The sequence below is a fragment of the Pinus tabuliformis genome, chromosome 4_1 (genome assembly GCF_031772625.1).
Source record: "Pinus tabuliformis cultivar Carrire ecotype Pingquan chromosome 4_1, CPIR1, whole genome shotgun sequence".
In the NCBI taxonomy this organism is placed as follows: domain Eukaryota; kingdom Viridiplantae; phylum Streptophyta; class Pinopsida; order Pinales; family Pinaceae; genus Pinus; species Pinus tabuliformis.
The window spans coordinates 674,534,345-674,606,433 of NC_142303.1; the positions used below are offsets into that span (position 1 = coordinate 674,534,345).

A 72,089-nucleotide genomic window follows, 5' to 3' on the forward strand; every position below is an offset into this window, starting at 1 on the left:
GATGGGCATCCATGATTCTTGGACCTTATCTAAATCTTCTTCTTGTGGTTGTTGTTCTTAAATCGTAGCTAGTGAGTCATTTTCCAATACCTCAACATTGTAAGTGGATTGAAGTGCTTTATTGTTGGGGATTTGAAATGGTTGTGCAGGTAGTGGAGTGGGAATGGATCTTTGGGGTGTTTGTGTTTGTGGTAATGGGAAAGGTTGAACTGAAATTAGCTTACGGTAAAATTGATGTTGTGGTGGAAGTGAATGGTATGGATAACATTGATATTGGTATTGAGGATAGTGAGGCAAAGATTGAGTATATGGTGGATATCCTTTGTAATTCTCTTCCCAACCCTGTTTCTTAGATTGGTTTTGAGATTAGGATTGAGATGTCCAAGGTTGCCAAGGAAAAGGTGTTTGCCAATTACTTTGAGATTGTTGTGCATAACCTTGAAATTATGTACAAGGATATTGCATCATATTTGGTTGATGAGGCTGCCATGGTCCTGTTGGAGCTTGATTCACACCATTATCCTTTTGGTAAACTACCTTTAACCCTGGTAATGATGGGAAATCTTTAGTAGTATGTGATCCTACACAAATTTTTACAAATTTTAATTATCAAGTGGACATTCATGCAAATAAAAATTTTCAACTTTTTTCTTGTTTTGCATTCTTAGCATCTCAATTTGTTCATTTAAATTACCGAGAATGTTTAGTGAATTGTTAAGTTCGGTTTGACTTACAATCCTTTTGTCAAGTTACTTTCCCTTGACATAACTAGATCTTGAGGAGATCTTCCATACTTTGCTTTTCCTCTTGATATGTTCTTGCATAGTTCAGAAATCTCTTGAAATGACAATTGATAAACATCTCCTTTTCCCACTAGGTTAAGAAGATCAATCCATTCATCCTTTATAGCACTTAGTAGGAGAGTTTTTAATATGTCTGATCCTAAATTATGCATTTTAGATCTTTTGATATTATAATTAAATCTCTCCATTAGGTCTTCTAGATTTTCATCTGCTTTTTTATTCATCTTACAGACTTCATTTCTAAGGTCGTGGTGTTTGTAATGATTTTTATGTTTTTCCAAAAATACTCTTTTCATATCATCCCATGTCCTTATAGAATTTGTTCCTAATTTCATGAACCATCTAAGAGATTTATCCTTCAATGTTGTTAGAAAAAAATTCAATTTTTGAATGTGTAATGAGTAGCCATAATATCTACAAATGATTTCAAATTCAAGAAGAAAAGTTTCTGGGTCTTCTAATCTCATACCTTTGAAGTCAGTAAGTACGGATGGAGGGATGTTCTTCATTTGAACATTGACATCAGTTTCTTGAATGGGAAATCCAAATGCATCTCAATCCATTTCTTCATCCTCCTTTGTCATCTCTTCTACATGCAAAAATAAGTATTAGCAAGTATATGTCATTTTTCTAAGTTTTAACCATTTAATTCACTTATAATACTAGAAATCATTAACTCTTGGAAAATACAAATGGAACCCATATAATTATGAAAATGGAAGCTAATGAACGGTTATATGGTCATGGAGTTGTGACATGTGAGTCAAATGGTGGCGATAAAGGTGAAAGTAGATGATATTTTAATACATTTTGGAGACTCTACAAAAGGAGCGAGCTAATAAATTAACTAAGGTATTTATTCTAGAATATGTGTACTTAGTTCTTAGTAGCAAAGAAAATGAAGCTAAGAGAAAACAACAAACTAGTAGTGTTAACAAATGAATTCTTTATAGAAGAATATATGATAAAGACACCTACTGCAAAGTGCACATACAAAATATATAATTGCTTTACCCCTTAGAGGCCTACTTTTAATGAGTTCAATAGTTTTAGTGATGCTGTCATCAGACATATCCCTAAAATAAAGTATATTTGTTAAGAGGAGACACATAAACGAATTCAAGGATGAGTTGGAAGGTGTGGTTGAGGAATTGTTGTGGTATAGTTTTGTGAAGTATTAGTGTAGAATAATATCTAATAGAATATTAATCTAGAAAAGAGACCAATTCATAGAAGCCTAAGTATGTACAATCATAGAACCATAGATTCCTAAGAACATGGATTCAAAGAAATAGTATCATTAACCCTCATTTTCGAATATCTCTAATCTTCCATGTGTTTTTGTAAAGGTGAAAACCATTTTTGTAACAACCCCTAGTTGATTTTCTTTGTAAATAAAATAAAACCAAGGTCATGGGACACACATTCCAAGATGAATGTTGGGAAAAACCTAGTGATGGGGTATCATTGGTGGTAAATTAATGGTTATGGAAATTGGAAAAGGAATTGGAAAAGGAAAAGTGGAATTTATTAGCATTTTAGTTGCGAAATAAAGGAAAATATGAGAAAAGGAAGGTGAAAGGTCACAGATTTGCATGTGAGAAAAAATGAAGAAAGTAGAGGCCTCAATGTTAAAAATGCTTTTGAGGATCAGTCCATGACCTTTTGTTAGTTTTATCTTTGAGACCTCTTCTATTCTCTTACTCTATCATACTCTTGCACACTTAGCGTTTTCTTGGAGCACTTGGGAATACATTGGATCTGGAGAAATAAGGTAAAGGAAAGTACCAAAACACATGAGAATAGGTGGATCAGTGGATACAACTGGATTATTTTGGAGGTAACATGTTTCATGTGTGATTTCCTTCTTGATTTATATATGCATGGTATATGCATGTGATTATCAAGTTATGTTATATCATTAGCATGTAGAATTTCTTGTATTCATAGTGGTCTTCACCTTGCCTTACCTTTTCTTGGATAGTAATGTTATTATGAGTGTTTCCACTTGATATTTTTCTATTTGGTGCTCATAACTCCTTATGGCTATGGGATGGAACAAACATTTTCAAAGCCCTGGAACAACTTGGCTTGAGTTACTAGTCCTGAAGCCTAGTTTGGGACAAATGCTCTAGAGCCTAAATGGTGGGTTATGTTACTAGTCCCTAAAGATGGGTTAGAAAAAACACTGTAGATCCCTGTAAGGTTTTGGGTTGAGTTACTAGTTCTTGGAGCCCTAGATAGCTTGAGTATATACCGATCTAGTTGGTGTTAGTGATTTCCGAATGTGAGGTGGAATCACTAGTTGAGGGTTGAGATGGTTTGGCCTCTGGAAGCCTTGGAGAGTTTTGTCTTGGTTGATTCCAGGTGATCCCACATTTATTCTTGGAGTATGGCATGAGGGTGATTGGTTGAAAAAGATATTTGGTTCAACCTAATCTATGGTAAGGTGACACGTGGAAGTCCCTGGATTGGTTTGTAATTTCATGTCTTAATAAGAGTTATTTCTTTACTTTGATTCATGTATATTTGTAGCAATTATGTTCGAAATATTATGGTTGAGATGTCATGGTTTATATGTTGGTTATATGATGTTCATGTGATGTGTATCTTCCACGGCTCATGTCATGAATTATTTTACTATTAATCAATTAATGAATGTATAGAATAAAAATTGTTGTTGAAACTATGTGGAGAGGGCATAGGGCCTCCTTATTGATTCTTAGATGAAGCTTATAATTCTATGATCAAATATACATTCATAAGCTATAGCTTACATGTTTTCCATGTGTTTGACAAAATGCCTAGTTTATTGTGGCTTGCTTCATAAGTATAGGGAGTAACCTCCAGTCTCAGGTGTAACATGAGACCACACCTCTTACCTGTGATTGGTCCATCTAGTTAGCATCCTTATTAACTATGCCTGGTCCTAGACATATTATCTCTTCTCTTGATCAACTTCTTGTAATCATTCTGGAATGAGATCTATGGGTTATAGCATCTGAGAATAGCATTCGAGAAAGGAATCTCAGAGAAGAATCTAGAAAAAGTGTCCTATAATAGCATCAAATAAGGGTTTTCTCCCTTCCTACATTATGCACCATTCAGTTCTAACATTGCTTGGATGTAGTGGTTCTACAAATGTCTAGACTTGTGCCAGAGTTTTATCATGTCCATGAGAGTTTGACAAGACACCCACTAGTGCTATCCCTCCTCAAATTACTTCAGAGTTACTCTCTATAGGTTCAAAAGTATCTCTTGAGGAACAATTGAGTAGAAAAAACTGATAAAGACAACCATAACATATATAGTGCCCAACAAGGTTATGAGGAGATCTACATTCCATAGACAAATAGGATATTTCCTTGTTTATCTCACATGACTAGCATAGTCATTCATTTAGGCACATAGTACTTTTATGAAAGGCTAAAATCATTGCACTCATTCGCAATCAAATTTCCAAGCATAAGCCACACAGTTAGAATAAGAGAACACTAACACAAGTCGAAGGCCACACAATGAGGATCCAATGATTATACCACATACAAAGATGCTACTGAGTTCACACATAACTCATAAAGCTAGTTGTACTTATGTATTTGTTCCATCAATATCATTAGTCAAACGCTACAACATAAGAGCATATATTCATCAGAATTTCCAATTCTAATCACAGTGAACCATGAATCATTCACATTATTGCATGGAAAAGGATCATAAGAATATTCATAACAATATTGAAGTAATTCCATCAACAAGAATCATGGAACAATAACATGCAATATTTACAAGGAATTTTCTCTAAATTCACATCTTTCAACTCAGATATTTTTCCTTTACAATTCAGAAAAGAAAGGTAACTGAAAATGGCACATCAATTCTTTACCCAACCATAGACCTATTGTAGCCAATATTACTTACATCTATCACCCATGATCTAGATCCATGATCTAAGGGGAACTTTCCATTCAACAATCTTATAGAAATCCTTCTTCGAGACACAGAGGTTGGGAAATTATGACAATGGGTTGTTTATCAACTAGTCAAGCACAACAAATTCCATTAGAAGGGTTGTTTATCAACTGCCTCAATCACTCTAAGAGTGGTTCATCATCCCACAATAAGCACCCTCTTTCATGTGGTTTATCATCTCTAGCTAGCACCCTGATTGGTTTATTATCTATGTCAAGCACTCCATGAGTGGTTTATCATCCCACAACAAGAACTCATTCCCATTTCCTCTTTATATTCTAGTCACAATTATTTTTTTATAGAAATCCCATTCCCTCAAATCATATATTACTATAAATTTTCTCATGAACTCCACCAAGAAGAGATCCAACCCCATATTGTTGTGCATTCTCCTTTTTATTATTTCCCCGAGGGTCTCTTCATAATCCTCTTAGATTCTTCCTCTACTTTTCTATTTCATTATTTTCACAGGTTAAAATTAATTTAAGGCACTGACTAATCCCACATGGGTTCGTCTTTCATCTTCCCTCTTAGATCATGTATCTGTGGTCCAATACTTCAAGCCATTACATTATTACGTTACAAAATTCACGGGAACAAGTGCCAGGGGTGTCACAACTACCCCTCCCCTCCTTTGTCTCCCCCATAATTTTCATTGTTGGGGGTTTGTGGTTCCATGCTTTGCAATTTTTATGATGATTTTTTCTTAACTTGAGTTTCCAAACCCATTGCCATTTTATACTAAGGTTCTACTTGAATGTTGGTTATCTCCTCCCTAAATTAAATTGTTTAATTAAACTTTGGGGTGGTTCGAAGCAACGGTGTAATCACCTATCAGTATAATTCTATAATTCTATAGGTAAAGACTGAACGTGACTTCTGTTAGGTTTTGCAACAAGTTATTCACTTTGAAAGTCCATTCTTAGAGTTCTAAGAGTTTGATATATGGAAAAGTTTATACCATTTTGTACATCTCTAGGGGCCTTGATAAGGGATTTTACCCTTGGTTTTAACATTTCAGGGTTTTCCCTACTTCTATTTATAATCTCTTCAACTCTTGCTACCAAATTCATTCAAGAGAGTATTTAGCTTCTCCCTTTGGAGTATGGTTCCACTTTCTTCACCATGAGAGGGTTTTCTTAGGTAATTCATTAGAAATTATATTCTGCCCTTAATCTTCTTTGTAATTTCACTATGTATTTTTCAAATGTTTTTCTCTTTTATGATTTTATAATTACTTACAACTTTCCCCTTTCTTCATACATATACCTACGCAAAGTTACTAAGTCACTCAAAACATTTTTAATGGATGTCAATCTTGGAAGTTAGGGTTGGTATTATCCTACAGGTAAATGTTAGGGTTATCTTTTATGTAATTCCATTTAAGCTATTTAACATTGATTAGATGAGCGTTTTCTCTCATTATTATTCTACTTTATTGGTATAATTTCCATTAATTAAGCCTTCAAAACCTTCCTCGATAAATTCAATGTTTCAACTTCATTCTTATCAATTCTGAGGCGAGTTTACCCTGAAACATAGGTACACCATTATCATTCCCTTTTCTTGTTAAATTTTATATTTAAGGTTTATTTTTTCATAGGGTTAACTACTCAAACCCTTCCTTTATAAAGGTAATTTCTTTTCTATAGGGGTTGGGAGTCTCAACACTTGACCAAATTTTCACCATGTGACATTTGAGAACAAACCCCTCAATTTATCTTCATGGTTTGTAAGTAAACTAATTTTTCACTTGCTAACAAAGATTTCCTTTCTTATTTGATTTCCAGGTTAGTTTTTTTCTACCATTTTGGGGTTAGCGTGGAAAAAGTCTTGTGACTGTACATAACTTGGTTCATCTCAGGTACCAGAATATCTATTGAATTTCTCACTTTTTTTTCCTCTCTATTTGATGGTGGTTATGACCTATTGATATTATTTGGTATACTACTGTCGTAGCCACAAATTACTTAGTTTTTGTATTGGAACATATATATACAAAGGAACATATATGTGTCTATGTGTTTGTGTGTGTGTGTGCCCTGATATAGAATCTATTATTACTCAATTCTATAATATGTGATAAATGTTTACTACAAAGTTTTGTATAATAATTTAGTATACATGCATTCTTTGATATGTCCTCTTGTACACGATGTGATTGAGCTACTTGTATTAGGTATTATTATTATTATTATGTTTTTCCTACGATAACTTAGTTTTAGCCATGTAAAACACATAAATCTTGAACTTATCATATTTTCTTGGATATTCTATTTATTGGGTTCTATGGATGAAATATTCTTGATTACCAATAGTTAATGTATATGGATTATTTCCTAATTTATTTCTTGAATTTTAAACATCCTCTCAATAGACAATTTCATGTTAGGTTATTTCTCTGTTTATTAGTCTTTTTCTCATATACATTATATATACAGGTATCAGGTCCTCTAGTATGCACAATTTTTGTTTCAGTTTCTACAAGTTTGCCTGAAAATAAGTCTCTGTTATTTTTAAACTCATCCATTCATTATCCCAACCTGTTTTGAATTTAAAGCCTTAGACCTTCCATATTATCCCTCATCTAGGTTAATCTTGGGCTAATTTAAAGAAATCCTTGATGTCGAGGTAGTTAGCAGTAAGATTCCTAGACTATAGTTTCTGCATTGAAACGTTCAATTGGTTTCCTTTACATATTTATTAAGAACTAATTTTGTTAATAGTTGGCACAAAGTTACCCTTTTGTCTTTCCCTACCAAATCTTACTCATTTTCTTGTGTAATAGTATTTCCAGAAATAGTTCTCCATCATTCTCAAAATCTTTAAGCAGAACAAGGTTCATGTCATGGATTAGTTATTTGAAAGGAAGACATTCATTAAGTTATATGCTCCACTACTTAGCCATACATTCATAATATACTTGAAAAATAATCTCTAAAAGAACTAAACAAAATAACGAGTTCACTTAATTTAGTATTGGGAAATACAATAGGAGAAAGAGACATCCTCCCAACCAAATGAAATTTTGTATCAACAATTCCCATTGAGCTTCAGGTTTCCCTTTTAATAGGAATCTTGATCACTATTGATATTCATTCTTCTTACACTCTAGCAAGTCTCATTAGTTCAATGTATAAATTTTTATTTGCTACCTTATGGTACATTTTTTTGTTATTCACTAGAATTATTTTTCTCAGATTTCCTTTCTCTCCTATAATCCCCTTTCCTTCCCCATTGCATGAGATTTATCTCTCATCATTCTACCTAAGGTGGTTTTAAATATTTGAAATAATGGAGGTTTAATATTGTGACAATTGTCACATCAAAAATTGTCCCTTCCTAGACTCCCACTAATTTTTAATTGATTACATGGCAACTGGGTAGCTTGAATACTCATATGCTATCTCATCTTATATTTTCAAATAAACAGTAAATGAAATAAACTAGTTTTCATTCATAACAATATGTTAATACTTACATATGTCATCCAACTTAGTCTTAGCCCCATGACTATTATTCTAATTTAAACATTTGCAAGAAAGATAAAGTCATAAAGTCTGATAAGGAAATAATTACATTAGGGGTACTACAATTCACTTGGAAGTTATGGATCATCAAAAATAATCTAGATGTACCCTACACACTTCTTCAAGGAATTATTTTTTCTTGTTGTCTTCATCCTAGCAATCTCACTATCATAAGAGACTCTCTTATCATCATTATACACCTGCAACTACAATCCTAGGCCATGGATATTAGATTGGAAGAAATTGTCAATAAAATTCTATTTCTGGATGGTAATATGGATTTCCAAATTGAATGGTCCCACATCTAAAGAAGCAAAATTCATTTGTCTGATTCCCATGCTAATTTGGTGATCCAACTAGGAAAATGGGGGTTTTTTTATTTTCAATAAGTAACATGTCACAAAAATTATCACTTAGTTTCAGAATTCCTCCAAGTGTCATCTAAGTTGGAATCATTAAGGGCACGAAGGTGGATTTAAATTGCATGGACGAAGTAGATCGCTCCATACATTCTCAGTTTTCACTAGTTCAGTTATGTGCTAACTTAAGAAATATTAGTTGTCGTTTCATTAGATGTAAAAAAGGGGAATAAATCACATTGAGTTAATGGATCAAGTTTTCGTGATAATTCAAGTTGATGGCTCCCTCACTCAATATCGAAGCCTACATGAAAATGAGGAGTTGGTCACAAGTGAATTTATCTTGATGTTGATAGTGAATTCATGATTGGTTTTCTCTCTATCTAAAAGACTCTTGTTTGAAGAGTTCATGGATTTTAATAAGTCATAGGGTACCCATAGTACTTTCCATTAACAAACAAATGATTAGAGTGTAAGTCAAGAAAATATAGATAGAATTGTAAATCACCTTTTCATAGTCTAGTCATCAACAAGAGCTGACAACAAGGTTTCTTTATCTTCTTATGTGTGTCTATAGTGAAGGGTCCACATTGTGGAAGTGGTGGTTTTAAAATTTTTGAATATTGATCATGGGAGCTATATGTGAATCATATTCTATCCCATGGGCCTTATGCATGGTGCTCACCTCTCCTCTACCTCAAAACAAAAACCACCTAGGGGAAACTTAAATTCCCCTCATCCCTCATTAGCAACCTGTCTCCAACAATTAGGTAACATATTTCTAGAAAATTCATGATTTTTATACATTTTGTCATAGGTCCTAGTTTATGCTCAATATAGTCTTTGTTGGTTTCGAGTTTCTATATATAATTTTGGGTAAGTGTGAGGTCTTTAAAAGCATGTATGTCTTGCATATCCAGTCAAAAAATAAAAGTGGCTTAAATTCTCTCCATATCTTTGTATTTTAGAAATTTCATATTCTATACTACTTATGTCGTTTAACCATAACTATTTTATTGAGCTGAGAGGTTCATTCTACAAGCCAATATGAGGGTAATATGTAATTCCATTTGTGCTCAACTTGATGTTGACACAAGTCCCTCTTAAAATAAAAATAAAATATTCTATAGTAGAAAAACAATGTCTACTCTAATAAAAAATAAAAATGAATATGCTATGCATATGCATGTTTAGTTAGTAACATGATTAAACTTTACCCTTTTCAAAAATATTTCAACACTGGATTTATGTAAACTATTTGAAGATCTATATCAACTAATTTATGTCAATATCAACTTCACATATATCTATATATAGAAAGAAAAATGTTAAAATAAAATATTTTAATGTTGTATATAATAAAATATTGAATGTCTAAAAAAAGTAATTGAAAATAAAAAATATCAAATACTTTCTAATAAGAATAATAAAAGGCATATGTGCAATTGATTTAGTTCTTAATATAAAAATAATATGTGACATTTAAAACTATTTATAATTAAAAAAAAAAAATTCAATGTAGCTTTTTAATACAGACTAATATTGGTGCATATACATAAAAATATGTTAATAACAAAAAAATCATTTTAATATAAGTATATAAAATGTCTCTATGAATTTGTTATGGAAAATATTTTAATGTCAACTATATGTATATTATATATTATTTTAAAATTGAAAAAATAAGTTTTAATAGTCAAAAGTTTGGTCATTTTTAACTATATGTTTTTCTATGGAAATCCAACAAATATTTTTTAAACAAGTTTATCCACTCAATATAGCATCCAAAAATACAATTTAATCAATGAAAAATGACAAGATTCATTGGAATGTATCATGAGATGAGAATTTTTCACATTTTACACTCTAAAAAAATTGGCATCTGAAAATATTTAATCACTCTTAATTCATATTATATCTATATACTAATAATTAAATAACATTTTCAAATTTAATATATATGTATAAAATAAAAATTAAATATATAACCTTCATAATTACCCATATCTCTTTAAAATTTTGATATATTTTGATATTACAGTTGAGTGATCCACCCTAAATGTGGCCAAAAATAAAAGTCAAAGAAAGTACCCTAAATGTGGCCAAAAATAGAAGTTAGAGAAAGAAACAACCAATGCAAGCACTTTAAGGTATATCCACTATGATGTAAAGACAAGGTGATGCGCGCAAGGTTGATTGTTGAAATTTCTCAAATTTGGACCATCAAACGAGAGTGCGAGAATTTTTTTTAACTATTACAAGAAATTAACTATTCCCTAAAAAAAATGCATGGTTAAATGTGAAATAGAATAATCCAATTCTAACAAATCTATAGATCATAACATCCATCTTTGGATAAGACCAATAGTAGAATTCCATATCAATTCATAAAATCCATTTTTGAATAAAATCATAAATATAGTTATATTATCATGTTGGAACGTATCCATTGTCGCCAGAGCGAAGTAGAAAAGCAGTCTTGTAATAAAGTAACGAAATAAAAGGTCTACAAATAAGTACGGAACATTGAATAGTGATGTAAAAATGTGATTATAGTAGCTATTCAAGCTGGCGAAGGCCACTCCCAAAACCGTCATCCAAAATTGGATAAGATGTGTAAGGCTGGGTTTCTTAATAGAAAATGGGGAATTCTTGGGTTATTCTCACTCCCTAATCACATTTTCATATTTTTTAATTGATTATAACATTGATAAATAAATCAGATATAAATCATTGAATTCAACATATTTAAATTACTATTACAATTCATATATAGGAAATAATATCTAGATTGACACCAAGAGAGTCATGTTGATAACATGTAAATCATACGACATGGAAACATTACTACATTACTTTTAACACCCTGACATGGAACCATTATTTCCAACACCCTCCCTTAATGGTTACATGTAGAAAACACCCATGCAACAATAATAAATCTTTGATATGGTCATCATTAGCATTTATATCCACTCTGAAATCTCAGGTTTCCACTCTTTTCTTCTTTACACTTTCCAGCTTCCACTTGATGCATTCAAGACATAACTAATCATACGACATGGAAACATTACTACATTACTTTTAACACCCTGACATGGAACCATTATTTCCAACACCCTCATTTAATGGTTACATGTAGAAAACACCCATGCAACAATAATAAATCTTTGATATGGTCATCATTAGCATTTATATCCACTCTGAAATCTCAGGTTTCCACTCTTTTCTTCTTTACACTTTCCAGCTTCCACTTGATGCATTCAAGACATAACTGCTTCAAACCATAGTTGATGTACTTTGCAGAATTGAAGCTTCTCAACAGCGAGGAGCACAAACTATGATTATTGATAATGCCAACTATGACTATTGATAATGCCATCTCATAGTACTGCCACCATGTGTTGAATCCACAACAATGATCTAAGATAACATTCTGTACAGAATTCAAGAGACAATTCTACAACTTCACCTTTTAACCTGGATATAAAATAGCCTGTACTAATGCTCCCTGAACACCCCGAGCCAGGCCGAGCCAGGCTATCTTGACCTTATTGAAAACAACTTGTAACTACTACTGAATAAACACGACAATCACATCAATTTATTGAATAATTAATTATTGTTTGTGGTTCTCCATTATTTAATTTTTATTCACCAAAATAAACACCAATACTATATCTCACACGTCTTTTATTTTTAACACAACAGGGACATGAAATTAGTGTAAACAAAATCACCTTTCCCTGGCAGTGATCCACAGAGACAGTTGTTGTGAGCAAATGCAGCACTCAGAAAATATCCGGTGGTTTCTCTTCAGCAATCTTGCGACACAAATTATTATATCTGAAATTTACATGCTGCAATTTTTTTCAAGCCCCAATATCTCTGTTGTGAGCCCGCGAGCGTAAGAAACACAGAAAACGTGAATCCAACGGGACGCATCTCACATCCAGGATCCAAGACCCTGCTCTTGGCCGCCGTGGTATTTTGAGCAATGCTACCCAGCCCGTATCTGAAAGTTCCTGGGCGTTGACGGGTGTATGTAGGCAATCCGCCGTGCAGAGCAGCGAGGCCACAGGTGGAATTCTTCCCATCTACAAATCAGATCTGCATCATAAGAGCATAATTAATAACATCGAGATGACATTGACTATTCATCCAGATTGTCCAAACCAGTTCCTGGCCATTCTTGATCATAAATAGGCGTTGGAACTTTTTAATGCGTCAAAAATCTGAGAATCGTTCCACTTCAAAGAAGAAATCGGGAAAATCAGCAGAGCCGAAAAAAACTACATGAAACCATGAAATCAAGTCCATGGCATCATGCTTTTTGAACAAATGTTGACCTACTTTAAATAAATTAAATAATGCAACAAGAAAATTAAACAATCACAATAAGAAGTGCTTATTCATTTCCACCAACCGCTGAACTCCTACGCTACAGAACTTGATGCCAGTTTGTGGTACATTGAGTCTGTACGGGTCTAGATAACAATGAGGAGCTAATCGAGACACTCACACTCACGATTCAAGATTCAACAACATAAAACTCGATAGTCCATCAATGAATGTAAGATTTTTGAGATCCATAGATCTAGATCTGCAAAACAATAAATAAGCTTGCAAGAGAAGGAAGGAAGCGAGCAAGAATTGGGAAAAGAATGAAAATTGAATTGATTCTACAATATGAGTTTTCGAATAAATACATAAAAACAACTAAGTTAAGCTTAGTTGTACATGCAATAACTAAAGCTAAGTGTGTTTTATCTTATGTTAATGTGTACATGTGCCACATGCAAGCAATAAGTTAACTCGAGCTAATCTAGGTGCATGTACACCAACACAGCTAGTCTAAGTGCATGTACACCAACACCTCCCCTTAAGCATAACTTAGGTGAGTGTGATGCAAAATGAATGAGTCCCAGCAACACGGCCATTTTAGGTACCCATATACAATGCATAAAAAGGAGGAAAGGTTTGTGGAGCATGACTACCCATAACGGGATTAGCCGTAGTGAAAGGCTATACGAACACTGGCTGCCCATTGGGCAGCTGAGCCTGCAGCGGGGAAGCAAACGGAGGATTAATGAAAGAAGAGGATCCCGGACAGAGAACGGTGCCGCAATTTTGATTCACCCACGGTTTATCGGTGGAGGACCACACAGTGTGCCCGTTCTTGTCCACCAATTGGAGGCCTCCATTCTCCAGAAGAACCAACGACTGGTAATTATTCGACGCCCCGGTCTTCCACACCTCATTGTTATTGCCATCCATGATTTGGAGGCCATCGTTGGAGAGAAGCAGAATGCAAGGTTTGGTGGTCGTTATGGGTTCGCAGGGGGACTCCCACACGCTCTGCTGAGCCGCAGTATTGATGACGTCGACGTAACAGAAGTCGGTGCCCACTATGAAAGAATGGTGGGGATCCATTTCCAAAGCTTGTGAGTTCTGAGACATCTAATGTTTTTCATTGAGCGATGCATTGCCTGATATAAAAACATGATTTGAATCGAATTGTCCCACAAGAGGTGTAGTTTGTAAAGCAGAGCTTAATCTCACAGTTAACGCTATCAGATCATTGTTGTTAGTAACAAGATTCTTCATCAAATATTGGTCGAGATAGTCACCAGCTACCCCTTGTGCCGAACTATTAAAACATGTTGTATTTGAGAGAGGAAAAGGAACTTTCTTACTTCCCTTATTATGATTAACATCAACTGAATCTGACACACCTCCGGGAACACTTGAAGTTGTGCTCTGTTGAAATGAATAAGTCGTGGAAGGTATCGAGGAAGCCTGAGGCATGAAATCAGTAGCGACGGACAAGCACTGAGAATTGCTTGTTTCAAGAAGCTGATTCTCAGGCAATTGAGCAGATATCTGATCTTCTGTGATTTCTTCTTCCTTATCTTGAATATCAACTGCGCCATCGACAACTTTTCTTGGTATTTCAGCTTTGGGTTGTTGATTTGGAATTTTTGGGGTCGATCGATGTGGAAGTAGGTTGAGTTCGTCAATGGAGGTATTTTCTTTCTTGATCAGCCAATCCATGGCTTTGCTTGGATGGTCGAAGCCGAGCCTGTCTTGGACGTCGTAAAACTGAATGGCGGTTAGCGCCGAGAGCCGAACTCATCGGTCTCGGGGACCTTTTGCAGTGTAAACTTTGCTGTGGCGATCTTTTCTTCCGGTGGAGCGAACAATGTGACCGCCTTCCACTTCCACTATTTCGCCCATGGGTTGTTGTTGCTTGGGAATACTGGTTCCCGGTGGCCTCCCACGAGGCGGTCTCTGATCAGAAGAATCCCTCTTGTTGTCACGCATTCTCCGTGCCAAATCCACATCTTCATTTTCATGCGTAAGTAGCAAAATAGAATCTGATTGAGGAACAAAAATAGAAAATGTATACAGACAAGATTGATCATTTACCTTGCGAGATGCAATCTTCAAATTGGTTTGCATGTCATAAATGCTCACGGAATCTGGGGTAAATTCCACTTTCCTTCCGCTGCCTGTGTGTGTCATCTGATACACTGAGAGAAGATTCACAGAAAGCCTTGGAACATGCAAGACATTTTCAAAACTTCAATCTTCGAATTGCACTCTTCCTTGTCCAGTTGCTGCAACTGCAGAATTATCCCCCATGAGAATGGGAGGACCTGAGTATGCATGTAGAGAAGAAAAGGATTCCTTTGAAGAAGCCATATGATGTGAAGCTCCTGAATCGATGATCCATTCTTGTGGTGCAGAATGAAGAGCAATCAAAGCATGCCCTTTACCTCTTGGATCTGGTACTTTTTCTCGAGACTTCTTCTTAGCATTCTCAGGAATGTGGTCTCCAAGATTGTGTCGCCGGAGTGTCTGCGCCATAAGATCTATAGTCTTCTTCATGCCTGCAGATTCAGGATGAAAACCACGGTGGCAATAATTTCACATTGATTGCCCTTTCGTTCCTTTCCTTTCCTTTGAGCCAGATGATCCATCAGGGGGTTTGGGATTTTCCTTTCCTTTTGCATGCACAGTAAGTGCATACGCTTTGGAATTTTTAATTGTGCCCATTTCGATGAGCTTATCTTGCTCATGCATCAAAGACTGAATAAAAGAATCCAGTGAGGGCATCCTCCAAGCTGCACCAGTTGCAGATCTGACTGTGTGGAATGTAGAGACGAATACTGCATACTCTGGACCAAGTTTTGATAAAATGGAAAGAATCAACTGCTTTTCTTGCTTGGATTTGTCGATCTCGCATCCTTTCAGCTGCACCAACAAGGCTTTATACCTTGTGAAAAAATCTTGAATGTTCTCAAAGTTTCTCGGATCTAATGAGTTTAACTCATTTTCGAGAATGTGACCTTGCATTTCATCCTCTTTTCCAAACAATTCTTCCAAAATTTTCCATACTTCATTTGGAGTTGAACATGATTCAACATGAAATAGCAATTCCGGAGAAATAGATAAACATAGGAGGCCGAAGGCCTCGTCCATGCGATTGAAATATCTTGTTTTCTCCGTTGTCGATGTTGGTTCAACTTCTGTTTCCATGGTTATTCGAAATAAGCCTCTACTTCTGAGATGAAGTTGAATCTTTGGCTTCCATTCGAAATAATTATATGGAGTGAGAATTGCCGATTGTGGAAACTCCAATTTAGCCTCCATTCTTTGTTGTTGCTTCAATCTTCTGAACCTGCAAATAAAATTGCTTGTGCACTAATTACAAATCCCTGTGCTCTGATACCATGTAAGATTTTTGAGATCCACAGATCTAGATCTGCAAAACAATAAACAACCTTGCAAGAGAAGGAAGGAAGTGAGCAAGAATTGAGAAAAGAATGAAAATTGAATTGATTCTACAATATGAGTTTTAGAATAAATACATAAAAGCAACTAAGTTAAGCTTAGTTGTACATGCAATAACTAAAGCTAACTAAAGCTAAGTGTTCTTTATCTTATGTTAATGTGTACATGTGCCACATGCAAGCAATAAGTTAACTCGAGCTAATCTAGGTGCATGTACACCAACACAGCTAGTCTAAGTGCATGTACACCAACAATGAATCTCAGCCCTATGGCTCTGATAACATATAACTCATCAAATTTTGATATTTTTATTGATCATAATAATTATTAATATATTGGAAATAAATTATTTACTTCCATATATCACTATTACAACTCATAAATGAGAAAAAGCGTTCAAATTAACGCCTCAATACACTATAATATCCTGTAAAGTCCACGAGACAAATTAACACCTCACTACACTATAATATCCTGTAAATTGCACGAGATCAATTAACTCCTCTCTCCACTATAATATCCTCTAAATTCCATGAAACACATGATATGGAAGCATTGCTTCCAATTATGCATTCAAAATGAATTTTAGTGAGAAAATATTCCTGAAATCCATTATTTTCCAATTCTACCCATTTCAATTTGCGATGCAACTATGAAGTTACAACAAACGGTTACAATTACAAACTTCTCACCCATTGTAATGCTGGAATCATGATCCACGATTCTCATGCCACTCCGAGCTTTCTTCGAACCCCTTTAGGGAAAACCCATTATAAAACACATCCATTTACTGAACAGAACTCTGAATTTCAGGAGCACCGGTCAGATTTTATATAAATGAGAATATGAGTTGGCTCCATTGAAGTCATGAAAATTGTGTGAATTGGTTTGCCTTGGTCGTCGGAAATGGTATGGTGAGGCGCACCAAACACATGATGTCCTTATTTCCGTGGTAAAATCATGCGTTCTCGATGGAACAGTTGACACTGCGGTGAGCACAAAATTGCCCTGACAATCTTGAACTGACAATCATGATTTTGGCACATACCTATCTGATTTCTAAGCACCACTATAAACACATGTACATAAGCATCGCAAAATATATGTTGATGGTTAATTTGGGAATCTCTAAAAAATTTTAAATGTTTGTTCTTATTACGATTACAGCCTAATTTATCTGTTGGAGGAAAATGGGGACTAGCAATTTTTCCCAACGCCTGGCTAGTATACAACCCCGGGCCCTCGCCTGTCTTTTATCGTTAGAGCGATTAGACAATTAAAACACTCTCGGTTGCAGTGAAATATCCCCGTTACCATATAGTTAAATATTATATTTTTATTTTGTTTCACATTTACATTCGAATTTGAGTTTACGACCAAGTGGCGTTTCTGGAAATAGAGGGCGGACATCGATAAAAATGCTTTGCACTCGAAAGACCCCAAAAATTAAAACATGATATAGAACCCTCAAAATCCAATCTAATATAAATAAATTTTTAAATTATCTCTATCGCCTGCACATGTAAGTTAAGAACCAATGAGAGTGATTATTAATATAGTTGTCGTTTAAGGATTTATTACATAATTATTGTTGTGTTTTATTTAAAAATACATTTATATCCCTGTGATAAAGCATAATGTGCATTTGAAGAGATGACTTTCGGAGCGATGGAGGCGTTTCATGGACTTAGGGTTTCAGAAGGTAATCTCTGCGCCGCCGCGGCCCCAAAAGATCTGATCTGCTATGGATCTGCTAGATGCCTGGCCGCTGGATACTCTGAGCTCGATGCCTCCCTTGGGTCCTGGATCGGATCTGCTGATGAAAAGGTTTTTTATGAGTCGAACCACAGCAAACTGCGACCGGTGCGCTTCTCCTCCTTCAGGGTGCAGGTAGATTACCTCACGGCGGCACCAGAAATCTTTTGTCCGGAGTTTTATACTCCAAAACAATCGGTCCTTACCCTGTCTCGTCTTGATACGCCATCATACGAGAACGCTCTGCACAGGCATGGAAAATCTGTCTGCGACTATGGAGAAAAGAGGCGTATGCCAGCTCCCATGCCCATTTTGGTACGTCGTGGATTCGATCTGCCGATCTAGGGCGGATTTTTAATGGCAGAGCCATAGATCAAGAATGGGGTGGGAGTAGGGACCTGGTTCCGCGATGTTTTGAGGTTCCTATGCTCTCTGCAGCGCAGATCTGGGCACTTACCACCCCGACCTAGCATTTTAACAGAGGGCTCGAAGACCATGTCATGCAAATGAGCGATAGCCCCAATAGGAGTCCCGATCTGGGAAATGGCACACCAGATCGGGCCAAACATTGTAGAACCGGGGTGGATCTATCAGATCTGGCCAGATCCAGGCAGAAGCAAAATGGGTTTTCGCCAGATCCAGAAAACAATTCCGAAAAACGGGATTTGATCAAGGCAGACACAGCGGATCTGAAGCAAATCTTCATCAGATCAACAGAAGGTAGACACGTTTGTATGCAGATCTGGGAATGGATGAGTATTCTGGAGTTAAAAAAAGAGATCCAGGACAAACTCGGAATTCCAATTGCATTACAAATCCTTTTATTTTCAGGGTTTTGCATGCAGGATCAACACACACTCCAGCATTACAGGGTTGCAAAGGACTCAACTATCATACTCAATCACCGATTGCGAGGTGGATCTAAGGGATCTACCTCAAAACCTACAGGCACATACCGCGATGCAGCCAAAGGGAAAGAGCCTCCAAAGGGGAAAGAATCTACAGCTGTAAATGCACCTCCAGGGCAGTATATCGTGGATCAAGTGCCAGAGAGCCCTTCTATCTCTCTGGATTTACCAGAGGTAAAGTACATATTCTCAGATCTACAAAAAAATGTTGTTATCTGTAGATTTAACGGCTTTTGGCCTAGAACCGATGCATTGTACCAATGGATTCACTCGGTCTGGACAAAAAATTGCCAAATTCACCTATGCTCTAAGGGTTTCTTCATAGTAACTTTCCTCGTAGAAGAAGAAAAGGAAAAAATTCTCAATGAAGGGCCATGGTTCTGGGGCAGTGCGGGACTGTTTGTTACCCCATGGTTCCCAGAGTTTGATGCCAATACTATGGTGGTATCAAGGATGCCAGTATGGGTAAGGCTGCATAATCTTCCGGTACACTTCTGGCACTCCAAGGCCCTAATAGTTATAGGGAATACCCTTGGAAGAACGTTAAAGATTGATACAGAGAGACAAATAAAAGGAATCTTTACTTTTGCTAGAATATGTGTCGAGGTAGATCTTAGCCAAGGTTTACCTGAAAGCATCATTCTAAATTTCAACAATTCACAGTGGAAACAACCTTTGGACTATGAGAATACACCCTTCAGATGCAGGGGATGTCAACAAACATGTCATCTATACAATGCATGCAAAAGCCTCAACAAGAGCAAGCCACAACAAAGGAAGCCCAAAGGTTGGCAGAACATAGATGATGTTGCAAAGAAGAGAGCCTCGGAAAGGAAAGCCTCTTCGACACCAGAAGTTGAAGAATCAGAAACAGAAGAGGATGATACCATCATAGAGGAAGCAGAAACAGGGAATCAGAAGGAAAAAATATCAGACAACAAGGCTCCACAGTTCAATCCAAATCAAGCAGAGACCCACCAAAAACAGGCAGAGATGACAAGCATGGATCAAAGCATGGGAGGAAACAAACGGCAACATCACTCAGATACTTCAGACTCAAACAAAGAAACAGGCCCACAGAATGCAGAAACACAGTTAGTCATTACTTCGATCGAGCCCACTCAAGGAGAGTGGCGCAAGGTCGAAAAGAAGAAGGGGAGAAAAACTTGAAGTGTGAGTTTTACTCACTTCCGGAATTCAGTTTTTTTTCCTCTTTCTTTCACTCTCCTCTTCTCTTTTCTTTTTATCTGTGCACGTTAGTCTTCTAACGGTGTGTAACCACTCGAGCCCAGGTGGCAGTTTCCGGAATGCCTCATTGCATCTACTAGTGTAACTTTTCATTAATTCTTTAATCAAAGGTTACCGTTTTTTCCTTTGGAAAAGAAAAAAGAATAATGTGCATCAAAAAAATTACTGTAAGTCCTGCTGTGCAAAAGTTTTGTTGCCCATGTACCATAATATGCATCAAATTTATTACTGTAAGTCGTACTGTGTAAAAGTTTAGTTGCCCATGTACCATAATATGCATCAAATTTTTTATTGTAAGTCCTGCGGTGAATAAGTTTAGTTGCCTAGCAAAATAATTAATCATATATATATCGAATGTTTTTAATCTTAAATTCTTATTATAGTATTATTGTAATAGTCAAATATACTTATTTATACATATAATATTTATATATTAAATTAAGAGGAATAAAACTTGTTATGAAAAATGAAATTATGATTAATTTAATAAAATTTGTTATGGAAAATGAAATTATGATTTTGAGTTTACTTAATACTAATATAGATATATATTTAACTTCATGTTTATTGAATTTATTTTAATAATTTTTTGCATTTAATAAAAGATTTGTATTTTTAAAGATTTGATCAATTTGAATGTTTGTTAAATTGGAAGTTAATATGAACTTTTTCTAGATTTGACGTTAAAAATAAGTTGTAATTTTTTTAATTTTACTTCAAAAATTTTGAAAATAACAAAGTTTTTTGATTTTATTTAATATGTGCTAAATATTATTAATCATATTTCAGATATTCAAAGTAGATGGGTAGATGTTTATCCATAAGTTTCAAATTCAAAATCTCAAATTAAAAAGTTACAAGAACTTTTATATTTTATTTTTACCACACAATCATAGTAAAGAATAATTAGTGCCATATAGTGTAGTTAGACTAAAATTTTCAAATATGAATACATTTTAAATATTTTATTTGAAAATATTGAAAATAACAAGTTTAATCATTTTTAGGTTACTTTGATGAAAACATTGCATTAACCTTTTTGTTAGGGATTAGGAATTCCCTCTAATAATTAGTATGAGGTTTAGGCTCTTCTTCAAGGCCTAATGATAGCTCATGAATAAAGTACCCCTATCTTTTATAGAAGACCTTAACTCTGGTACCTGAAAGACATGCTTTTAAAGGGTAACTATGAGAAAATTAAATAAATTTAAATCTTATGAGATCAATTATAGTCTAGAACAACACAGTCAATTAGCTAATTATTTGTCTAACTCAAGTGCATGGTTAGCACAAGGATTAACTAGCAATTGCACCACGTCATGTTGCAAAGGAAACTTCGTAAGGAAGATCATAGATGAATAATTATGAAGGAATGATTTCGATAATAAAATTCGGATTCAACATTAAGCTGCATTTAATTTCTTTGTAAATAGTCTACAAAGACGTGGTTGCTTTGACTGGTTGTACATGTAAATTCATAACACTAGATATCCTAAATGGGACCAGATCTTTGCCTTTGGCAATGACACACTTCAATCAGCTCCCGCTATTGAGATTTATGTATGGGATGGAAGCAATTCAAGGGATGACTTCCTTGGAGGAGTCTTCTTTGATCTCTCAGAGGTTCCAACAAGAGTTCCTCCAGATAGCCCCTTGGCACCTTCATGGCTTAGGTTGCAACATGATGGTAGAGTCAAAGGTGATATTATGCTTACAGTTTGAATGGGAACACAGATACATGAAACATTCCTAGAAGCTTGGCAGTCTATACAAGAGGTATGATTAATACAAGATCAAAAGTATATTTGTCCCGAAAATTATGGTATCTGAGGGTCAATGTACTTGAAGCCCAAGACTTGCAGATTCCTGAAAAGATAAATTTTCCTGAGCTCAAAGTGAGGGTGCAGATGGGTATACGGGTTTTGAGGACGAGAACTTCTAATTCTATAACCTTGTCAAGCTGATTTTGGAATGAAGATTTGATCTTTGTAGAATTTGAACCGTTTGAGGAACAACTTGTGTTATTGGTTGAGGGTCGACGTAGTAGCAGTGGTAACAAGGATGTGGAGGACTTAGGCCAAACCAGAATTGCATAAATACAATTGAAAGGATACTAGATTACAGTATGGTAAGCTCAAGGTGGTTCAATTGAGAAAAAATAAATGGAGAACCAGATGTTAAGTATAATGGAAGAATTCATCTCCGCTTGCGTTTTGATGGGGGCTATCATGTAATGGATGAGGCTGCCCATTTAAGCAGTGATTTACGGCCAACGTCTAAACAGTTATGGAAACCATTTATAGGTGTGCTCAAATTGGGAATTTTGGGAGCCAAAAACATGTTACTTATGAAAACCAAAGGAGGAAGAGGTACAACAGATGCCTACTATGAAGCAAAGTATGGGTATAAATGGGTTAGAATGAGAACAATTATTGATAGATTTGACCTAAGCTGGAATGAGCAATACACATCGAAAGTTTACGACTCATGCACTATTCTGACCTTAGGGGTCTTTGATAGTTGGCACATCTACATGAACAACTCAGATAAGAAGTCTTCAGTGCTTAAAGATGTTCTCATTGGAAAAGTTTGGATTCACATTTGAACACTAGAAGGCAATCGATTTTATAGAAATTCCTATCAATTGTTGCTTCTCCATCGTTTTGGTGTGAAAAAAATGGGAGAAATTGAACTCATTATTCATTCCATGCTAAAATGGAAAAATGAATGAAGCTCTATTTTCCAAGTTTTTATCTCTTACATAACATTTAATATCTAGATAATGAGTGGAATGAGTTTGCATTTCTTTCGTAATCTTTAAGAGCCACTAGAAGATGCTCTGTATGCATAGCTTGAAACCGTCTTCTTAGATTTAGGTTCAAATGAAGTTGTGCATGGTCTTGTTTATTAGTCTAAAAGGGGCATGGTAACATACTTTTACATGTCAAAGTCACGTGGTTGTTCCAACCTTTGTTTAAGTCAAGAATCACCAGCTTGCTACATGTTCGCCAACTTGTTGCTATCATGGACACATACAAGAGGGATTCCTCTAGATCGCAAGATCCTTATACATAATGAGGTTGTGCAAGAAATGACTGGGCTCTTGGAGGTAAAATTCAGATTCAACATTAAGCTGCATTTAATTTCTTTGTAAACCATCTACGAAGACATGCAGTTGCTTTGATTGCTTGTACAGGTGAATTCATAACATTGTATGTCCTAAATGGGACCAGATCTTTGCCTTTGTCAAAGATACACTTCATTCAGCTCTTGCTAATCAGATTTATGTATAGGATGGAAGCAATTCAAGTGATGCCTTCCTTGCGGGATTCTACTTTGATCTCTCGGAGAATCAAAAATTAGTTCCTCCATACAACCCTTTAGCACCTTCATGGTTTAGGTTGGAAGGTGATGGTAGATTCAATGGTGATATTATTGTTTAGATTATCTTCCGGATCCATCGCATAAGGATTCTTTTCCATCGACGTTTCGAACCAGCAACGATGGTTCATCTTCAGGATGTGCGAAAATATTGAAAGACCGATCTTATTTTTTCTATATATATAGAGACGCTTAGCCGACATATATGATTAATTTAATAATAATTATTATTTATTTATTTAATATATTTAATTAATTTTTCCTCATTATATTTGTTTTCAATTCATTTTTTTATTTTTTTTATAATGTTAATATTAATTGTTATTTATTTTAATTAGTTTTAATTTTAGTTATTATAATTATTAATTTTAATTTTGATTATATAATTATTTTAGTTACTAATTTTTAATTGTTATAATTATATAGATTTCATAATTGTTTTATGCAAATTTTAATTATTTGTTTATTTTAATTGCTATTTTAATTAATTATAATTGTATTGATTGTATTTATTATGATTGTTTATTTATTTTAATTATTATTCTCATTAATTATTAATTTTTAATTTTTAATTGTTATAATAATATTGGTTATAGTTTCTTTATTAATTGTAATTTTTAGTTTTAATTAATATTAATAATTAAAACTAAAAATTACAATTAATAAAGAAACTATAACCAATATTATTATAACAATTAACAAATAAAAATTAATAATTAATAATTAATGAGAATAATAATTAAAATAAATAAACAATCATAATAAATACAATCAATACAATTATAATTAATTAAAATAAACAAATAATTAAAATTTGCATAAAACAATTATGAAATCTATATAATTATAACAATTAAAAATTAGTAACTAAAATAATTATATAATCAAAATTAAAATTAATAATTATAATAACTAAAATTAAAACTAATTAAAATAAATAACAATTAATATTAACATTATAAAAAAAAAATTAATTGAAAACAAATATAATGAGGAAAAATTAATTAAATATATTAAATAAATAAATAATTATTATTATTAAATTAATCATATCTGTTGGCTAAGCATCTCTATATATATAGAAAAAATAAGATGAGTCTTTCAATATTTTCGCACATCCTGAAGATGAACCATCGTTGCTGGTTCGAAACGTCGATGGAAAAGAATCCTTATGCGATGGATCCGGAAGAGAATCTAAACGGTGATATTATTATTATAGTTTGGATCGGAACACAGGCGGATGAAACATTCCAAGAGGCTTGGCAATCTGATAGAGGAGGTATGATGAATAGAAGATCAAAAGTATATTTTTCCCCAAAATTATGGTATCTGAGGGTCAAGGTAATTGAATCCCAAGACTTGCATATTCTTGAAAAGACAAATTTTCCTAAGCTCAAAGTGAGGGTGCAACTGGGTATACAGTTTTCAAGGACTAGAACTTCTAATTCTAGAACTTTATCAAGCCCATTTTGAATGAATATTTGATATTTGTAGCAGTTGAACCATTTGAGGAACAACTTGTGTTATTGGTGGAGGATTGATCTAGTAGCGGTGGTAACAAGGATGTGGAGGAATTAGGGAAAATCAAAATTTCACTAAATACAATTGAGAGGAGACTAGATTACAGTATGGTAAGCTCAAGGTGGTTCAATTGAGAAAAAGTAAATGGAGAGCGAGATGTTAAGTACCATGGAAGAATTCATTTACGTTTGTGATTTGATGGGGGATATCATGTAATGGATGAGGCCACCCATTTAAGCAGTGATTTACGGCTAACCGCTAAACAGTTATGGAAACCATATATATTTATGCTTGAATTGGGAATTTTGGGAGCCAAAAACATGTTAGCTATGAAAACCAAAGGAGGAAGAGGTACAACATTTGTGTACTATTTAGTAAAGTATGGGCGGAAATGGGATAGAACGAGAACATTTATTGATAGATTTGACCCAAGCTGGAATGAGCAATACACATGGGAAGTTTATGATCCATGCATTATTCTGACCTTAGGGGTCTATGATAGTTGGCACATCTACATGAAAAACTCAGATAAGAAGTCTTCAGCGCTCAAAGATGTTCACAGTTCAACACTAGAAAGAAATCGAGTTTATATAAATTATTGTCCATTGTTGGTTCTCTATCATTCTGATGTGAAAAAAATGGTAGAAATTGAACTCATTGTTCATTCCATTCTAAAATGGAAAAATGAATTAAGATATGTTTTCTGAGTTTTGTTCTCTTACATAATATTTAGTAACTAGATAATGAGTGGAATGAGTTTGCATTTCTTTCGTAATGCTTAATAGCCACTAGAAGATGCTCTGTATGAATATCTTAAAAGAATCTTATTAGATATAGGTTCAAATGCAGTTATGCATGGTCTCGTTTATGAGTCTAAAAGGGGTAGGGTAACAAAGTTTTACATGTCAAAGTCATGTGGTTCTTCCATCCTTTGTTTAAGTCGGGAATCACCAGCTTGCTAAATGTTCACCAACTTGTTGCTATCATGGAAACATACAGGAGGGATTCTGCTGGACCGCGAGATCATTATAAATAATGACGTTGTGCAGGCATTCACTGGGCTCCTGGAGGATATCTCTTCTTAATACTTGAAATCTGTATTAAAAATTATTATTCATTTGCACCACATCATGTTGCAAAGGAAACAAGTAAGGAAGATCATAGATGAATAATGATGATGGAATGATTTTGATAATAAAATTCAGATTCAATGTTAAGCTGCATTTAATTTCTTTGTAAACAATCTACAAAGACATGTGGTTGCTTTGAATGGTTGTACATGTGCATATACAATCTACTTGCATTTTCTTGGCTTTTATTTTTGACATGTATTATTTATGGTTGGACTGTGTTAAATGTGTTTATAGTGAGTCGCAAGAAATAATACACTGCACAAAACGAAATTCTCATTCCAAACACTCGACTCCTGATTGGTATGTATAAGAAGAATAGGAAGAGCAAGGTAGAAAATGGGAAATGTCTAGGCACATAATTAAAAACTAGTAACAAATTGTTTTTAAATCTCGTCTTCTCGTTCTTGCTCCTCCTTTGGATAATCTTCATCATCAATGGTGTCAACATCCTTGGTTGTGTTTCCTTTATTTCATCGATCGCGACCGGCTAGATTCAAATACTTAGGATCCTCTCACAAGTTGAAAAACAAGGAGCAAGTGAAAGAGGCCCAGAAAGAAGAATGATCAATTTGCAACCACGATCAAAAGAAGAGAAACTCATGGCGGGTGAGAGTAGGTGAAGTAAGGAAGCTTTTGCTTTATCCATTAAAAGGCCTCAGAAGATCATTTTTAGGATCCTTGGTGTCATCCTTAAAGCATGCTCAACAATCCTCTCTAGGATACGTTTCTAGATGTCACAGGCGTGTGTTAAATATAACTTGATTGAGGTCCTGTGATTCTCATTCCGATGAGTCAAATACTCTAGAATTTAGTTATAAATATATGAAAATTTTGCTTGAAAGCAATAATTTCTCCACGAATTATATTCCCTTCAAGAGAATTGAGAAGCGTCTTAGTGACATTTATTCATTTGGCATATTGATGGGTCACATGACAATAATTTTCGATCCTGGACCAGGATATAAATGCCTGATTATTCACATGGTGGTTTCCTGGTGCATTTAACCATAGATTGTGACTAGTATTAGGAACATAGTGCCCTATTATTGATACAACATGTTTCTGGTACACTCGATAGCAAGTGTGTGCCTACAATCAACAAATAAGTGGTTGAAAGTGACAATTTATATACTTGAAATATTAATACATAGTATTTTAGGTTATCTGGTTTGTTAGGATTGATTATCCCTTGTAAGATAATTTGGGTGTTTTTGAGCTTTCTAAGAGAATACTTGTGTATTTTAGTTCTGGTAGGACTTTTTTTATGGGAATTCTTTCCATTGTTTATTTCAAACTTCATTTAATAATTTTCTAGGAAAAACTTGCAAAGGTGCATAGGACTAAAGAAGAATTGAAATTGGTATAGAAGAGTAATTGTAGCAACTCTTGCTCTGTTAATGTATAACCCCTTGCTTTTATCATAGAGGTAAGTGTGTCCTATAAGAATGATGACAACAAAAGTAATTGTGGGGGTGCGAGATGCAAAGAACCTCATGCCAAAGGATGGAGAGGGATCAACAAGTCCATTTGTGAAGGTTGATTTTTGTGAAAGCACAAGCATATAAACACAAACTATAAGGATCTGAATCCTACTTGTAATGAGAAATTGGAATTTACTGTAAGTGATACATCAACAATGATTCATGAGGAACTCGAAATCGAGGTTTGCAATGATAAGAAAAGAACTATGGGTAGACGTCGTCATTTTTTGGGAAAAGAGAAGTTCCTAGAAGGCTCCACCAGAAAAAGCACCACAAGCTGAATCACCTCCACCTACAGAAGATAAGACTACTGAAACAGCCACGAAGCCCCAAGAAGTATAAAAAGTGGATCACCTAGCATCAGTAGCAATGCATCATTTGGAGAGACCAACCATGGCCTAGCCATCAATCATGACTACAAAATATTTCATGAAGGATTTGGGTAGTTCTTATCCAAACCACAATGAGAGGCATACTTATTATTTGGTTAAGAAAATGGCATGTCTTTTTGTAAGAATTGTGAAGGCAAGAGCACTTCCATCCAGAAATTCTACAGGTAATGCTCTATTTTGAGATTTATTTTCACACTATACTGTAATAAAAAAATTCAGCCATGCATAGAGAAATATTGTATGCTAGGATGGTTCCTCTATTGATGATATTTAGCATTCTTTAGAAAATTAAATTCAGGTTGCAAGGATTTTTCAAGTTAATTGTAATAGACTGTAGTTAGTTTCCAAATTAGCGATGAATTTTGATCTCCATAGGACACTAGACTAGTCACTTTAAGAGAATATTTCAAATCTATGAACATGGGTAAATTTTCTAGAGATGTCATAAGGGATGGAATTTTCTAGCTTAGGGGGTTTCTCATTGTTTATTTTTCAAGAAAATAATATTCTTAGTTAATACAGTTCATGCTGAATGATTCAAAATCTTGTTCCTAAATAGGTAAATTATAGGTATTTTCTTGGCTTGATATTCTTTAGAGATGAAGTGATGTTCATTATGTTGGTAAGAATTTTGGCATGGTAAGGACTCCATAGGGCTAAGAAAGTTGGCTAAATTATTGTCCCTATGCATTTGTTACTTAGAATCTAGGCATAATGTGTCAGTTTCCTTTCTCAAAAACACTTGTGGAATATTTCATAGTTTGGTAAGTTTAATTTTGGTTTCGAAATATTTGGTTTGTTATAGGGTATGTAGGTTATCCATTTGTAAAAATGAGAGTGGGAGGCAAAATTGTTCGAACACGAAAATTTCATAACACTGCATATCCTGAATGGGAGCATGTCTTTGCCTTTGGCAAAGACATACTTCAATCAGCTCCTGCCATGGAGATTTTTGTATGGGATGGAAGAAATTCATGGGATGACTTCCTTGGGGGAGTCTACTTTGATCTCTTGGAGGTTCCAACAAGAGTTCCTCCAGACATCCCTTTGGCACCTTCATGGCTTAGGTTGGAAGGTGATGGTAGAGTCAAAGGTGATATTATGCTTGCAGTTTGGATGGGAACACAGGCAGATGAAACATTCCCAAAGGCTTGGTAGTCTGATACAGGAGGTATTAGGAATACAAGATCAAAAGTATATTTATCCCCAAATTATGGTATCTAAGGGTCAATGTAATTGAAGCCCAAGACTTGAGATTCCTGAAAAGATAAATTTTCCTGAGCTCAAAGTGAGTGTGCAGTTGGGTATAAAGGTTTTGAGGACTAGAACTTTTAATTCTAGAACCTTGTCAATCCCATTTTGGAATGAAGATTTGATCTTTGTTGCAACTGAACCATTTAAGGAACAACATATGTTACTGGTTTAGGATCGACCTAGTAATGGTGGTAACAAGTATGTGGAGGACTTAGGCCAAACCAGAGTTTCACTAAATCCAATTGAAAGGAGACTAGATTACCGTATGGTAAGCTCAAGGTGGTTCAATGGAGAAAAAGCAAATTGAAAACTAAATGTTAAGTATCATGGAAGAATTCATCTATGCTTGTGTTTTGATTGGGGATATCGTGTAATGGATGAGGTTTCCCATTTAGGCAGTGATTTAAGGCCAACTGCTAAACAGTTATGGAAACCATCTATAGGTGTGCTTGAATTGGGAATTTTGGGAGCGAAAAGCATGTTACCTATGAAAAAAAAGGAGGAAGAGGTACAACAGATGCCTGTTGTGTAGAAAATTATGGGAAAAATTGGGTTAGAATGAGATAAATTATTGATAGATTTGACCCGAGCTAGAATGAGCAATACAGAGGGGAATTTTATGACCCGTGCATTGTTCTAACCTTAGGGGTCTTTGATAATTGGCACATATACATGAACAACTTAGATAAGAATTCTTCGTCACTCAAAGATGTTCTCATTGGAAAAGTGTGGATTCGCATTTCAACACTGGAAAGCAATCGAGTTTATAGAAATTCCTATCCATTGTTGGTTCTCCAACTTTTTCGTGTGAAAAAAAAGGGAGAAATTGAACTCTCAGTGCATTTTTCCTGCTCTTCTTTGCTTGATGTTGTTCATATTTACTCTCAACCATTATTTCCTAAGATGAATTATTTGCATCCCTTGAGCCTAAGTCAGCAAGACATGTTAAGAAACACATCAATGAATATTGTTGGATTGAGATAAGATCATGTTGAGCCACCTTTAAGATAGGAATTAGTGAAATATATGTTGGATACAAAGTCTAATATGTGGAGCAAGAGGAGAAGTAAGGCTAATTGGTTCAGAATTATGAATGTTCTCAATGGAGTTGCATTTGTTTCTAAATGGGTTGATGATATATGTCAGTGGAGGAATCCCATTATAATAATTTTAGTGCATTCTGCTTCCTTGTCCTGGTTTGGTACTCAGAACTCATTGTACCAACAGTTGTCTGCTACATTTTTCTCATTGGTGAATGGCCCTATAGGTTTTGACCTAGGATGTCACTGCACATGGATACACGAATTTCCCATGTAAATGTCATTGATCACGACGAACTTGATGACGAATTTGATCCATTATAGATCTCTGAGGCTTCTAAAATTGTTACAACGAGATATGATCAATTAAGGATTTTGGCTGCAAGGATACAGACTGTATTGGGTGATTTTGATACACAGGGGGAGAGAATTCAAGCTTTTCTTACTTGGAGAGATCCCCATTCTACTGACATTTTCATTGCTATAAGTTTCATTATCTCATGTATGTTGTACATTGTTCCTTTAACCATAGATTGTGACAAGTATTAGGAACACAATGCCCTATTCTTGATACAACATGTTTCTGGTAAACTCGATAGCAATTGTGTGCCTATAATCAACAAATAAGTGGTTGAAAGTGACAATTTATACTTGAACTATTAATCAAGAGAATTTTGCAGGAACCATGTGACCATTATTGAGGGTTTCTTTGACAAATTACCTAGTAAAGGAAATAAACCCCAACAGCCTCCAAGCCTGTGAAGCAGAAAGGAAAATCCTGGGAAACTGTCGCTTCTAACCATTGAAAGGAAAACCCTATTAACGTAGAAATTGTACCTGAGAACAAATGATGGATCAAAAAATCAGTCGCTGAGTGGATGTGGCATCAAGGCAGTCGCAAATAGCCTGCAATCCCAAGAAGAAGAGGTCATTGGAGCATTGATGAGCTTATTGTTTAAAGATGGAGTTGCAGAGTGAAACCCTCCCATCACAGCCACTCGAAATGAGAGACTGAAGTGAGGCTTAGGTCGACCGGTCTCGAAAGACACCACAAAAAACCAATGTGAGGCTCCCAAATGAGAGGAAGATGATCCTACTGAATTGTAACTGAAAATTCTTGTACTTTTTGATCCGTTGGTAGAGGTTATTTGAATCGTCTAACATCAAAATCAACGTCTCACAACAACACATGTAGCATGGGAGAGACTTATTTTAGAGGAACGCCTTGCGACGTAAAATTGATTATTTCTAATAAGAAATTCTTACCCATTCCATAATCCAATGAACACTAACCTCTTCATTAAAAAAATTAACACTTTTAAAAAAAAAAAAAGTTAGTAACATGATTAAACTTTACACTTTTCCAAAATATTTCAACATTATGTAAACTATTTGAGGATCTATATCAAATAATTTATGTCAATATCAACTTCACATATATCTATATATAAAAAGAAAAATGTTAAAGGAAACTATTTTAATGTTGTATATAACAAAATATTCAATGTCTAAAAAAAATTAATTGAAAATAGAAAAAATAAAATAAAAAATATGAAGTACTTTCTAATAAAAATAACAAAAGGCACATGTGCAATTGATTTAGTTCTTAATATAAACTTAATATGTGACATTTAAAACTATTCATAATAACGAAAAAATCAATTTAGCTTTTTATTACAAACTAATATTCATGCATATACTTAAAAATATGTTAATAACAAAAAAAAAATTTAATGATGATGATGATGATTGTGGTGGTGGTTAACGTCCACTGAGACCAAATTGGTCTATCAGACCCATAATTTTCTTAGTTTTTAATTATCTGGCTCCTTGTCTTTCTTAGCGAGAATGGTGCTGTAGCTTTCTTTTTTTTCTCTACGATATTCAACCTTCTTTTATTTTGCATCTCCTTCATCTCTTCTAGTTCTTGGGACATTGGTGTCTTAGCTTCGCGGTCTATTGTGTTCGTCCTTTTGAAGATAGTCGGAGAAGAAGTTTGGTCTAGGAGATCTGCTTTGCTGTTAAATCAAGACACCATATAAAATGTCTCTATGCATTTAAAATATTTTAATTTCAACTATGTGTATATTATATACTATTTTAAAATTGAAAAAATAAGTTTTAATAGTTGAAAGTTTGTTCATAATCTTTAAGTACTTGTTTTTCTATGGAAAGCCAACAAAGATTTTTTGAACAAGTTTATCCATTCAATATAGCATCCAAAAATACAATTTAATCAATGAAAAATGACCATATAGAGAACTACTAAGATTCATTGGAATCTATCATAAGATGAGAAAGATGAAATTTTTTTTCATATTTTACACTAAAAAAATTAGCACTGAAAAAAATTAATCACTCTTAATTCATATTATATTTGTATACTAATAATTAAATAACATTTTCTAATTTAATATATATATATAATTAAAATTAATAAAAAATAAATATATAACCTTCATAATTACCCCTACCTATTTAAAACTTTGATATATTTTGATTACCCTAAATGTGGGCAAAAATTAAAGTTAGAGAAAGTACCTTGAATGTGGCCAAAAATAAAATTTAGAGAAAGAACCAATAAATGCAAGCATTTTAAGATACATCCATTATGATGTAAAGACAAGGTGATGCGCATAAGGCTGATTGTTGAAATTTCTCAAATTTGGACCATCAAACGAGAATGTGAGATTTTCTTTTTAACCATTACAAGAAATTAACTATTCGCCGAAAAAAAAATTCATGGTTAAATGTGAAATAGAAAAATCCAATTCTAATAAATCTATAGATCATAACATCCATCTTTGGATAAGACCAATAATAAAATTCCACATCAATTCATAAAATAAAATTCCACATCAATTCATAAAATCCATTTTTGAATAAAATCATAAATAGAGTTATATTATCATGTTGGAATGTATCCATTGTAGCCAGAACGAAGTAGAAAAACAGTCTTGTAATAAAGTAACAAAATAAAAAGTCTACAAATAAGTACGGAACATTGAATAGTTATGTGCAAATGTGATTATAGTAGCTATTCAACCTGGCGCAGGCCACTCCCAAAACCCTCATCCAAAATTATTCAATTCAACATATTTAAATTATTACTATAATTTATACATAGATAACAATAGGTAGAGTGACGCCTATAGAGTCATCTTAATAACCTGACATTGACATGATATGGAAACATTATTACATTATTTTTAACACTTTAACATGGAATCATTATTTCCAACATCTTTTTTTTTTTAATATGTAACAATAATAAATCTCTAATGTGATCATCACCTATATAACAATAATAAATTTCCCATTAGCATTCATATGCACTCTAAAATCTCACATTTACACTCTTTTTTTCTTTGCAGAGTTAAAGCTTACTATTGAGCACAAACTATCACTATTGATAATCCTGCCACCATGTGTTGAATCCACGACAATGATCTAGGATAGAATTCTGTACAAAATTCAAGAAACAATTCTTCAACTTCACCTTTTGACTTTGGCTTTGGTATAAGATAACTTGTACTAATGCTCACTGAACACAACGAGCGACACCATCTTGACCTTATTGAAAACAACTTGTAACTAATACTGAATAAACACAACAACCACATTAATTTATTGAATAATTAATCTATTCTTTGTGGTTCTCCATTATTTAATTTTTATTCACCAAAATAAACACCAATACTATGTGTCACACTTCTTCTTTTTAACACAACAGGGACATGAAATTAATGTAAACAAAATCACCATTTCCTCGCAGCGCTCCACAGAGACAGTTGTGAGCAAAAGCAGCAGCCAGAAAATATTCAGTGGTTTCTCTTCAGCAATCTTGCCACACAAATTATTATATCTGAAATTTACATGCTGCAATTTTTTTACAAACCCAATATCTCTGCAGTGAGCCCGCGAGCATAAGAAGCACAGAAAACGTGAATCCAACGGGACGCAGATCACATCCAGGATTCAAGACCCTGCTCTTGGCCGCCGTGGTATTCTGACCAATGCTACCCGGCCCGTATGGGCGTTCACGGGTGTATGTAGACAATTCGCATGCAGAGCAGCGAGGCCACAGGTGGATTTCTTCCCATCTACAAATCAGATCTGCATCACAAGAGCATAATATAGCGTCGACATGACATTGACTATTCATCCAGATTGTCCAAACCAGTTCCTCGCCATTCAAAGCTTGCTGCATCCTTAGTCATACATTTTGATCTTAAATAGGCGTTGGAACTTTTTAATGCGTCAGAAATGTGAGAATCGTTCCACTTCAGAGAAGAAATTCGAAAAATCCGCAGAGAAGAAAAAAAACTACATGAAACCACGAAATCAAGTCCATCGCATCATGTTTTTTGAACAAATGTTGGCCTACTTTAAAGAATTAAATAATGCAACAAGCAAATTAAACATTCACAATAAGAAGTGCGTATTAATTTCCACCAGCCACCGAACTCTTACGCTACAGAACTTGATGCCATTCTGTGGTACATTGAGTCTGCAGGGTCCAGATAACAATGAGGAACTAATCGAGACACTCACGATTCAAGATTCAACAACAATAAACTCAATAGCCCATCAATGATTCAAGATTCAACAACAATAAACTCAATAGCCCATCAATGAATCTCACCCGTGATGGCTCTGATGACATGTTACTCATCAAATTTTGATATTTTTATTGATAATAACAATTATTAATATATTGAACATAAATTATTTACTTCCATACATTTAGATCACTATTACAACTCATTTAATGAGAAACAACAGGATTGAAATTTACACGTGAAGAAGAACCGCCTTAATTAGATTGCAGATTCCCCAAATATTGCAGCATCCGACTTACATGGGCATCAATTTTTTTTACCTGTGGGTTGGATCCCAGAATATTTTGGGAATCTGCAATAGACTTAAGCTTATTTCTGGAAGACATATCTTGTCAATTTCACGAAACACATGACATAGAACCATTACTTCCAATCATACCTTCAACTTCCAATCATAAATTCAAAATGAAAATGAATTTCAATAAAAAAAAATTACTGAAATTCATTATTTTCCAATTCTACCCTTTTCAATTTGCGATGCAACTACACTGTTACAACAAACGATTACAATTACAAACTTCTCGCCTATTGTAATGCTGGGATCATGATCCACGATTCTCATACCACTCCGATCTTTCTTCAAACCTCCTTACTGAAAACCCATTATAAAACACATCCATTTACTGAACAGAACTCTGAATTTCAGGAGCACCGGTTAGATTTTATATAAATGAGAATATGAGTTGGCTGAAGTCATGAAAATTGTGTGAATTGGTTTTCCTTGGTCGGTCGGAAATGGTATGGTGAGGCGCACCAAACACATGATGTCCTTATTTCCGTGGTAAAATGATGCGTTCTCGATGGAACAATTGACACTGCGGTGAGCACAAAATTGGCATGACAATCTTGAACTGACAATCATGATTTTGGCACGTACCTATCTGATTTGTAACCACCACTATAAACACATGTACATCAGCATCGCAAAATATATGTTGACGGTTAATTTGTGAATCTCTAAGAGTTTTTAAATGTTTGTTCTTAAGGAAAATGGGGACTAGACAGCCCCGGGCCCTCGCCTCTCTTTTATCGTTAGAGCGATTAGACATTTAAAACACTTTGGGTTGCAGTGAAATACCCCGTTACTATATAGTTAAATATTATATTTTTATTTTGTCGCACATTTACATTCGAATTTGAGTTTACGACTAAGTGGCGTTTCTGGAAATAGAGGGTGGACATCGAAGTATCTCTCAATGGATCGTTTTGGTCTTATGTCGCGCTTTGCATTTTTGGGTCCAGCGATAAAAATGCTTTGCACTTGAAAGACCCCAAAAATTAAAACATGATATAGAACCCTCGAAATCCAATCTAATATAAATAAATTTTTAAATTATCTCTATGTACTGCCTGCACATGTAAGTTAATAACCAATGAGAGTGATTATTAACACAGTTGCCGTTTAAGAATTTATTACATAATTATTGTTGTGTTTTATTTAAAAATACGTTTATATCCCCATGATAAAGCATAATGTGTGTTTTATTTAAAAATACGTTTATATCCCCATGATAAAGCATAATGTGTATCATACGTTTATATCCCCATGATAAAGCATAATGTGCATCAAAAAAATTATTGGAAGTCCTGCTGTGCAAAAGTTTAGTTGCCTATGGTGCATCAAAAAAATTAATGTAAGTCCTGCTGTGCAAAAGTTTAGTTGCCTATGGTGCATCAAAAAGATTAATGTAAGTCCTGCTGTACAAAAGTTTAGTTGCCTATGTACCATAATGTGCATCAAATTTTTTATTGTAAGTCGTGCGGTGAATAAGTTTAGTTGTGTACCAAAATAATTAATCATATATATATTGAATGTTTTTTATCTTAAATTTTTAGTATAGTATTACTGTAATAGTCAAATATAGTTATTTATATATATAATGAATAAAATTTGTCATGAAAAATGAAATTATGATTAATTTAATAAAAAAAAATTATGGAAAATGAAATTATCATTTTGAATTTACTGGATACTAATATACATATATTTTTAACTTCATGTTTATTGATTTTTTTTTAAAGTTAGTTTTGCATTTAATAAAAGATTTGTTTTCTTAAAGATTTGATCAATCTTAATGTTTGGTAGATTTGTTTGGTAGATTGGAAATTAATATGAACTTTTTCTAGATTTGAGGCTGAAAATAAGTTGTAAATTTTTTAATTTTAGTTCAAAAATTTTGAAAATAACAAAGCCTTTGATTTTATTTAATATGTGCTAAATATTATTAATCATATTTCAGAGATTCAATGTAGATGGGTAGTTGTTTATCCCATAAGTTTCAAATTCAAAAATCTCAAATTAAAAAGTTACAAGAACTTTTATATTTTATTTTTACCAGACAATCATAGTAAAGAATAATTAGTGCCGTAGAGTATAGTTAGGCTAAAATTTTCAAATATGAATACATTTTAATCATTTTATTTGAAAATATTGAAAATAACAAGTTTAAGCATTTTTTAGGTTACTTTGATGAAAACATTGCATTAACATTTTTGTTGGGGATTAGGAATTCCCTCAATGATTAGTATGGGGTTTAGGCTCTTCTTCAAGGCCTAATGATAGCTCATGAATAAAGTACCCCTATCTTTTACAGAACACCTTAACTCTGGTACCTGAAAGACATGCTTTTAAAGGGTAACTATGAGAAAATTAAATAAATTTAAATCTTATGAGATCAATTATAGTCTAGAACAACACAGTCAATTAACTAATTATTTGTCTAACTCAAGTGCATGGTTAGCACAAGGATTAACTAGCAATTCCACCACATCATGTTGCAAAGGAAACTTCGTAAGGAAGATCATAGATGAATAATTATGATGGAATGATTTCGATAATAAAATTCGGATTCAACATTAAGCTGCATTTAATTTCTTTGTAAATAGTCTACAAAGACATGTGGTTGCTTTGACTGGTTGTACATGTAAATTCATAACACTAGATATCCTGAATGGGACGAGATCTTTGCCTTTGGCAAAGACACACTTCAATCAGCTCCCGCTATTGAGATTTATGTATGGGAAGGAAGAAATTCAAGGGATGACTTCCTTGGGGGAGTCTTCTTTGATCTCTCGGAGGTTCCAACAAGAGTTCCTCCAGATAGCCCCTTCGCACCTTGATGGTTTACGTTGCAACGTGATGGTAGAGTCAAAGGTGATATTATGCTTACAGTTTGAATGGGAACACAGATAGATGAAACATTCCTAGAGGGTTGTCAGTCTATACAGGAGGTATGATTAATACAAGATCAAAAGTATATTTTTCCCCAAAATTATGGTATCTGAGGGTCAATGTACTTGAAGCCCAAGACATGCAGATTCCTGAAAAGATAAATTTTCCTGAGCTCAAAGTGAGGGTGCAAATGGGTATATGGGTTTTGAGGACTAGAACTTCTAATTCTATAACCTTTTCAAGCCGACTTTGGAATGAAGATTTGATCTTTGTAGCATTTGAACCGTTTGAGGAACAACTTGTGTTATTGGTTGAGGATCGACCTAGTAGCGGTGGTAACAAGGATGTGGAGGACTTAGGCCAAACGAGAATTGCACTAAATACAATTGAAAGGATACTAGATTATAGTATGGTAAGCTCAAGGTGGTTCAATTGAGAAAAAATAAATGGAGAACCAGATATTAAGTATAATGGAAGAATTCATCTCCGCTTGTGTTTTGATGGGGGATATCATGTAATGGATGAGGTTGCCCATTTAAGCAGTGATTTACGGCCAACGTCTAAACAGTTATGGAAACCATCTATAGGTGTGCTCAAATTGGGAATTTTGGGAGCCAAAAACATGTTACCTATGAAAACCAAAGGAGGAAGTGGTACAATAGATGCCTACTATGTAGCAAATTATGGGTATAAATAGGTTAGAATGAGAACAATTATTGATAGATTTGACCTAAGCTGGAATGAGCAATACACATGGGAAGTTTATGACTCGTGCACTATTCTGACCTTATGGGTCTTTGATAATTGGCACATCTACATGAACAACTCAGATAAGAAGTCTTCAGTGCTCAAAGATGTTCTCATTGGAAAAGTGTGGATTCACATTTGAACACTAGAAAGTAATCGATTTTATAGAAATTCCTATCAATTGTTGCTTCTCCATCGTTTTGGTGTGAAAAAAATGGGAGAAATTGAACTCATTGTTCATTCCATGCTAAAATGGAAAAACGAATGAAGCTCTGTTTTCTAAGTTTTGTTCTCTTACATAATATTTAATATCTAGATAATGAGTGGAATGAGTTTGCATTTCTTTTGTAATCTTTAAGAGCCAGTAGAAGATGCTTTGTATGCATAGCTTGAAACCGTCTTCTTAGATATAGGTTCAAATGAAGTTATGCATGGTCTTCTTTACCAGTCTAAAAGGGGCATGGTAACATACTTTTACATGTCAAACTCACGTGGTTGTTCTAGCCTTTGTTTAAGTCACGAATCACCAAATTGTTACATGTTCACCAACTTGTTGCTATCATGGACACATACAAGAGGGATTCCTCTAGACTGCAAGATCCTTATACATAATGAGGTTATGCAAGAAATGATTGGGCTCTTGGAGGTAAAATTTAGATTCAACATTAAGCTGAATTTAATTTCCTTGTAAACCATCTACGAAGACATGCAGTTGCTTTGATTGGTTGTACACGTGAATTCATAACATTGTATATCCTAAATGGGACCAGATCTTTGCCTTTGGCAAAGATACACTTCAATCAGCTCTTGCTAATCAGATTTAGGTATAGGATGGAAGCAGTTCAAGGGATAACTTCCTTGCAGGATTATGCTTTGATCTCTCGGAGATTCCAAAAAGAGTTCCTCCATACAACCCTTTAGCACCTTCATGGTTTAGGTTGGAAGGTGATGGTAGATTCAATGGTGATATTATTATTACAGTTTGGATGGGAACACAGGTAGATGAAACATTCCAAGAGGCTTGGCAATCTGATAAAGGAGGTATGATGAATAGAAGATCAAAAGTATATTTTTCCCCAAAATTATGGTATCTGAGGGTCAATGTAATTGAATCCCGAGACTTGCATATTCTTGAAAAGACAAATTTTCCTAAGCTCAAAGTGAGGGTGCAACTGGGTATACAGGTTTCGAGGACTACAACTTCTAATTCTAGAACTTTGTCAAGCCCATTTTTGAATGGATATTTGATATTTGTAGTAGTTGAACCATTTGAGGAACAACTTGTGTTATTGGTGGAGGATCGACCTCGTAGTGGTGGTAACAAGGATGTGGAGGAATTAGGGAAAATCAAAATTGCACTAAATACAATTGAAAGGAGACTAGATTACAGTATGGTAAGCTCAAGGTGGTTCAATTGAGAAAAAGTAAATCGAGAGCGAGATGTTAAGTACCATGGAAGAATTAATTTACGTTTGTGCTTTGATGGGGGATATCATGTAATGGATGAGGCCTCCCATTTAAGCAGTGATTTACGGCTAACCACTAAACAGTTATGGAAACCATATATAGTTGTGCTTGAATTGGGAATTTTGGGAGCCAAAAACATGTTACCTATGAAAACCAAAGGAGGAAGAGGTACAACATTTGTGTACTATGTAGTAAAGTATGGGCAGAAATGGGATAGAACGAGAACATTTATTGATAGATTTGACCCAAGCTGGAATGAACAATACACATGGGAAGTTTATGACCCATGCATTGTTCTAAACTTAGGGGTCTGTGATAGTTGGCACATCTACATGAACAACTCAGATAAGAAGTCTTCAGCGCTCAAAGATGTTCACATTGGAAAAGTGTGGGTACACATTTCAACACTGGAAAGAAATCGAGTTTATATAAATTATTATCCATTGTTGGTTCTCTAGCATTTTGGTGTGAAAAAAATGGTAGAAATTGAACTCATTGTTCATTCCATGCTAAAATGGAAAAATGAATTAAGATATGTTTTCTGAGTTTTGTTCTCTTACATAATATTTAATAGTTATATAATGAGTGGAATGAGTTTGCATTTCTTTCTTAATGCTTAATAGCCACTAGAAGATGCTCTGTATGAATAGCTTAAAAGCATCTTATTAGATACAGGTTAAAATGCAGTTATGCATGGTCTCGTTTATGAGTCTAAAAGGGGTAGGGTAACAAAGTTTTACATGTCAAAGTCATGTTGTTCTTCCATCCTTTGTTTAAGTTGAGAATCACCAGCTTGCTACATGTTCACCAACTTGTTGCTATCATGGACATATACAGGAGGGATTCCGCTGGACCGCGAGATCATTATAAATAATGAGGTTGTGCAGGCATTCACTAGGCTCCTGGAGGATATCTCTTCTTAATACTTGAAATCTGTATTAAAAGTTATTATTCATTTGCACCACATCATGTTGCAAAGGAAACACGTAAGGAAGATCATAGATGAACAATGATGATGGAATGATTTTGATAATAAAATCTGGATTCAATGTTAAGCTGCATTTAATTTCTTTGTAAACAATCTGCAAAGACATGAGGTTGCTTTGACTAGTTGTAGATGTGAATATACAGTCTACTTGCATTTGCTTGCCTTGTATTTTTGACATGTATTATTTATGTTTGGACTGTGTTAAATGTGTTTATAGTCAGTCGCAAGAAATAATACACTGAACAAAATGAAATTCTCATTCCAAACACTCGACTCCTGATTGGTATGTATAAGAAGAATAGGAAGAGCAAGGTAGAAAATGGGAAATTTCTAGGCACATAATTAAAAATTAGTGACAAATTACTTTTAAATCTCATCTTCTCATTCTTGCTCCTCCTTTGGATAATCTTCATCATCAATGGTGTCAACATCCTTGGTTGTGTTTCCTTCATTTCATCGGTCGCGACCGGCTAGATTCAAATACTCAGGATCCTCTCACAAGTTGAAAAACAAGGAGCAAGTGAAAGAGGCCCAGAAAGAAGAAGGATCAAGTTGCAACCATGATCAAAAGAAGAGAAACTCATGGTGGGTGAGTGTAGGTGAAGTGAGGAAGCTTTTTCTTTATCCATTAAAAGGCCTCAGAAGATCATTTTTAGGATCCTTGGCGTCATCCTTAAAGCATGCTCAACAATCCTCTCTAGGATACGTTTCTTGATGTCATAGGGGTGTGTTAAATATAACTCAATTGAGGTCTTGTGAGTCTCATTCTGATGAGTCAAATACTATAGAATTTAGTTATAAATATATGAAAATTTTTCTTGAAAGCAATAATTTCTCCACGAATTAAATTCCCTTAAAGAGAATTGAGAAGCGTCTTACTGACTTTTATTCATTTGGCATATTGATGGGTCACATGACAATAATTTTCAATCCTAGATCAGGATATAAGTGCTTGATTATTCACACGGTGGTTTCCTAATGCATTTAACCATAGACTGTGACTAGTAATATGAACATAGTGCCCAATTATTGATACAACATGTTTCTGGTACACTCGATAGTAGGTGTGTGCCTATAATCAACAAATAAGTGGTTGAAGGTGACAATTTATATACTTGAACTATTAATACATAGTATTTTAGGTTATCTGGTTTGTTAGGATTGATTATCCCTTGTAAGATAATTTGGGTGTTTTTGAGCTTTCTAGGAGAAGACTTGTGTATTTTAGTTTTGGTAGGACTTTTTTTATGGGAATTCTTTCCCTTATTTCAGACTTCATTTAATAATTTTCTAGGAAAAATTTGCAAAGGTGCATAGGACTAAAGAAGAATTGAGATTGGTATAGAAGAGTAATTGTTAGCAACTCTTGCTCTGTCAATGTATAACCCCCTGTTTTTATCATAGAGGGAAGTGTTTCCTATAAGAATGATGTCAACAAAAGTAATTGTGGAGGTGCGAGATGTAAAGAACCTCATGCCGAAGGATGGAGAGGGATCAACAAGTCCTTTTGCGAAGGTTGATTTTTGTGAAAGCGCAAGCATACAAAGACAAAGTATAAGGATCTGAATCCTACTTGGAATGAGAAATTGGGGTTTACTATAAGTGATACATCAACAATGATTCATGACGAACTGGAAATCGAGGTTTGCAATGATAAGAAAAAAACTATGGGTAGACGTCGTCATTTTTTGGGAAAAGAGAAGTTCCTAGAAGGCTCCACCAGAAAATGCACCACAAGTTGAATCACCTCCACCTATAGAAGATAATACTACTGAAATAGCCACGAAACCCCAAGAAGTAGAAAAAGTGGATCACCTAGCAGCAGTAGCAATGCATCATTTGGAGAGACCAACCATGGCCTAGCCTTCAATCATGACTACAAAATATCTCATGAAGGATTTGGGCAGTTCTTATCCAGGCCACAATGAGAGGCATATTTATTATTTGGTTAAGAAAATGGCATGTCTTTTTGTAAGAATTGTGAAGGGAAGAGCACTTCCATCCAGAAATTCTATTGGTAATGCTCTATTTTGAGATTTATTTTCACACTATATCGTAATAAAAAAATTCAGCCATGCATAGATAAATCTTGTATGCTAGGATGGTTCCTCTATTCATGATATTTAGCATTCTTTAGAAAATTAAATTCAGGTTGCAAGGAGTTTTCAAGTTAATTGTAATAGACTGTTGTTAGTTTCCAAATTAGCGATGAATTTTGATCTCCATAGGACACCATACTAGTCACTTTAAGACAATATTTCAAATCTATGCACATGGGTATATTTATCCCCAAATTATGGTATCTAAGGGTCAATGTAATTGAAGCCCAAGACTTGAGATTACTGAAAAGATAAATTTTCCCAAGCTCAAAGTGAGGGTGCGGTTGGGTATAAAGGTTTTGAGGACAAGAAATTTTAATTCTAGAACCTTGTCAATCCCATTTTGGAATGAAGATTTGATCTTTGTTGCAACTAAACCATTTAAGGAACAACTTATGTTATTGGTTGAGGATCGACCTAGTAATGGTGGTAACAAGGATGTGGAGTACATAGGCCAAACCAGAGTTTCACTAAATCCAATTGAAAGGAGACTAGATTACCGTATGGTAAGCTCAAGGCAGTTCAATGGAGAAAAAGCAAATTGAAAACCAAATGTTAAGTATCATGGAATAATTCATCTATGCTTGTGCTTTGATTGGGGATATCGTGTAATGGATGAGGTTGCCCATTTAATCAGTGATTTAAGGCCAACTGCTAAACAGTTATGGAAACCATCTATAGGTGTGCTTGAATTGGGAATTTTGGGAGCGAAAAACATGTTAATTATGAAAACCAAGGGAGGAAGAGGTACAACAGATGCCTATTGTGTAGCAAATTATGGGCAAAAACGCGTTAGAACGAGAAAAATTATTGATAGATTTGACCCAAGCTAGAATGAGCAATACAGAGGGGAATTTTATGACCCGTGCATTGTTGTAACATTAGGGGTCTTTGATAATTGGCACATATACATGAACAACTAAGATAAGAATTTTTCGTCACTCAAAGATGTTCTCATTGGAAAAGTGTGGATTCACATTTCAACACTAGAAAGCAATCAATTTTATAGAAATTCCTATCCATTGTTGGTTCTCCAACTTTCTGGTGTGAAGAAAAAGGGAGAAATTGAACTCTCAGTGTGTTTTTCCTGCTCTTCTTTGCTTGATGTTGCTTGATGTGTGTTTTTCCTCTCTATTTGATGGTGGTTATGACCTATTGATATTATTTGGTATACTACTGTCGTAGCCACAAATTACTTAGTTTTTGTATTGGAACATATATATACAAAGGCACATATATGTGTCTATGTGTTTGTGTGTGTGTGTGCCCTGATATAGAATCTATTATTACTCAATTCTATAATATGTGATAACTGTTTACTACAAAGTTTTGTATAATAATTGAGTATACATGCATTCTTTGATATGTCCTCCTGTACACGATGTGATTGAGCTACATGTATTAGGTATTATTATTATTATTATTATTATGTTTTTCCTACGATAACTTAGTTTTAGCCATGTAAAACACATAAATCTTGAACTTATCATATTTTCTTGGATATTCTATTTATTGGGTTCTATGGATGAAATATTCTTGATTACCAATAGTTAATGTATATGGATTATTTCCTAATTTATTTCTTGAATTTTAAACATCCTCTCAATAGACAATTTCATGTTAGGTTATTTCTCTGTTTATTAGTCTTTTTCTCATATACATTATATATACAGGTATCAGGTCCTCTAGTATGCACAATTTTTGTTTCAGTTTCTACAAGTTTGCCTGAAAATAAGTCTCTGTTATTTTTACACTCATCCATTCATTATCCCAACCTGTTTTGAATTTAAAGCCTTAGACCTTCCATATTATCCCTCATCTAGGTTAATCTTGGGCTAATTTAAAGAAATCCTTGATGTCGAGGTAGTTAGCAGTAAGATTCCTAGACTATAGTTTCTCCATTGAAACGTTCAATTGGTTTCCTTTACATATTTATTAAGAACTACTTTTGTTAATAGTTGGCACAAAGTTACCCTTTTGTCTTGCCCTACCAATTCTTACTCATATTCTTGTGTAATAGTATTTCCAGAAATAGTTCTCCATCATTCTAAAAATCTTTAAGCAGAACAAGGTTCATGTCATGGATTAGTTATTTAAAAGGAAGACATTTATTAAGTTATATGCTCCACTACTTAGCCATACATTCATAATATACTTGAAAAATAATATCTAAAAGAACTAAACAAAATAACGAGTTCACTTAGTTTAGTATTGGGAAATACAATAGGAGAAAGAGACATCCTCCCAACCAAATGAAATTTTGTATCAACAATTCCCATTGAACTTCAGGTTTCCCTTTTAATAGGAATCTTGATCACTATTGATATTCATTCTTCTTACACTCTAGCAAGTCTCATTAGTTCAATGTATAAATTTTTATTTTCTACCTTATGGTACATTTTTTTGTTATTCACTAGAATTATTTTTCTCAGATTTCCTTTCTCTCCTATAATCCCCTTTCCTTCCCCATTGCATGAGATTTATCTCTCATCATTCTACCTAAGGTAGTTTTAAATATTTGAAATAATGGAGGTTTAATATTGTGACAATTGTCACATAAAAAATTGTCCCTTCCTAGACTCCCACTAATTTTTAATTGCTTACATGGCAACTGGGTAGCTTGAATACTCATATGCTAGCTCATCTTATATTTTCAAATAAACAGTAAATGAAATAAACTAGTTTTCATTCATAACAATATGTTAATACTTACATATGTCATCCAACTTAGTCTTAGCCCCATGACTATTATTCTAATTTAAACATTTGCAAGAAAGATAAAGTCATAAAGTCTGATAAGGAAATAATTACATTAGGGGTACTACAATTCACTTGGAAGTTATGGATCATCAAAAATAATCTAGATGTACCCTACACACTTCTTCAAGGAATTATTTTTTCTTGTTGTCTTCATCCTAGGAATCTCACTATCATAAGAGACTCTCTTATCATCATTATACACCTGCAACTACAATCCTAGGCCATGGATATTAGATTGGAAGAAATTGTCAATAAAATTCTATTTTTGGATGGTAATATGGATTTCCAAATTGAATGGTCCCACATCTAAAGAAGCAAAATTCATTTGTCTGATTCCCATGCTAATTTGGTGATCCAACTAGGAAAATGGGGGTTTTTTTATTTTCAATAAGTAACATGTCACAAAAATTATCCCTTAGTTTCAGAATTCCTCCAAGTGTCATCTGAGTTGGAACCATTAAGGGCACAAAGGTGGATTTAAATTGCATGGACGAAGTAGATCGCTCCATACATTCTCAGTTTTCACTAGTTCAGTTATGTGCTAACTTAAGAAATATTAGTTGTCGTTTCATTAGATGCAAAAAAGGTGGAATAAATCACATTGAGTTAATGGATCAAGTTTTCGTGATAATTCAAGTTGATGGCTCCCTCACTCAATATCGAAGCCTACATGAAAATGAGGAGTTGGTCACAAGTGAATTTATCTTGATGTTGATAGTGAATTCATGTTTGGTTTTCTCTCTATCTAAAAGACTCTTGTTTGAAGAGTTCATGGATTTTAATAAGTCATAGGGCACCCATAGTACTTTCCATTAACAAAAAAATGATTAGAGTGTAATTCGAGAAAATATAGATAGAATTGTAAATTACCTTTTCATAGTCTAGTCATCAACAAGAGCTGACAACAAGGTTTATTTATCTTCTTATGTGTGTCTATAGTGAAGGGTCCACATTGTGGAAGTGGTGGTTTTAAATTTTTTTAATATTGATCATGGGAGCTATATGTGAATCATATTCTATCCCATGGGCCTTATGCATGGTGCTCACCTCTCCTCTACCTCAAAACAAAAACCACCTAGGGGAAACTTAAATTCCCCTCATCCCTCATTAGCAATCTGTCTCCAACAATTAGGTAACATATTTCTAGAAAATTCATGATTTTGATACATTTTGTCATAGGTCCTAGTTTATGTTCAATATAGTCTTTGTTGGTTTCGAGTTTCTATATATAATTTTGGGTAAGTGTGAGGTCTTTAAAAGCATGTATGTCTTGCATATCCAGTCAAAAAATAAAAGTGGCTTAAATTCTCTCCATATCTTTGTATTTTAGAAATTTCATATTCTATACTACTTATGTGGTTTAACCATAACTATTTTATTGAGCTGAGAGGTTCATTCTACAACCCAATATGAGGGTAATATGTAATTCCATTTGTGCTCAACTTGAAGTTGACACAAGTCCCTCTTAAAATAAAAATAAAATATTCTATAGTAGAAAAACAATGTCTACTCTAATAAAAAATAAAAATGAATATGCTATACATATGCATGTTTAGTTAGTAACATGATTAAACTTTACCCTTTTCAAAAATATTTCAACATTATGTAAACTATTTGAAGATCTATATCAACTAATTTATGTCAATATCAACTTCACATATATCTATATATAGAAAGAAAAATGTTAAAATAAAATATTTTAATGTTGTATATAATAAAATATTGAATGTCTAAAAAAAGTAATTGAAAATAAAAAATAAAATAAAAAATATCAAATACTTTCTAATAATAATAATAAAAGGCATATGTGTAATTGATTTAGTTCTTAATATAAAAATAATATGTGACATTTAAAACTATTCATAATTAAAAAAAAAAAATTCAATGTAGCTTTTTAATACAGACTAATATTGGTGCATATACATAAAAATATGTTAATAACAAAAAAATCATTTTAATATAAGTATATAAAATGTCTCTATGAATTTGTTATGGAAAATATTTTAATGTCAACTATATGTATATTATATATTATTTCAAAATTGAGAAAATAAGTTTTAATAGTCAAAAGTTTGGTCATCTTTAACTATATGTTTTTCTATGGAAATCCAACAAATATTTTTTAAACAAGTTTATCCACTCAATATAGCATCCAAAAATACAATTTAATCAATAAAAAATGACAAGATTCATTGGAATGTATCATGAGATGAGAATTTTTCACATTTTACACTCTAAAAAAATTGGCACCTGAAAATATTTAATCACTCTTAATTCATATTATATCTATATACTAATAATTAAATAACATTTTCAAATTTAATATATATATATATATATATATATATAATAAAAATTAAATATATAACCTTCATAATTACCCATATCTCTTTAAAATTTTAAAATTTTGATATATTTTGATATATTTCGATATTGCAGTTGAGTGATCCACCCTAAATGTGGCCAAAAATAAAAGTCAAAGAAAGTACCCTAAATGTGGCCAAAAATAGAAGTTAGAGAAAGAAACAACCAATGCAGGCACTTTAAGGTATATCCACTATGATGTAAAGACAAGGTGATGCGGGCAAGGTTGATTGTTGAAATTTCTCAAATTTGAACCATCAAACGAGAGTGCGAGATTTTTTTTTAAATATTACAAGAAATTAACTATTCCCTAAAAAAAATCCATGGTTAAATGTGAAATAGAATAATCCAGTTCTAACAAATCTATAGATCATAACATCCATCTTTGGATAAGACCAATAGTAGAATTCCATATCAATTCATAAAATCCATTTTTGAATAAAATCATAAATATAGTTATATTATCATGTTGGAACGTATCCATTATCGCTAGAACGAAGTAGAAAAGCAGTCTTGTAATAAAGTAATGAAATAAAAGGTCTACAAATATGTACAGAACATTGAATAGTGATGTACATATGTGATTATAGTAGCTATTCAAGCTGGCGAAGGCCACTCCCAAAACCCTCATCCAAAATTGGATAAGATGTGTAAGGCTGGGTTTCTTAATAGAAAATGGGGAATTCTTGGGTTATTCTCACTCCCTAATCACATTTTCATATTTTTTAATTGATTATAAAATTGATAAATAAATCAGATATAAATCATTGAATTCAACATATTTAAATTACTATTACAATTCATATACAAGAAATAATATCTAAATTGACACCAAGAGAGTCATGCTGATAATATGTAAATCATACGACATGGAAACATTACTACATTACTTTTACCACCCTGACATGGAACCATTATTTCCAACACCCTCCCTTAATGGTTACATGTAGAAAACACCCATGCAACAATAATAAATATTTGATATGGTCATCATTAGCATTTATATCCACTCTGAAATCTCAGGTTTCCACTCTTTTCTTCTTTACACTTTCCAGCTTCCACTTGATGCATTCAAGACATAACTAATCATACGACATGGAAACATTACTACATTACTTTTAACACCCTGACATGGAACCATTATTTCCAACACCCTCATTTAATGGTTACATGTAGAAAACACCCATGCAACAATAATAAATCTTTGATATGGTCATCATTAGCATTTATATCCACTCTGAAATCTCAGGTTTCCACTCTTTTCTTCTTTACACTTTCCAGCTTCCACTTGATGCATTCAAGACATAACTGATTCAAACCATAGTTGATGTACTTTGCAGAATTGAAGCTTCTCAACAGTGGGGAGCACAAACTATGACTATTGATAATGCCAACTATGACTATTGATAATGCCATCTTATGATACTGCCACCATATGTTGAATCCACAACAATGATCTAAGATAACATTCTGTACAGAATTCAAGAGACAATTCTACAACTTCACCTTTTAACCTGGATATAAAATAGCCTGTACTAATGCTCCCTGAACACAACGAGCCAGGCCGAGCCAGGCTATCTTGACCTTATTGAAAACAACTTGTAACTACTACTGAATAAACACGACAATCACATCAATTTATTGAATAATTAATTATTGTTTGTGGTTCTCCATTATTTAATTTTTATTCACCAAAATAAACACCAATACTATATCTCACACGTCTTTTATTTATAACACAACAGGGACATGAAATTAATGTAAACAAAATCACCTTTTCCTGGCAGTGATCCATAGGGACAGTTGTTGTGAGGAAATGCAGCACCCAGAAAATATCCAGTGGTTTCTCTTCAGCAATCTTGCGACACAAATTATTATATCTGAAATTTACATGCTGCAATTTTTTCCAAGCCCCAATATCTCTGCTGTGAGCCCGCGAGCGTAAGAAACATAGAAAACGTGAATCCAACGGGACGCATCTCACATCCAGGATCCAAGACCCTGCTCTTGGCCGCCGTGGTATTTTGAGCAATGCTACCCAGCCCGTATCTGAAAGTTCTTGGGCGTTGACGGGTGTATGTAGGCAATCCGCCGTGCAGAGCAACGAGGCCACAGGTGGAATTCTTCCCATCTACAAATCAGATCTGCATCATAAGAGCATAATTAATAACGTCGAGATGACATTGACTATTCATCCAGATTGTCCAAACCAGTTCCTGGCCATTCTTGATCATAAATAGGCGTTGGAACTTTTTAATGCGTCAAAAATCTGAGAATCGTTCCACTTCAAAGAAGAAATCGGGAAAATCAGCAGAGCCGAAAAAAACTACATGAAACCATGAAATCAAGTCCATGGAATTATGCTTTTTGAACAAATGTTGACCTACTTTAAATAAATTAAATAATGCAACAAGAAAATTAAACAATCACAATAAGAAGTGCTTATTCATTTCCACCAGTCGCTGAACTCCTACGCTACAGAACTTGATTCCAGTTTGTGGTACATTGAGTCTGTACGGGTCTAGATAACAATGAGGAGCTAATCGAGACACTCACACTCACGATTCAAGATTCAACAACATAAAACTCTATATTCCATCAATGAATGTAAGATTTCTGAGATCCATAGATCTAGATCTACAAAACAATAAATAAGCTTGCAAGAGAAGGAAGGAAGCGAGCAAGAATTGACAAAAGAATGAAAATTGAATTGATTCTACAATATGAGTTTTAGAATAAATACATAAAAACAACTAAGTTAAGCTTAGTTGTACATGCAATAACTAAAGCTAAGTGTGTTTTATCTTATGTTAATGTGTACATGTGCCACATGCAAGCAATAAGTTAACTCGAGCTAATCTAGGTGCATGTACATCAACACAGCTAGTCTAAGTGCATGTACACCAACACCTCCCCTTAAGCATAACTTAGGTGAGTGTGATGCAAAATGAATGAGTCCCAGCAACACGGCCATTTTAGGTACCCATATACAATGCATAAAAAGGAGGAAAGATTTGTGGAGCATGACTACCCACAACGGGATTAGCCGTAGTGAAAGGCTATACGAACACTGGCTGCCCATTGGGCAGCTGAGCCTGTAGCGGGGAAGCGAACGGAGGATTAATGAAAGGAGAGGATCCCGGACGAAGAACGATGCCGCAATTTTGATTCACCCGCGGTTTATCAGTGGAGGACCACACAGTGTGCCCGTTCTTGTCCACCAATTGGAGGCCTCCATTGTCCAGAAGAACCAACGACTGGTAATTATTCGACGCCCCGGTCTTCCACACCTCATTGTTATTGCCATCCATGATTTGGAGGCCATTGTTGGAGAGAAGCAGAATGCAAGGGTTGGTGGTCGTTATGGGTTAGCAGGGGGACTCCCACACGCTCTGCTGAGCCGCAGTATTGATGACGTCGACGTAACAGAAGTCGGTGCCCGCTATGAATGAATGGTGGGGATCCATTTCCAAAGCTTGTGAGTTCTGAGACATCTGATGTTTTTCATTGAGCGATGCATTACCTGATATAAAAACATGATTTGAATCGAATTGTCCCACAAGAGGTGTAGTTTGTAAAGCAGAGCTTAATCTCACAGTTAACGCTATCAGATCATTGCTGTTAGTAACAAGATTCTTCATCAAATATTGGTCGAGATAGTCACCAGCTACCCCTTGTGCCGAACTATTAAAACATGTTGTATTTGAGATAGGAAAAGGAACTTGCTTACTTCCCTTATTATGATTAACATCAACTGAATCTGACACACCTCCGGGAACACTTGAAGTTGTGCTCTGTTGAAATGAATAAGCCGTGGAAGGTATCGAGGAAGCCTGAGGCATGAAATCAGTAGTGACGGACAAGCGCTGAGGATTGCTTGTTTCAAGAAGCTGATTCTCAGGCAATTGAGCAGATATCTGATCTTCTGTGATTTCTTCTTCCTTATCTTGAATATCAACTGCGCCATCGGCAACTTTTCTTGGTATTTCAGCTTTGGGTTGTTGATTTGGAATATTTGGGGTCGATCGGCGTGGAAGTAGGTTGAGTTCGTCAATGGAGGTCTTTTCTTTCTTGATCAGCCAATCCATGGCTTTGCTTGGATGGTCGAAGCTGAGCCTGTGTTGGACGTCGTAAAACTGAATGGTGGTTAGCGCTGAGAGCCGAACTCGTCGGTCTCGGGGACCTTTCGCAGTGTAAACTTTGCTGTGGCGATCTTTTCTTCCGGTGGAGCGAACAATGTGACCGCCTTCCACTTCCACTATTTCGCCCATGGATTGTTGTTGCTTGGGAATACTGGTTCCCGGTGGCCTCCCACGAGGCGGTCTCTGATTAGAAGAATCCCTCTTGTTGTCACGCATTCTCCGTGCCAAATCCACATCTTCATTTTCATGCCTAAGTAGCAAAATAGAATCTGATTGAGGAACAAAATCAGAAAATGTATACAGACAAGATTGATCATTTACCTTGCGAGATGCAATCTTCAAATTGGTTTGCATGTCATAAATGCTCACGGAATCTGGGGTAAATTCCACTTTCCTTCCGCTGCCTGTGTGTGTCATCTGATACACTGAGAGAAGATTCACAGAAAGCCTTGGAACATGCAAGACATTTTCAAAACTTCCATCTTCGAATTGCACTCTTCCTTGTCCAGTTGCTGCAACTGCAGAATTATCCCCCATGAGAATGGGAGGACCTGAGTATGCATGTAGAGAAGAAAAGGATTCCTTTGAAGAAGCCATATGATGTGAAGCTCCTGAATCGATGATCCATTCTTGTGGTGCAGAATGAAGAGCAATCAAAGCATGCCCTTTACCTCTTGGATCTGGTGCTTTTTCTCGAGACTTCTTCTTAGCATTCTCAGGAATGTGGTCTCCAAGATTGTGTCGCCGGAGTGTCTGCGCCATAAGATCTATAGTCTTCTTCATGCATGCAGATTCAGGATGAAAACCACGGTGGCAATAATTTCACATTGATTGCCCTTTTGTTCCTTTCCTTTCCTTTGAGCCAGATGATCCATCAGGGGGTTTGGGATTTTCCTTTCCTTTTGCATGCATAGTAAGTGCATGCGCTTTGGAATTTTTAATTGTGCCCATTTCGATGAGCTTATCTTGCTCATGCATCAAAGACTGAATAAAAGAATCTAGTGAGGGCATCCTCCAAGCTGCACTAGTTGCAGATCTGACTGTGTGGAATGTAGAGACGAATACTGCATACTCTGGACCAAGTTTTGATAAAATGGAAAGAATCAACTGCTTTTCTTGCTTGGATTTGTCGATCTCGCATCCTTTCTCAAAGTTTCTCGGATCTAATGAGTTTAACTCATTTGCGAGAATGTGACCTTGCATTTCATCCTATTTTCCAAACAATTCTTCTAAAATTTTCCATACTTCATTTGGAGTTGAACATGATTGAACATGAAATAGCAATTCCGGAGAAATAGATAAACATAGGAGGCCGAAGGCCTCATCCATGCGATTGAAATATCTTGTTTTATCCATTGTCGATGTTGGTTCAACTTCCGTTTCCATGGTTATTCGAAATAATCCTCTACTTCTGAGATGAAGTTGAATCTTTGGCTTCCATTCGAAATAATTATATGGAGTGAGAACTGCCGATTGTGGAAACTCCAATTTAGCCTCCATTCTTTGTTGTTGCTTCAATCTTCTGAACCTGCAAATAAAATTGCTTGTGCACTGATTACAAATCCCTGTGCTCTGATACCATGTAAGATTTTTGAGATCCACAGAGCTAGATCTGCAAAACAATAAACAAGCTTGCAAGAGAAGGAAGGAAGTGAGCAAGAATTGAGAAAAGAATGAAAATTGAATTGATTCTACAATATGAGTTTTAGAATAAATACATAAAAGCAACTAAGTTAAGCTTAGCTGTACATGCAATAGCTAAAGCTAACTAAAGCTAAGTGTGCTTTATCTTATGTTAATATGTACATGTGCCACATGCAAGCAATAAGTTAACTCGAGCTAATCTAGGTGCATGTACACCAACACAGCTAGTCTAAGTGCATGTACACCAACAATGAATCTCAACCCTATGGCTCTGATAACATATAACTCATCAAATTTTGATATTTTTATTGATCATAATAATTATTAATATATTGGAAATAAATTATTTACTTCCATATATCACTATTACAACTCATAAATGAGAAAAAACGTTCAAATTAACGCCTCAATACACTATAATATCCTGTAAAGTCCACAAGACAAATTAACACCTCACTACACTATAATATCCTGTAAATTGCACGAGATCAATTAACTCCTCTCTCCACTATAATATCCTCTAAATTCCATGAAACACATGATATGGAAGCATTGCTTCCAATTATGCATTCAAAATGAATTTTAGTGAGAAAATATTCCTGAAATCCATTATTTTCCAATTCTACCCATTTCAATTTGCGATGCAACTACGAAGTTACAACAAACAGTTACAATTACAAACTTCTCACCCATTGTAATGCTGGAATCATGATCCACGATTCTCATGCCACTCCGAGCTTTCTTCGAACCCCTTTAGGGAAAACCCATTATAAAACACATCCATTTACTGAACAGAACTCTGAATTTCAGGAGCACCGGTTAGATTTTATATAAATGAGAATATGAGTTGGCTCCATTGAAGTCATGAAAATTGTGTGAATTGGTTTGCCTTGGTCGTCGGAAATGGTATGGTGAGGCGCACCAAACACATGATGTCCTTATTTCCGTGGTAAAATCATGCGTTCTCGATGGAACAGTTGACACTGCGGTGAGCACAAAATTGCCCTGACAATCTTGAACTGACAATCATGATTTTGGCACGTACCTATCTGATTTCTAAGCACCACTATAAACACATGTACATAAGCATCGCAAAATATATGTTGATGGTTAATTTGGGAATCTCTAAAAAATTTTAAATGCTTTTTCTTATTACGATTACAGCCTAATTTATCTGTTGGAGGAAAATGGGGACTAGCAATTTTTCCCAATGCCTGGCTAGTATACAGCCCCGGGCCCTCGCCTCTCTTTTATCGTTAGAGCGATTAGACAATTAAAACACTCTCGGTTGCAGTGAAATATCCCCGTTACCATATAGTTAAATATTATATTTTTATTTTGTTTCACATTTACATTCGAATTTGAGTTTACGACCAAGTGGCGTTTCTGGAAATAGAGGGCGGACATCGATAAAAATGCTTTGCACTCGAAAGACCCCAAAAATTAAAACATGATATAGAACCCTCAAAATCCAATCTAATATAAATAAATTTTTAAATTATCTCTACCGCCTGCACATGTAAGTTAAGAACCAATGAGAGTGAATATTAATATAGTTGCCCTTTAAGGATTTATTACATAATTATTGTTGTGTTTTATTTAAAAATACGTTTATATCCCTATGATAAAGCATAATGTGCATTTGAAGAGATGACTTTCGGAGCAATGGAGGCGTTTCATGGACTTAGGGTTTCAGAAGGTAAGTTCTGCGTCGCCGCGGCCCCAAAAGATCTGATCTGCTCTGGATCGGCCAGATGCCTGGACGCTGGATACTCTGAGCTCGATGCTTCCCTTTGGTCCTGGGCCGGATCTGCTGATGAAAAGGTTTTTTATGATTCGAACCATAGCAAACTGCGACCGGTGCGCTTCTCCTCCTTCAGGGTGCAGGTAGATTACCTCAGGGCGGCACCAGAAATCTTTTGTCCGGAGTTTTTTACTCCAAAACAATCGGTCCTTACCCTGTCTCGTCTTGATACGCCATCATACGTGAACGCTCTGCACAGGCATGGCAAATCTGTCTGCGACTATGGAGAAAAGAGGCGTATGCCAGTTCCCATGCCCCATTTTGGTACGCCGTGGATTCGATCTGCCGATCTAGGGCGGATTTTAAATGGCAGAGCCGTAGATCAAGAATGGGGTGGGAGTAGGGACCTGGTTTCGCGGTGTTTTGAGGCTCCTATGCTCTCTGCAGCGCAGATCTGGGCTCTTACCACCTCGACGCAGCTTTTCAACAGAGGGCTCGAAGACCATGTCATGCAAATGAGCGATAGCCCCAATAGGAGTCCCGATCTGGGAAATGGCACACCAGATCGGGCCAAACTTTGTAGAACCGGGGTGGATCTATCAGATCTGGCCAGATCCAGGCAGAAGCAAAATGGGTTTTCGCCAGATCCAGAAAACAATTCCGAAAAACGGGATTTGATCAAGGCAGACACAGCGGATCTGAAGCAAATCTTCATCAGATCAACAGAAGGTAGACACGTTTGTGTGCAGATCTGGGAACGGATGAGTATTCTGGAGTTAAAAAAAGAGATCCAGGACAAATTCGGAATTCCAATTGCATTACAAATCCTTTTATTTTCAGGGTTTTTCATGCAGGATCAACACACACTCCAGCATTACAGGGTTGCAAAGGACTCAACTATCATACTCAATCACCGATTGCGAGGTGGATCTAAGGGATCTACCTCAAAACCTACAGGCACATACCGCGATGCAGCCAAAGGGAAAGAGCCTCCAAAGGGGAAAGAATCTACAGTTGTAAATGCACCTCTAGGGTAGTATATCGTGGATCAAGTGCCAGAGAGCCCTTCTATCTCTCTGGATTTACCAGAGGTAAAGTACATATTCTCAGATCTACAAAAAAATGTTGTTATCTATAGATTTAACGGCTTTTGGCCTAGAACTGATGCATTGTACCAATGGATTCACTCGGTCTGGACAAAAAATTGCCAAATTCACCTATGCTCTAAGGGTTTCTTCATAGTAACTTTCCTCGTAGAAGAAGAAAAGGAAAAAATTCTCAATGAAGGGCCATGGTTCTGGGGCAGTGCGGGACTGTTTGTTACCCCATGGTTCCCAGAGTTTGATGCCAATACTATGGTGGTATCAAGGATGCCAGTATGGGTAAGGCTGCATAATCTTCCGATACACTTCTGGCACTCCAAGGCCCTAATAGTTATAGGGAATACCCTTGGAAGAACGTTAAAGATTGATACAGAGAGACACATAAAAGGAATCTTTACTTTTGCTAGAATATGTGTCGAGGTAGATCTTAGCCAAGGTTTACCTGAAAGCATCATTCTGAATTTCAACAATTCACAGTGGAAACAACCTTTGGACTATGAGAATACAGCCTTCAGATGCAGGGGATGTCAACAAACAGGTCATCTGTACAATGCATGCAAAAGCCTCAACAAGAGCAAGCCACAACAAAGGAAGCCCAAAGGTTGGCAGAACATAGATGATGTTGCAAGGAAGAGAGCCTCGGAAAGGAAAGCCTCTTCGACACCAGAAGTTGAAGAATCAGAAACAGAAGAGGATGATACCATCATAGAGGAAGCGGAAACAGGGAATCAGAAGGAAAACATATCAGACAACAAGGCTCCACAGTTCAATCCAAATCAAGCAGAGACCCACCAAAAACAGGCAGAGATGACAAGCATGGATCAAAGCATGGGAGGCAACAAACGGCAACATCACTCAGATACTTTAGACTCAGACAAAGAAACAGGCCCACAGAATGCAGAAACACAGTTAGTCATTACTTCGATCGAGCCCACTCAAGGAGAGTGGCGCAAGGTCGAAAAGAAGAAGGGGAGAAAAACTTGAAGTGTGAGTTTTACTCACTTCCGGAATTCAGTTTTTTTTCCTCTTTCTTTCGCTCTCCTCTTCTCTTTTCTTTTTCTCTGTGCACGTTAGTCTTCTAACGGTGTGTAACCACTCGAGCCCAGGTGGCAGTTTCCGGAATGCCTCATTGCATCTACTAGTGTAACTTTTCATTAATTCTTTAATCAAAGGTTACTGTTTTTTCCTTTGGAAAAAAAAAGAAAAACATAATGTGCATCAAAAAAATTACTGTAAGTCCTGCTGTGCAAAAGCTTTGTTGCCCATGTACCATAATATGCATCAAATTTATTACTGTAAGTCGTGCTGTGTAAAAGTTTAGTTGCCCATGTACCATAATATGCATCAAATTTTTTATTGTAAGTCCTGCGGTGAATAAGTTTAGTTGCCTAGCAAAATAATTAATCATATATCTATCGAATGTTTTTAATCTTAAATTCTTATTATAGTATAATTATTGTAATAGTCAAATATACTTATTTATACATATAATATTTATATATTAAATTAAGAGGAATAAAACTTGTTATGAAAAATGAAATTATGATTAATTTAATAAAATTTGTTATGGAAAATGAAATTATGATTTTGAGTTTACTTAATACTAATATAGATATATATTTAACTTCATGTTTATTGAATTTATTTTAATAATTTTTTGCATTTAATAAAAGATTTGTATTTTTAAAGATTTGATCAATTTGAATGTTTGGTAAATTGGAAGTTAATATGAACTTTTTCTAGATTTGACGTTAAAAATAAGTTGTAATTTTTTTAATTTTAGTTCAAAAATTTTGAAAATAACAAAGCTTTTTTATTTTATTTAATATGTGATAAATATTATTAATCATATTTCAGATATTTAAAGTAGATGGGTAGATGTTTATCCATAAGTTTCAAATTCAAAATCTCAAATTAAAAAGTTACAAGAACTTTTATATTTTATTTTTACCAAACAATCATAGTAAAGAATAATTAGTGCCATATAGTGTAGTTAGACTAAAATTTTCAAATATGAATACATTTTAAATATTTTATTTGAAAATATTGAAAATAACAAGTTTAAGCATTTTTAGGTTACTTTGATGAAAACATTGCATTAACCTTTTTGTTAGGGATTAGGAATTCCCTCAATGATTAGTAAGAGGTTTAGGCTCTTCTTCAAGGCCTAATGATAGCTCATGAATAAAGTACCCCTATCTTTTATAGAAGACCTTAACTCTGGTACCTGAAAGACATGCTTTTAAAGGGTAACTATGAGAAAATTAAATAAATTTAAATCTTATGAGATCAATTATAGTCTAGAACAACACAGTCAATTAGCTAATTATTTGTCTAACTCAAGTGCATGGTTAGCACAAGGATTAACTAGCAATTGCACCACGTCATGTTGCAAAGGAAACTTCGTAAGGAAGATCATAGATGAATAATTATGAAGGAATGATTTCGATAATAAAATTCGGATTCAACATTAAGCTGCATTTAATTTCTTTGTAAATAGTCTACAAAGACATGTGGTTGCTTTGACTGGTTGTACATGTAAATTCATAACACTAGATATCCTAAATGGGACCAGATCTTTGCCTTTGGCAATGACACACTTCAATCAGCTCCCGCTATTGAGATTTATGTATGGGATGGAAGCAATTCAAGGGATGACTTCCTTGGAGGAGTCTTCTTTGATCTCTCAGAGGTTCCAACAAGAGTTCCTCCAGATAGCCCCTTGGCACCTTCATGGCTTAGGTTGCAACATGATGGTAGAGTCAAAGGTGATATTATGCTTACAGTTTGAATGGGAACACAGATACATGAAACATTCCTAGAGGCTTGGCAGTCTATACAAGAGGTATGATTAATATAAGATCAAAAGTATATTTGTCCCCAAAATTATGGTATCTGAGGGTCAATGTACTTGAAGCCCAAGACTTGCAGATTCCTGAAAAGATAAATTTTCCTGAGCTCAAAGTGAGGGTGCAGATGGGTATACGGGTTTTGAGGATGAGAACTTCTAATTCTATAACCTTGTCAAGCTGATTTTGGAATGAAGATTTGATCTTTGTATCATTTGAACCGTTTGAGGAACAACTTGTGTTATTGGTTGAGGATCGACCTAGTAGCAGTGGTAACAAGGATGTGGAGGACTTAGGCCAAACCAGAATTGCACTAAATACAATTGAAAGGATACTAGATTACAGTATGGTAAGCTCAAGGTGGTTCAATTGAGAAAAAATAAATGGAGAACCAGATGTTAAGTATAATGGAAGAATTCATCTCCGCTTGCGTTTTGATGGGGGCTATCATGTAATGGATGAGGCTGCCCATTTAAGCAGTGATTTACGGCCAACGTCTAAACAGTTATGGAAACCATTTATAGGTGTGCTCAAATTGGGAATTTTGGGAGCCAAAAACATGTTACTTATGAAAACCAAAGGAGGAAGAGGTACAACAGATGCCTACTATGAAGCAAAGTATGGGTATAAATGGGTTAGAATGAGAACAATTATTGATAGATTTGACCTAAGCTGGAATGAGCAATACACATCGAAAGTTTACGACTCATGCACTATTCTGACCTTAGGGGTCTTTGATAGTTGGCACATCTACATGAACAACTCAGATAAGAAGTCTTCAGTGCTTAAAGATGTTCTCATTGGAAAAGTTTGGATTCACATTTGAACACTAGAAGGCAATCGATTTTATAGAAATTCCTATCAATTGTTGCTTCTCCATCGTTTTGGTGTGAAAAAAATGGGAGAAATTGAACTCATTGTTCATTCCATGCTAAAATGGAAAAATTAATGAAGCTCTATTTTCCAAGTTTTTTTCTCTTACATAACATTTAATATCTAGATAATGAGTGGAATGAGTTTGCATTTCTTTCGTAATCTTTAAGAGGCACTAGAAGATGCTCTGTATGCATAGCTTGAAACCGTCTTCTTAGATTTAGGTTCAAATGAAGTTGTGCATGGTCTTGTTTATCAGTCTAAAAGGGGCATGGTAACATACTTTTACATGTCAAAGTCACGTGGTTGTTCCAGCCTTTGTTTAAGTCAAGAATCACCAGCTTGCTACATGTTCGCCAACTTGTTGCTATCATGGACACATACAAGAGGGATTCCTCTAGATCGCAAGATCCTTATACATAATGAGGTTGTGCAAGAAATGGCTGGGCTCTTGGAGGTAAAATTCAGATTCAACATTAAGCTGCATTTAATTTCTTTGTAAACCATCTACGAAGACATGCAGTTGCTTTGATTGCTTGTACACGTGAATTCATAACACTATATGTCCTAAATGGGACCAGATCTTTGCCTTTGTCAAAGATACACTTCATTCAGCTCTTGCTAATCAGATTTATGTATAGGATGGAAGCAATTCAAGTGATGCCTTCCTTGTGGGATTCTGCTTTGATCTCTCGGAGAATCCAAAAATAGTTCCTCCATACAACCCTTTAGCACCTTCATGGTTTAGGTTGGAAGGTGATGGTAGATTCACTGGTGATATTATTGTTTAGATTATCTTCCAGATCCATCGCATAAGGATTCTTTTCCATCGACGTTTCGAACCAGCAACGATGGTTCATCTTCAGGATGTGCGAAAATATTGAAAGACTGATCTTATTTTTTCTATATATATAGAGACGCTTAGCCGACAGATATGATTAATTTAATAATAACTATTATTTATTTATTTAATATATTTAATTAATTTTTCCTCATTATATTTGTTTTCAATTCTTTTTTTCTTTTTTTTTTATAATGTTAATATTAATTGTTATTTATTTTAATTAGTTTTAATTTTAGTTATTATAATTATTAATTTTAATTTTGATTATATAATTATTTTAGTTACTAATTTTTAATTGCTATAATTATATAGATTTCATAATTGTTTTATGCAAATTTTAATTATTTGTTTATTTTAATTGCTATTTTAATTAATTATAATTGTATTGATTGTATTTATTATGATTGTTTATTTATTTTAATTATTATTCTCATTAATTTTTAATTTTTAATTCTTAATTGTTATAATAATATTGGTTATAGTTTCTTTATTAATTGTAATTTTTAGTTTTAATTAATATTAATAATTAAAACTAAAAATTACAATTAATAAAGAAACTATAACCAATATTATTATAACAATTAACAAATAATAATTAATAATTAATAGTTAATGAGAATAATAATTAAAATAAATAAACAATCATTATAAATACAATCAATACAATTATAATTAATTAAAATAGCAATTAAAATAGACAAATAATTAAAATTTGCATAAAACAATTATGAAATCTATATAATTATAACAATTAAAAATTAGTAACTAAAATAATTATATAATCAAAATTAAAATTAATAATTATAATAACTAAAATTAAAACTAATTAAAATAAATAACAATTAATATTAACATTATAAAAAAAAATGAATTGAAAACAAATATAATGAGGAAAAATTAATTAAATATATTAAATAAATAAATAATTATTATTATTAAATTAATCATATCTGTCGGCTAAGCATCTCTATATATATAGAAAAAATAAGATCAGTCTTTCAATATTTTTGCACATCCTGAAGATGAACCATCGTTGCTGGTTCGAAACGTCGATGGAAAAGAATCCTTATGCGATGGATCCAGAAGAGAATCTAAACGGTGATATTATTATTATAGTTTGGATGGGAACACAGGGGGATGAAACATTCCAAGAGGCTTGGCAATCTGATAGAGGAGGTATGAGGAATAGAAGATCAAAAGTATATTTTTCCCCAAAATTATGGTATCTGAGGGTCAATGTAATTGAATCCCAAGACTTGCATATTCTTGAAAAGACAAATTTTCCTAAGCTCAAACTGAGGGTGCAACTGGGTATACAGTTTTCAAGGACTAGAACTTCTAATTCTAGAACTTTATCAAGCCCATTTTGAATGAATATTTGATATTTGTAGCAGTTGAACCATTTGAGGAACAACTTGTGTTATTGGTGGAGGATTGATCTAGTAGCGGTGGTAACAAGGATGTGGAGGAATTAGGGAAAATCAAAATTTCACTAAATACAATTGAGAGGAGACTAGATTACAGTATGGTAAGCTCAAGGTGGTTCAATTGAGAAAAAGTAAATGGAGAGCGAGATGTTAAGTACCATGGAAGAATTCATTTACGTTTGTGCTTTGATGGGGGATATCATGTAATGGATGAGGCCACCCATTTAGGCAGTGATTTACGGCTAACCGCTAAACAGTTATGGAAACCATATATATTTATGCTTGAACTGGGAATTTTGGGTGCCAAAAACATGTTACCTATGAAAACCAAAGGAGGAAGAGGTACAACATTTGTGTACTATTTAGTAAAGTATGGGCGGAAATGGGATAGAACGAGAACATTTATTGATAGATTTGACCCAAACTGGAATGAACAATACACATGGGAAGTTTATGATCTATGCATTATTCTGAACTTAGGGGTCTGTGATAGTTGGCACATCTACATGAAAAACTCGGATAAGAAGTCTTCAGCGCTCAAAGATGTTCACATTGGAAAAGTGTGGGTTCACATTTCAACACTAGAAAGAAATCGAGTTTATATAAATTATTATCCATTGTTGGTTCTCTATCATTCTGATGTGAAAAAAATGGTAGAAATTGAACTCATTGTTCATTCCATGCTAAAATGGAAAAATGAATTAAGATATGTTTTCTGAGTTTTGTTCTCTTACATAATATTTAGTAGCTAGATAATGAGTGGAATGAGTTTGCATTTCTTTCGTAATGCTTAATAGCCACTAGAAGATGCTCTGTATGAATATCTTAAAAGCATCTTATTAGATACAGGTTCAAATGCAGTTATGCATGGTCTCGTTTATGAGTCTAAAAGGGGTAGGGTAACAAAGTTTTACATGTCAAAGTCATGTGGTTCTTCCATCCTTTGTTTAAGTCGGGAATCACCAGCTTGCTACATGTTCACCAACTTGTTGCTATCATGGACACATACAGGAGGGATTCTGCTGGACCGCGAGATCATTATAAATAATGAGGTTGTGCAGGCATTCACTGGGCTCCTGGAGGATATCTCTTCTTAATACTTGAAATCTGTATTAAAAGTTATTATTCATTTGCACCACATCATGTTGCAAAGGAAACAAGTAAGGAAGATCATAGATGAATAATGATGATGGAATGATTTTGATAATAAAATTCAGATTCAATGTTAAGCTGCATTTAATTTCTTTGTAAACAATCTACAAAGACATGTGGTTGCTTTGAATGGTTGTACATGTGCATATACAATCTACTTGCATTTTCTTGGCTTGTATTTTTGACATGTATTATTTATGGTTGGACTGTGTTAAATGTGTTTATAGTGAGTCGCAAGAAATAATACACTGCACAAAAAGAAATTCTCATTCCAAACACTCGACTCCTGATTAGTATGTATAAGAAGAATAGGAAGAGCAAGGTAGAAAATGGGAAATGTCTAGGCACATAATTAAAAACTAGTAACAAATTGCTTTTAAATCTCGTCTTCTCATTCTTGCTCCTCCTTTGGATAATCTTCATCATCAATGGTGTCAACATCCTTGGTTGTGTTTCCTTTATTTCATCGATCGCGACCGGCTAGATTCAAATACTTAGGATCCTCTCACAAGTTGAAAAACAAGGAGCAAGTGAAAGAGGCCCAGAAAGAATAATGATCAATTTGCAACCACGATCAAAAGAAGAGAAACTCATGGCGGGTGAGAGTAGGTGAAGTAAGGAAGCTTTTGCTTTATCCATTAAAAGGCCTCAGAAGATCATTTTTAGGATCCTTGGTGTCATCCTTAAAGCATGCTCAACAATCCTCTCTAGGATACGTTTCTAGATGTCACAGGCGTGTGTTAAATATAACTCGATTGAGGTCCTATGATTCTCATTCCGATGAGTCAAATACTCTAGAATTTAGTTATAAATATATGAAAATTTTGCTTGAAAGCAATAATTTCTCCACGAATTATATTCCCTTCAAGAGAATTGAGAAGCGTCTTAGTGACATTTATTCATTTGGCATATTGATGGGTCACATGACAATAATTTTCGATCCTGGACCAGGATATAAATGCCTGATTATTCACATGGTGGTTTCCTGGTGCATTTAACCATAGATTGTGACTAGTATTAGGAACATAGTGCCCTATTATTGATACAACATGTTTCTGGTACACTCGATAGCAAGTGTGTGCCTACAATCAACAAATAAGTGGTTGAAAGTGACAATTTATATACTTGAAATATTAATACATAGTATTTTAGGTTATCTGGTTTGTTAGGATTGATTATCCCTTGTAAGATAATTTGGGTGTTTTTGAGCTTTCGGAGAGAATACTTGTGTATTTTAGTTCTGGTAGGACTTTTTTTATGGGAATTCTTTCCATTGTTTATTTCAAACTTCATTTAATAATTTTCTAGGAAAAACTTGCAAAGGTGCATAGGACTAAAGAAGAATTGAAATTGGTATAGAAGAGTAATTGTAGCAACTCTTGCTCTGTTAATGTATAACCCCTTGCTTTTATCATAGAGGTAAGTGTGTCCTATAAGAATGATGACAACAAAAGTAATTGTGGGGGTGCGAGATGCAAAGAACCTCATGCCAAAGGATGGAGAGGGATCAACAAGTCCATTTGTGAAGGTTGATTTTTGTGAAAGCACAAGCATATAAACACAAACTATAAGGATCTGAATCCTACTTGTAATGAGAAATTGGAATTTACTGTAAGTGATACATCAACAATGATTCATGAGGAAGTCGAAATCGTGGTTTGCAATGATAAGAAAAGAACTATGGGTAGACGTCGTCATTTTTTGGGAAAAGAGAAGTTCCCAGAAGGCTCCACCAGAAAAACCACCACAAGCTGAATCACCTCCACCTACAGAAGATAAGACTACTGAAACAGCCACGAAGCCCCAAGAAGTATAAAAAGTGGATCACCTAGCATCAGTAGCAATGCATCATTTGGAGAGACCAACCATGGCCTAGCCCTCAATCATGACTACAAAATATTTCATGAAGGATTTGGGTAGTTCTTATCCAGACCACAATGAGAGGCATACTTATTATTTGGTTAAGAAAATGGCATGTCTTTTTGTAAGAATTGTGAAGGGAAGAGCACTTCCATCCAGAAATTCTACAGGTAATGCTCTATTTTGAGATTTATTTTCACACTATACTGTAATAAAAAAATTCAGCCATGCATAGAGAAATATTGTATGCTAGGATGGTTCCTCTATTGATGATATTTAGCATTCTTTAGAAAATTAAATTCAGGTTGCAAGGAGTTTTCAAGTTAATTGTAATAGACTGTAGTTAGTTTCCAAATTAGCGATGAATTTTGATCTCCATAGGACACTAGACTAGTCACTTTAAGAGAATATTTCAAATCTATGAACATGGGTAAATTTTCTAGAGATGTCATAAGGGATGGAATTTTCTAGCTTAGGGGGTTTCTCATTGTTTATTTTTCAAGAAAATAATATTCTTAGTTAATACAGTTCATGCTGAATGATTCAAAATCTTGTTCCTAAATAGGTAAATTATAGGTATTTTCTTGGCTTGATATTCTTTAGAGATAAAGTGATGTTCATTATGTTGGTAAGAATTTTGGCATGGTAAGGACTCCATAGGGCTAAGAAAGTTGGCTAAGTTATTGTCCCTATGCATTTGTTACTTAGAATCTAGGCATAATGTGTCAGTTTCCTTTCTCAAAAACACTTGTGGAATATTTCATAGTTTGGTAAGTTTAATTTTGGTTTCGAAATATTTGGTTTGTTATAGGGTATGTAGGTTATCCATTTGTAAAAATGAGAGTGGGAGGCAAAATTGTTCGAACACGAAAATTTCATAACAATGCATATCCTGAATGGGAGCATGTCTTTGCCTTTGGCAAAGACATACTTCAATCAGCTCCTCCCATGGAGATTTTTGTATGGGATGGAAGAAATTCATGGGATTACTTCCTTGGGGGAGTCTACTTTGATCTCTTGGAGGTTCCAACAAGAGTTCCTCCAGACATCCCTTTGGCACCTTCATGGCTTAGGTTGGAAGGTGATGGTAGAGTCAAAGGTGATATTATGCTTGCAGTTTGGATGGGAACACAGGCAGATGAAACATTCCCAAAGGGTTGGTAGTCTGATACAGGAGGTATTAGGAATACAAGATCAAAAGTATATTTATCCCCAAATTATGGTATCTAAGGGTCAATGTAATTGAAGCCCAAGACTTGAGATTCCTGAAAAGATAAATTTTCCTGAGCTCAAAGTGAGTGTGCAGTTGAGTATGGAGGTTTTGAGGACTAGAACTTTTAATTCTAGAACCTTGTCAATCCCATTTTGGAATGAAGATTTGATCTTTGTTGCAACTGAACCATTTAAGGAACAACATATGTTACTGGTTTAGGATCGACCTAGTAATGGTGGTAACAAGGATGTGGAGGACTTAGGCCAAACCAGAGTTTCACTAAATCCAATTGAAAGGAGACTAGATTACTGTATGGTAAGCTCAAGGTGGTTCAATGGAGAAAAAGCAAATTGAAAACCAAATGTTAAGTATCATGGAAGAATTCATCTATGCTTGTGTTTTGATTGGGGATATCGTGTAATGGATGAGGTTGCCCATTTAGGCAGTGATTTAAGGCCAACTGCTAAACAGCTATGGAAACCATCTATAGGTGTGCTTGAATTGGGAATTTTGGGAGCAAAAAGCATGTTACCTATGAAAAAAAAGGAGGAAGAGGTACAACAGATGCCTGTTGTGTAGAAAATTATGGGAAAAAATGGGTTAGAATGAGATAAATTATTGATAGATTTGACCCGAGCTAGAATGAGCAATACAGAGGGGAATTTTATGACCCGTGCATTGTTCTAACCTTAGGGGTCTTTGATAATTGGCACACATACATGAACAACTTAGATAAGAATTCTTCGTCACTCAAAGTTGTTCTCATTGGAAAAGTGTGGATTCGCATTTCAACACTGGAAAGCAATCGAGTTTATAGAAATTCCTATCCATTGTTGGTTCTCCAACTTTTTCGTGTGAAAAAAAAGGGAGAAATTGAACTCTCAGTGCATTTTTCCTGCTCTTCTTTGCTTGATGTTGTTCATATTTACTCTCAACCATTACTTCCTAAGATGAATTATTTGCATCCCTTGAGCCTAAGTCAGCAAGACATGTTAAGAAACACATCAATGAATATTGTTGGATTGAGATAAGATCATGTTGAGCCACCTTTAAGATAGGAATTAGTGAAATATATATTGGATACAAAGTCTAATATGTGGAGCAAGAGGAGAAGTAAGGCTAATTGGTTCAGAATTATGAATGTTCTCAATGGAGTTGCATTTGTTTCTAAATGGGTTGATGATATATGTCAGTGGAGGAATCCCATTATAATAATTTTAGTGCATTCTGCTTCCTTGTCCTGGTTTGGTACCCAGAACTCATTGTACCAACAGTTGTCTGCTACATTTTTCTCATTAGTGAATGGCCCTATAGGTTTTGACCTAGGATGTCACTGCACATGGATACACGAATTTCCCATGTAAATGTCATTGATCACGACGAACTTGATGACGAATTTGATCCATTATAGATCTCTGAGGCTTCTAAAATTGTTACAACGAGATATGATCAATTAAGGATTTTGGCTGCAAGGATACAGACTGTATTGGGTGATTTTGATACACAGGGGGAGAGAATTCAAGCTTTTCTTACTTGGAGAGATCCCCGTTCTACTGACATTTTCATTGCTATAACTTTCATTATCTCATGTATGTTGTACATTGTTCCTTTAACCATAGATTGTGACTAGTATTAGGAACACAATGCCCTATTCTTGATACAACATGTTTCTGGTAAACTCGATAGCAATTGTGTGCCTATAATCAACAAATAAGTGGTTGAAAGTGACAATTTATACTTGAACTATTAATCAAGAGAATTTTGCAGGAACCATGTGACCATTATTGAGGGTTTCTTTGACAAATTACCTAGTAAAGGAAATAAACCCCAACAGCCTCCAAGCCTGTGAAGCAGAAAGGAAAATCCTGGGAAATTGCCGCTTCTATCCATTGAAAGGAAAACCCTATTAACGTAGAAATTGTACCTGAGAACAAATGATGGATCAAAAAATCAGTCGCTAAGTGGATGTGGCATCAAGGCAGTCGCACATAGCCTGCAATCCCAAGAAGAAGAGGTCATTGGAGCATTGATGAGCTTATTGTTTAAAGATGGAGTTGCAGAGTGAAACCCTCCCATCACAACCACTCGGAATGAGAGACTGAAGTGAGGCTTAGGTCGACCGGTCTCTAAAGACACCACAAAAAACCAATGTGAGGCTCCCAAATGAGAGGAAGATGATCCTACCGAATTGTAACTGAAAATTCTTGTACTTTTTGATCCGTTGGTAGAGGTTATTTGAATCGTCTAACATCAAAATCAACGTCTCACAACAACACATGTAGCATGGGAGAGACTTATTTTAGAGGAACGCCTTGCGACGTAAAATTGATTATTTCTAATAAGAAATTCTTACCCATTCCATAATCCAATGAACACTAACCTCTTCATTAAAAAAATTAACACTTAAAAAAAAAAAAAAAGTTAGTAACATGATTAAACTTTACACTTTTCCAAAATATTTCAACATTATGTAAACTATTTGAGGATCTATATCAAATAATTTATGTCAATATCAACTTCACATATATCTATATATAAAAAGAAAAATGTTAAAGGAAACTATTTTAATGTTGTATATAACAAAATATTCAATGTCTAAAAAAAATTAATTGAAAATAGAAAAACTAAAATAAAAAATATGAAGTACTTTCTAATAAAAATAACAAAAGGCACATGTGCAATTGATTTAGTTCTTAATATAAACTTAATATGTGACATTTAAAACTATTCATAATAACGAAAAAATCAATTTAGCTTTTTATTACAAACTAATATTCATGCATATACTTAAAAATATGTTAATAACAAAAAAATTGTTTTAATGATGATGATGATGATTGTGGTGGTGGTTAACGTCCACTGAGACCAAATTGGTCTATCAGACCCATAATTTTCTTAGTTTTTAATTATCTGGCTCCTCGTCTTTCTTAGCGAGATTGGTGCTGTAGCTTTCTTTTTTTTCTCTACGATATTCAACCTTCCTTTATTTTGCATCTCCTTCATCTCTTCTAGTTCTTGGGACATTGGTGTCTTAGCTTCGCGGTCTATTGTGTTCGTCCTTTTGAAGATAGTCGGAGAAGAAGTTTGGTCTAGGAGATCTGCTTTGCTGTTAAATCAAGACACCATATAAAATGTCTCTATGCATTTAAAATATTTTAATTTCAACTATGTGTATATTACATACTATTTTAAAATTGAAAAAATAAGTTTTAATAGTTGAAAGTGTGTTCATAATCTTTAAGTACTTGTTTTTCTATGGAAAGCCAACAAAGATTTTTTGAACAAGTTTATCCATTCAATATAGCATCCAAAAATACAGTTTAATCAATGAAAAATGACCATATAGAGAACTACTAAGATTCATTGGAATCTATCATAAGATGAAAAAGATGCAATTTTTTTTCACATTTTACACTCTAAAAAAATTAACACCTGAAAAAATTTAATCACTCTTAATTCATATTATATTTGTATACTAATAATTAAATAGCATTTTCTAATTTAATATATATATATATATATATTAATTAATAAAAATTAAATATATAACCTTCATAATTACCCCTACCTATTTAAAACTTTGATATATTTTGATCACCCTAAATGTGGGCAAAAATTAAAGTTAGAGAAAGTACCTTGAATGTGGCCAAAAATAAAATTTAGAGAAAGAACCAATAAATGCAAGCATTTTAAGATACATCCATTATGATGTAAAGACAAGGTGATGCGGATAAGGCTGATTGTTGAAATTTCTCAAATTTGGACCATCAAACGAGAATGTGAGATTTTCTTTTTAACCATTACAAGAAATTAACTATTCGCCGAAAAAAAATTTCATGGTTAAATGTGAAATAGAAAAATCCAATTCTAATAAATCTATAGATCATAACATCCATCTTTGGATAACACCAATAATAAAATTCAACATCAATTGATAAAATAAAATTCCACATCAATTCATAAAATCCATTTTTGAATAAAATCATAAATAGAGTTATATTATCATGTTGGAATGTATCCATTGTAGCCAGAACGAAGTAGAAAAACAGTCTTGTAATAAAGTAACAAAATAAAAAGTCTACAAATAAGTACGGAACATTGAATAGTTATGTGCAAATGTGATTATAGTAGCTATTCAACCTGGCGCAGGCCACTCCCAAAACCCTCATCCAAAATTATTGAATTCAACATATTTAAATTATTACTATAATTTATACATAGATAACAATAGGTAGAGTGACGCCTATAGAGTCATCTTAATAACCTGACATTGACATGATATGGAAACATTATTACATTATTTTTAACACTTTAACATGAAATCATTATTTCCAACATCCTTTTTTAATATTTATATGTAGAAAACACCTATGTAACAATAATAAATCTCTAATGTGGTCATCACCTATATAACAATAATAAATTTCCCATTAGCATTCATATGC

At 34.4% G+C, this 72,089-nt stretch overlaps 2 pseudogenes; both read left to right on the forward strand.

Moving 5' to 3' along the window:
- Nucleotides 1-18,722: 18,722 nt before the first annotated feature.
- LOC149177905 (FT-interacting protein 7-like) lies at nt 18,723-31,123 on the forward strand (annotated as a pseudogene).
- Nucleotides 31,124-66,207: 35,084 nt separating this feature from the next.
- Nucleotides 66,208-69,274, forward strand: LOC149177906 (FT-interacting protein 7-like; annotated as a pseudogene).
- The last annotated feature ends 2,815 nt before the right edge of the window (nt 69,275-72,089 follow it).